The 52,601-nt window shown below is 38.9% G+C and overlaps 2 protein-coding genes across 3 annotated transcripts; one reads left to right on the top strand and one right to left on the bottom strand.

Moving 5' to 3' along the window:
* Positions 1–7,451: 7,451 nt before the first annotated feature.
* Positions 7,452–13,642, bottom strand: SMIM20 (small integral membrane protein 20). 2 transcript variants are annotated; one of them, XM_021554321.3, is made up of 3 exons: positions 13,410–13,642; positions 9,182–9,238; positions 7,452–7,889 (listed from the first exon to the last, which is right to left on the bottom strand). In XM_021554321.3, the coding sequence occupies exons 1-3, from the start codon at positions 13,598–13,600 to the stop codon at positions 7,682–7,684; spliced, it is 456 nt and encodes a 151-aa protein (XP_021409996.3). In that variant the 5' UTR covers positions 13,601–13,642; the 3' UTR covers positions 7,452–7,681. The 2 variants fall into 2 exon arrangements, with proteins under 2 accessions (XP_021409996.3, XP_021409998.1); XM_021554323.3 differs by having other exon boundaries at positions 13,492–13,642.
* A 414-nt stretch (positions 13,643–14,056) lies between these two features.
* Positions 14,057–47,318, top strand: SEL1L3 (SEL1L family member 3). The gene is made up of 24 exons (XM_021554455.3): positions 14,057–14,216; positions 18,222–18,789; positions 20,371–20,497; positions 23,265–23,386; positions 24,816–24,931; positions 25,641–25,696; positions 26,691–26,823; positions 27,392–27,524; positions 28,211–28,357; positions 28,770–28,981; positions 30,460–30,639; positions 31,764–31,883; positions 32,497–32,637; positions 33,774–33,836; positions 35,191–35,367; positions 36,911–37,038; positions 37,684–37,767; positions 40,015–40,105; positions 40,214–40,298; positions 41,769–41,878; positions 43,173–43,300; positions 45,040–45,142; positions 45,237–45,309; positions 46,091–47,318. The coding sequence occupies exons 1-24, from the start codon at positions 14,160–14,162 to the stop codon at positions 46,198–46,200; spliced, it is 3,264 nt and encodes a 1,087-aa protein (XP_021410130.3). The 5' UTR covers positions 14,057–14,159; the 3' UTR covers positions 46,201–47,318.
* Positions 47,319–52,601: the final 5,283 nt, after the last annotated feature.

The raw sequence follows: 52,601 nt of genomic DNA, 5'->3' as shown, positions 1-52,601 counted from the left end.
CAAGTGCTGGAATCAGCCCAGGGGCTGAGTACCAGCTGGCACATCTGAAATGATTTCCAGCCCAACAGAAATGAGAAAGGAGTGTTTGGAAAGACCTTGTGTGTTGTAGAGACTTTCCAAATGCTAGTAGCCCTCCTCTAGAGAACTAGAAATACTGACTAGGCTGAAGAGCAATATGGTGTGGACTGTTTGATTTGTACTGGAGGGATGATTCTCTTCTTGTTGTGGACTGGGCTGGGCTGAGCAGCCCCCATTCCTTTGCTGGTGAGTTTGCACAAACATGACTGTGGCTCTTGCTTTGCTGGGTGGAAGAGATGTGACCACCATTCATGCCCCACTGCATGGTTGCCTTCCCACTACCAAAGCCCTTCTGTCAGTGAGGCTTCAAAAGAGAGTATGGCTGACCAGTTCACCCAGAAATAGCTCCTCACCTCCCCTCTTCAAACACCTCTTTGAAAGCCTGTTCCATCCATACTTTCATTAGGAGCCCATTCCTTCATCTGCGGTGGGAAAAGCAAATAGAGCTCTCTAGATTTTCTTTGCTTTCAATGAGAATGTTCATTGAACAGGCCCTGCTCAGGTAAAGACTGAGACTTCACCAGGACCTTCCACTTCCTTAAAAATACTGCAGGCTGAAGAGAGCCTCCTGGTAAGACAGAAGGAATCCAGTCACTGGCATGCAGATCCCAGTGTTGGTGCCTCAAGAGAGAATAGAGACTTACTCTAGCACTTGTTTATTATGTCATCTAAGTAATGCACAGAAAAGGGACAAAGGTGAATCCTTGAACCACTGTAAGGATTTTTTTCTCCAGGGCAGGCATGTTAAGTCCAGTCAATACCATAGTCCCTGGTATATTCTAACAGTTTTGCACCAACACACATAATTATAGTTCCACCTACACTTCAGACAAGTAGAGGTACTGATTCTGCAGTGCTCCCAGAGATGATGATCTTATGTACTGACTTACCTAAGCTTAAGGAACTAGCTACAAGACAGCACATAATCCTGAGATACCTTCACACCAAATAATCCTTAGCATCTTGATCTGACTCCAGTTAGCCCTGCTTTGAGCAGGGAATGGGATTAGATGATCTCCAAGTGTCATTTCCAGTGCATAGTCTGTAATTTTGTGATACAACTGCTATTGAGACAGCGTATCTATGAAGAAACAATGGAAATACTTCCAATTTGGGGTTCAATTAGAATTAACATAATCCTGGCAAAGATTCTTGATGACTCTTATGATCAATGCAATGCAAACATAGTGGAAAAACACTAGACAGGTGCCTAACATTCAGAGAAGACTTGTGGTATTATGCTTTCACTTTTTTTGAGGCAAGGATATCCTTTCCTGTGCATAATTCCTCTTCAGAAACTCCCTGTCACTTTCTACAACAGCAAATACACAGCAACATTGTACTAAACATGGTATTTCCCCAGATATCCAGAATCTGCAAATAAAAGTGTATGTATTCCTTACTGTATATGAAGTATCACTGTGATGTTTTCCACAATGATTCAGGATGGTAAAGCCATTAGAATGATGAAAACTTTCAACATAACAGCTAGCCTTCAACACAGAAATATTCATAAGAAGTTGTCCATGAAGAATATGCACTTGGAATATGCAGATGATTTTAAGGGATGTCCCTGCTGTGTTTCAGAAAGAGAAGTTTCAGGATAGTCAACACATTAACTAATACTAGAGAACAGAGGGTATGACTCCTATGTCCATCCAGGTAAAATTAGCAAAGCAGACATAAATATTATCATACCTCTTGTATGTAGAGGTACAATTTCATAAGTGTTTCATACACAAAGGAGGCTACACAGTCTGGGTAATTCCAAAAGTTATTTTCAGATAGGCCCTGCTTGGGATCTATTTCAGGATGAAGTGAAGAATGCTATACTGTAAGTAGGAACTACAATTTTTTTCCTCGATTTATCTCAAAAACTGCAGAAGAGACATAACTGCAAAATTGCTGAATCCTGAAAGAATTAAGTGGTTGAAGCCTCATAGCTGTTGTAGATATTTGCCCTAAGAGCAATGTTCCTAAGCAAGGCAGTCCTAAATGTCTCTTAGGAATGAAACTGGTTTTGTGGTTATGCATTTCTGTACTACCAGCAGAACACTTTAACACTTAACATCAACACATTCTAGGCTCCTTCTTTGGCTGTGTGGGACTAGGGAAGCAAAGACTCTTTATGACCTCAGGGTCACCCTGACCTTCAGAACCCCGAGAGACATGGACAAGGTGGGACATGGGATTGTGGACTGAGCCATAAGAAATTCTTCATTATATCGAACATCCAGCAAGCCCTTAACAGCCACTCACAGGGTATCTGTAAGAACAGAGGAAGACAGAAGCAGACTGTGAAGATACTAAGATTAGCTGCTTTCCAGGCTTCAGAGGACTCCTACTGGTACTGTTCAGCCAGAAATGGCACAAGTTACAGTTCTTGTATGAACCTCCCTCATATCTGTACATCTGAGGAGTTACGGGTCTAGAGCTGGCCTGCCACAATCACTGGCACCTGAAAATTCATATAGAATAGATAAGGGAACAAATACTTCTGGTTAATATCCATAGTAGTTTCTTTTCGTTCAGAGTGGAAGAATACATTCCTAGACTGCACCTGAGCCAGCCAGGTGTGGGTTGCTGAGAACTCCCACTACAGGAATTTCTGAAGCAAAGGGAACACCTTCCTGCCCCACCTTGACTGGCGTTGCTGATACTCACCCTTCTGAATTATGGAAAGAAGCTGATAGGAGGCACCTTTCTCTGCGACCTGGGGCCTGAAAGACAGTTTTTAGCATGAGAACATCACAGAACAAATGATTCTGTGATGTTTGGCCTCTTAAGGTAGCTAAAGATAAGGACAGCTATACAATTCCTCCTCAGATGCTCTTCTTATTATAAGCTTTGTCTTGCCTAGGAAATTTCTTTAGTAAGGTTTACTTCCAATCTGCTGAGGAAGAAACAGAAAAGAGGTCAAAAGGTATCCCAAATTGCTCTGCCAGCTGCAGAGCCTACAAAGGCTATATATGCCAATGGATTTATGTCCTATTTTCCTCATGCTCCCACTTAACTGAACGCTGTCTCCTCTTCATATCCACCACTCCGCTTCCAAGTGTTCCTCCAGGGCTACAGGAGGAACACTCTACCCAGCAGTATCTCAAGTTCTTTCTCATCTCCTTTCACTGTGCCCCAATCTCCTCTACATAGCACCAGTAACTCTTAGAAGGCTTACAGTTGCTTTTTTGACATGCCAAGGGCAGAAAGGAGGATCCATTGTTACAGAAAATAAGGGAAATAGCAACTCAAAATATTGAAAAATGCTAAGTCTCAAAAAATTGCTGAGGCAGCTAGGCCACCAAAAAAAGCTGACCCATTTTCTGCTTTTTTTGTACATCTATACAAAATATTCACGTTGGGTTGAATTTCAACTTACTCATATTTGCAGTTCTTCCAACAAATATTAGTATTGTGAAAAACAGATGAGTTTTCTGTTTGCCTCTCAAAATATAAAATTTCCATTCTCAGAACATAGTATGCCAGCAGTATGAAGATCTGGGAAATTCCATTGTTATTTTCTTTTGGAAATAATTCTTCAATTTTAAATTTCTGGAACCAAAATATCTGATTCTCACACAAATTCAGACCAATTTTTCCTAACCTCGAAGAAAACTTCTCAGATAAGAAAAAAAATGTTCTCTAGAGCATCAAAAAACCCACACTCCTTCTGGTACTTACCTTCAATGGCAATGAAGGGGAGTACTACTTATGGTTATTTTACAGATGGAACTGAAGCTCAAATTACTTACCTGCTGCCAGACAAAAGCATGGTGGAATATGGAACTGACTACAACAGTCCGATTTTCCAAGCCAGTGTCTTAAACACTGCACCATTTTTCCTGCAAGGCCCACACAGTCTGCACGATGGAGAAAGAGACCTCGGATCACAGCTCGACCTAAGCTTTGACCTGAACTTTGTGTTTTGCTCTCACCTGTTGCAAATTGTCCACATAGAAACAGTGTATATTCCACAGCACTTTCTCAGAAGCTGGAGAATAATTTCCTTCCACTAGCAAACATACTTTTTGGGTTGTGTGGCACAACAGAAAAAGCCAATACAGTTTTTCATTAATTTTTCATTGATAACATGCTGCATCTGCATGTTAACATGAAGGTCAGTAGGAATGTACACAATACAAAGAAAATGAGTAGTTAATTATTGCTAGACTGCAAGAAGGGAAAACACATGCTTTAATTCGGTTTAGAAAAGAGCAAAACATGAGAACTGCTTCTTCTAGGCTGGTTTTTCATTGGAAGGGATACATAGAGTAAAATTCACGATAGCTGGAGGCTATTTAATGTGCTTTGAGTATCACAGATAAAAAATTCCCTCTCATCATTTGGAATAATCTGTTTGAAATAATTACAATATTCAGCATGAAAAATCCCACTTGCCTTTTTTCAAAATCCCATGGGAATTTTATTGCTGAATATTATATTCATTTATTGAGATTGTTCCTTCTCCCACATGTGTATAATCTGGCTATTTGCCCATATATTTTGCCATATTTACTCCTCCTCAAGTGTTTGTACTTGAGGGTTTCATTGCATTTTCATCAACAATCTGCAGTACTTCAAAACCAAGCTGTATTTAGACCAAAATGCTATATTTGCTCTTTATGGAACAAGTTTTAATAATTTCAAAACATCAGCAAACAACAGGCCAAAACCTAGTATAAGAAGTTTCTGTTGGGATGCCAAACCACTATTTAAAACTTTCCTTCAGTCCTTCAAAGGATGAAGGTGTATTTGCTGTTCACCATCCAGCTATAATAAATAAGCAAAATATATTCATGTAACAGGGTAGAGATAATTGTTTTAAAGATATTCTAAGAAGGCATTTTTACCAAAAAATCAGAACAACTTAACCAAAACTAGTAAAATTTTTAATTGCTCTGCAGAATGCAGGCCTAGTCCCTCCCAATCACCAATTAATAGTAGTCAGAGGTTATGAAAACAGTGAAGAACTCTTACTTCTAGGCAAGATTCCTGGAGAGCAGAGTTCACTCCATTGAACTTCACCTGTCACTGGGTACTATGTCAAGCATCCATGAGCAGAACAAAGCATTGTCTCAAAGCCAGCTGCAGGACTAGGACCTCACACATGGGAATCGGGCAAGTCTCCAGGCAACTGGCACATGCCAGAGCAATCAGAAAATTTCTGTGTAAACTCTGGATAATTATTGCAGTACATACCTTACTGACTTTACAGTTTTATGCAGACGGAACAAAAATTTGTAAAAGACATTCACTATCCTAAAGCTTTAGAGCCATGGTCCTTCAGCCCACTTTATTAGGTGGAACATGAGTGGGAAATGATGCTCATTAATACCAATGTACACTGTTTTTACAGTTTAGATTCACTCAGTAGTACTCAACTGATATAAACTTCTGTACAAACTCAATTACAAAACTTGCCAAGCTTTTCTGCACCAGAAGGAAGTCGTGATCACAACCACAAACATGTATAGCTCTATAAAAGCTCAAAAATTGAGTTCAGGTACTCAAATATTTTGCAACAGTTAGGTAATATGAAGGTAAAAGGTTCAGCACCTGCCACCAGCAGCCACTGTTCAGAAAGCATCTAACATTTTTCTAGGCAAGATCCAGACTCAGCAAATTGCTCAACTTCACAAAGGAGTAGCAGAGATTCTCTTCTCTCTTAACCCCAAACTAAGTAATTTCACATTCTCTGATGGTTCCACACTACCATGATACATGATTTTTAAGCATTTGAGTCACCAGGTGACAGAAGCTGCATAATGGAAAAATTCCCATATTCTCTGAAAAATCTTTGGTTTGCAGCTTGTCAGTTACAGACGGGAGTATCTGCATTTCAGCAATGTTTTATTTTCACTGAGGAGGTATTTTAGATAAAAAAACTTCGCTGAATTGGTCTGATGCATGAATATTTTGTTAAAGAAAACAAAAAACCAAGGCTCCCTCATTTCTGCAGTTTCACTGAAGAAAGGTTTTAATTATAAAAACTTCTTTTCAGCTCTATTCTTTTCACAGCAAACACAGAATTAGCTGTGTGACAATGTTGCTCTGTTCTATGTAAAGAAACTTCAGACTGAAAGAGGGTGAGTTTAGATGAGATATGAGGAAGTTCTTCTCTGTGAGGATGATGAGGCACTGGCACAGGTAGCTCCAAGAAGCTGTGGATGCCTGGAAGTGTTCTAAGCCAAGCTGGATGGGGCCTTGAGCAGCCTGCTCTAGTGGAAGGTGTCCTAACTCATGGCAGCAGGGTTGGAACTGATACCTTAAGTTTTAGCTTTTGTATTTTCCAGATTCTGTACTGCTTTAGTATAACTCTGAACTTCATATAAAGTGTTAGCAAGTTCTTTACAGTTTAGTTAGACAAAACAATCCTTTTCCAGCCTGAGAACCAAGGACACCATTGAGGCTTCAGGCCCAACAAGTGTAAATAATGGCAAATTGAAGAAAGCAGTTTGGGAGGATGGGACTTCATAACCTGAAGCTGTAATTGGACAATTAACCCCAGTATGTAAATGGACCAAAACTTTTAATTATGAAAACTTGGGATCAGGCACTCTTCTTGGGTGTAGCCTTGGCCAGGCTCTTGCACTGCCCAAGATGTATCCTTTGAAGGGCTTTTAATACCTACTTTATTCCTTTAACATGTCTAGCCTCTGTTCCAGGTAGCCTCTCAAGGCATCAGAACTAGATGAGCTTTAAGGTGCCTTCCAACCCAAACCAATCTATGATCCCTACACTGAGTGGGTACACTCACTCTGGCTCCAACCATCATGCAAAACGACCTGAGAACTCAAAGGAATCAAATATGGCCACATTGTCCCAACAAGCAGACAGAAAATGCTTAGAGAAAATTCTAATGCTTAGAGTGATAATAGAAGACTAAATAAAAATTAACTAGTAGGAGGAGAGCCATGTCTGAGTGGGAGAGTGATGACAGAGACAGGTAGAAATAAAATAGCAAGTAGCAGAATGGCAGTTTGGAAAGTAACACTGTAAACATGGAGTCTTTCATCTGTTTTCCCAACAGAAGTATGTGATGTCCAAAAAGATGACAAACATCTGCTAATGTTAGGAATAACACACTGTCCATACATTTTTCAAAGTATACAGCAATCTGCAATGATCTTTAAAATGTTGTGTGTCCTAATTCTACTCACTTAACTACAATAATTTTCTCCAAGTTGAGTCTGTTTTGCTTGCAAAAGAAACTGGTAAGAAATCTCCTTGTGTTTATCCAGACCCACAAGCTCTGTCACTCTATTTACTCTCCTTGTCCAGTGGAGGAGCAGGAGTAAGAATGGCCAGGGGGATATCTGGCAGGCAGCCAAGGTACTTTCCACACAAACTTGCAAAACAATGAAAAAAAGCATAAAGTGGTTTACATTTTTTAATGTACGAATTTACACTCACCATGTTGTAACTTTCAAACTAGGGAGGAAATTGTAGCAGTCTGTGTGATTTATTATCCATAATTTACAAGTGTACAGATTAGGAGAAAATCCTTTTCCCTTTTCTCAAGGAAATAAACATTTCATTTCTATACTCAGTAATCATCCAGCTTTCTAACAGTCTGTGAGCTATGCAACAGCATTCTCTCTCAAAACTAGCATGTTTTTATCTCTTGGGATTCCAACCAGTAGCCTTTGTTGCTCCTCAAGTGCCCACACAGCATATTCAGAATTCTGCTCCAGTGACACCTAAAAACACACTTCAGTGAAAGAAGCAGCAGCTGAAGACGTCCATCTTCAGTTTTGCAATTCATCCAGCTGCCAGTTACTTTCTTCCAAATGGATCTGACCACACTTTTAACCCTACAAATCAAACATCAAAATACCAGCTGTTGATAATTTAGACTGTTGGAGGAAAAAAAAAAAAAAGGGTTTGCTACTCCAGCTTTGTGTATTATAAACAATGAAAGAAGCCAACAATTTCTGCCTGAATTTGCAACTCTGCTCAAACTTGCAAAAATATACAGAAAGACAAACTCATCTTGATCTTAAAACTTCAGATATTGGAAAAATCTATCACATTCATAGGTAAGGTGTTCTAATATTGTTGTATCAACCATTTAGAATTGTACCTTGCGCTTACGTTTGTCTAGGTTTCCTTTTTTTGTAACTTATCAGCAGCTAAATTCAGATGAAAAGGAGAACTTACACTAAGAAGAACTGGTCATTAAGTACCTACATCTTGGCTAAATGAGCCAGTCCAGTCCTCTCAAATGTTTAGTAAAAAAGACAGATTTAGGAAGACCTTCCTACAATAACCTTCCTACTTCTCTTCAGCATTTCCTTCACTTCCCTGGAAAGCAAGTCCTGCACTAATGATCTAAGCACTGCATGTAATATGGTCATGGCTTTAATCCTATTTGACTTTCACCTGCTTTTTATTTTATTTTTTTATTTTTCAAAAACAAAAATACACTACCCTTTAACATATTCAGATATTACATGTTTCATCAAGACAGGCATTCTCACATCTTTAATCAAGAAATGCCAGCCTTGTGTAGCCACTCCATTTAACATTATAAAAAAATGAACTATCAAGGATAGTCTGCTATACTTGAGTTTTACTTCCCTCATATGCTTTTCTAAGCCTTCCACTGTCAACAGCAAGGATCCAAAAGCTATTAGCACTGCATTCCAAATTTTCCTTCACATGTAGTGGGTTTCTAAACGGCCCATCCATCCATGAGGCCAGAAGGCACTGCCTAGGTGTTGATGAACTGTGTTTCAGTAGAGTTGGGTATTCCACAAAACTAGGGTGCAACATTGTTCTTTACAGCTACAGCTCAGCCTATCCATGGTTCTTGCTTGCTCTGAGCTGGTTCAGAAGTGGAAACTGGCCTCTATTTAACAAAGCATGAAGACAACAGAAACTCTGCAACTTATTTGGCCAGTTAAGTCACTTTCAGAAAAGTTTAATTAAAACTGTAATTTTTCAGTGAGGAATTAGCCTGAAAAAATAATTTAATGGCAAGTTTATTAAATACGTTTTCACTGAATATATTCTTCACTGTATTATTTAAATCCATATAAATATTGAGGCCTTACTTCAAGAGGGTCTTCAAAACAATCAATGCAAACACATAAATCAAGTGTACCTGCAGGTTGAATATCCTCTTGAACAATACCAGCTCGGTTTATTGACTGTTCTTTCTCTGGAAAACAGAACAGAAAGCACACTACTTAAAAAAAGAAAATACCAGGTATCTTGATTGCACTCAATAAAATAATCTTGAAAATTTTATTCATTTGAAATGCTACACAGCAGAATTCTGTTGAGTATCTACCAGAATGAGAATGTAGTATTCCTACTTCACTGAGAAACTAATAGCTAGTCTGTTTTAAGTGATTACAAACAGCAAGATAATAATCTTAAAACAATGCCTACTGTTTAATAAAAATGCCAAAACACCTGCCATGGTCCCAGCACTTAAGGGATGACTAGTACTTTTAAAAGCTATCATTTATATGCTCAATATAAAACTAGTCAAAAGATTTCTTTTCTTTTTAGTGACTCCCATTTTCAGGCCCTGGAAGATCTTGCAAACAGATATCATGACAGCATCGACAAAATAACTGCTTGTAAATTTTGTGAAATTCAGCAGGGGATATTTTCCCATACATTGGGCCAGTCTCGTGCTTTTCTTTTTTCTTTGAAAGATTCAACCACTTCCATGAAGAGAAATGAAGAAAACTACTATTTTCCCTTACAAAATGCCCCTCTCTTCTGCTTTCAGTTACGCACTTCACCACCACAGCGGTACTCTGAAGCAGAAGTCAAAGCTCAGGTGGATTCACCTTTTGCCCACGCCACTGAACTTCTGGGGCTTTTAGAAATCTGCAGGGTGCGCATTCGCAAAGGAAGCTGAGAACTAAGCTCACCTTAGAACTGGAATTTTTCATTATCCCATCCCACTGGGAATGCACTGGCACTACTTGTTATCAGGCTGTCTAGGTACAAGCCTAATGCTACTGGAGACTAGTAGGAATATCACAGCAATTGGTTCTCCTTGCAAGGGGACAGGCACTAGAGGCATATCCAGGTTCTCCAGTTCTGTTCACTGAGGATGGTAATTCCATAGTGTAGAGTTGTGTTTGCACTGTATATCCCCTCATAATGGTTTGTCCCTCCATATCCCCTCTTTGTACCTGTTTGGTCCATCCCAGCTTTCCCATCAGTAGCTGTATGTCCATCAAACCCCAAGCCATCCCCTTGTCTCCTCCCAGGTGATGAGTCCATCACCTGGTGACCCTTCCCCTTTGTCCAGATCCTTCCCCCAGGGTCACCAGGTAACTGGACCCTGGCTGGGGCTCCTCCCCGACCCCTCCTCAGGGGTCACTCTGAGGCCTTGCCCCCCGAGAGCTGCTCCCATGTCCTTCCCCATTGCCTGCTCGGTTTTCCCCACCCCCTACATCTGGCTGCTCTGGGCCGGGACACCCTCTCTCTTGCTCTGGATGTCCTTCAGGGTCAGATGTGGCCTGGGATCTCTCCAGGCCCTCATTAAACTTTGGAACTAATCCTGAGGGAGAGTACCTCTTTCCTTTGCTTGTGGAACCAGCTCATCTTTGGACTCACAAGGGAGCTTCTCCGAGCCCCCGGGATCCAAGGAGAAGTTCTTCCCTCTGCCCACCTCGCCCCAATGCCCAGCTGGCTGGGCTCCACAGGGGTTCTATCCCCGTGGATTCGAGGGTGAGACGCAGCACCGTATCATCCTTTTTAGCACACAAAATCTCAGGCACCTGCCTAATTTCAAAGGAAAACGCACAAACCCCAGAATAGAATAGGGAGAACAGAATAGATTAGGGCAAGGAATGAGACATCCTGTAGGACATGAAGGAGAAGGCTATTCAGTCTTGAGTGGAAACTTAGATTAGAAGAGAGGCAGGGGAAAAAAGGGAACCAATCTGAGAGTTCTGGGGCCACACTTGGGTTGAACAGCAGGAGCTGTTAATGCTCAGGCAAAGAAACCAGTGCAAAAACATAAGAGATGATAAATACATAGACAGGACACAGAACAGTCAACAGGGAGATTGCTGTGGGGCCTGCAAACAACTTGGAAGACAGGTAAGCCAAAAAAGGACAACAAGGAAGATTCAGTCTTGGTGACAGGAGAGCCACTTCACAGGATGGGAAAGGAACAGACTCTCTAAATTCCGAAAATCAGGAAATCTGTGAAAATGTCACAAAGAGCAGCTGTCAAGCCACTGTTTTAGTTAATTCATGTGGAAAAGGTCTGTGCTGACAGCCTCAGAGTTTCATCATTGCCACGAAAATGCAGTCTTTTTTAAAGGTAGATACAGACAAGAAAATATTAGAAACAGCAAAGCCACAAACTGAGGTACTAAAACCTTACAAAATAATAACATTTCTGTATGAAATTAAGTCAAACTCCTTTGTGCACAATTTACGGTTCATATCAACAATTTGATTACATATCAACAGTTTTTCCAAGTAGCTTTCATCTTATTTGTTAAATTGCCAGGAACTTCTCTGAAGATGTTTGAGAATTATGCAGTAAAGTCTTTTTCCTGAATGTCACTGTACTCCACTTGTATAGAATTTGGGAGATACACAAGAAAAACAATAATGAAGAAAGAAAAGCACTTCATGTTTACATAATTCAATGTCACTCCAGGTAACTAAAATTCATTCTTGCCTTTAGTATGATTACTATGTGATGCCAATCAGAACACCCAACTTTTGGGACACAGCATCCCTAAACACAGAAATACTGAATATTCTTCCACAGCTCAAGCCAATAGAGGGTGGGAGCTTCTACAGATGTTGTCACAGCTTACTACACTGTACTCAGAAAATCCTCTGTACTCCAAAGGTTAAATACTTGGGCTCGAACACCACAATTGTGATAGTCCACAATCTTGCCTCAAGTGTTGATAACAAATGCTTGTGCCTCTTGTGATGAGCATCAAGAAAAGCTCATTGAAAATTAATAAAGGTGACATCAGATGGAGATTCAACACCAGACAATAAGTTTAGAAGAAGGTATCAAATCACAGGTTTGTGCACTTGCTAACTGAGCATCAATTAGGTAATTTTATGTCCTAAATAGAGATTAAAAATCCCTAAACTGATAGGAAACATCTACTCACATAATTCACAAGTACAAAGGAGGACATTGCTCCACTAGTTCAGTCCTTTCCTTACTGCTAAGACACATTTCTGAAATAGTATTTTTGGAAAGTATAGCATAAGCAAAAACAATTTAGTAATAAAGTTTTCAAAGGGAACACAGAGCAGGAAACATAATTATGGGAAGCTTCACAAGCATAGCATCCTTGAATAAAAACTTGCTTGTAAGTTAAATTTCAGTTGACCTTTCATGCAAGGCCAAAGCCCCTCCAAAAAGACCATTAAGTTTGTTATCCTTTTTCCTTCCTAGAAATCTTCAGTTGTCTTGGCAGATTAACCACATATATCTTCATGCTATCAGCTTGCTTAGTTTCATAAAAATGAAAATGAGGGGACAAGGCTGGTTGCACCAGAACTTTCCTGTTTCCCTTGGCAGCATGTCACAGAAGTTGAGGAGTGATGGGTACTCCCCCTACGGAGCATCCGCCTGGAGCTGCAGGTGCCTTGGAAGGCTTGGGCAGGTTTTCCTGGCAGGAAAGTGAGGTTTTCCTCAGAAGTCAGTTTCAGAGACTCTGCAGACTGAGACCAGCTCTAGAAAATCATCACAACTGGTTGCCAAGTTTTAAATTAGATTTTCAATTGCAGCTGGAGAACAGAACTCAAACAGCTCATAGAATCATTGAATAGTCTGGGCTGGAATGGACCTTTAAAGATCATCTAGTCCATCTCTCCTGCACTGAGCAGGGACATCTTCAGTCATACCAAGTTGCTTAGAGCCATGTACAACCTGATCTTGAATGTTTCCAAGGATGGGACACTCACCACTCTTTTAGGCAATCTGTTCTAGTGGTTCACCATCACCATAAAAAGTATTCCTTCTATCTACTCTGAACTTACTCTGTTTAGTTTAAAACCATTACCTCTAGTCCTATTGCAACAGGGACTACTAAAATGCCTGCCCAGCTTTCTCACAAGCTCTCTTCAAGTGTTCTACGAGGTTTTTCTGAAGCCTTCTCTTTTCCGGGCTGAAGAACCCCAACTCTCTCAGCCTTTCGGCACAGGAGAGGTGCTCCACCTCTCTGATCTCAATTTCTTCAATTGCGTCTCAATCCTCTAAGGAGCAGCTGAAATATATTCTTAATCACGTGTTGGCCAATAACTTAAAATAAGAGCAAGGGCGAGCTGTATTTTGGTTTTCAGGTATCTCCTAGACACCAGCCTCGGGAGTCACTCACCGAGCGGCACCCCCAGCACTCCCCCAAGCCCGGGCACACACCGTGCCACAGGCCGGCCAGCTCCCCGCGCGCACGGACTCACTGTACTCCTCCGGCAGCAGCAGCGGCCGGAAATAAATGGGGTAGAAGGCGGCTCCCACCACGGCCACGAAGGCGCCGAAGATGCCGAGCGTGCGGGCCAGCGCGGCCATGGCCGGCGGAGCGAGCGGCGCCCGCGCGGGCCCTTCCGGGGCGGCGGCAGCGGCGCGGGGCCGCCCGAGCGCGCCCCCGCGCGGCCGGCGGGCGCAGTGCGGCACGGGCCGGCGCCGCCGCGCTGCCAGCCCGGCCGGCAGCCCGCGGTGATGCGCCCCGGTCCCGCCGCCCCGCCCTAACGCGCCGCGCCCGACCGCGGAGCCGTCCCGGCCCGGGACTGCGCCGGTAGCGCAGCGCCGAGAAGGGAGGGCGGGACCGCCGCGGAGCCGCAAAGGGAGCGAGGGGGCGCGGCCCTGCGCGGGGATCCCTGCCGGGCGCGCCGCTCCCGGGACGCCGCCCGGCGCCTGCTGCACGGCGCCGCCAAGGAGCCGCGCCGCACGGCCGGGGCTCGGCGCCGTCTGCCCCGGCTCCTCCGCACCTGCGGCGGCGGAGCGGGGCGCTGCCCTGCCCTGCCCTGCCCGGGCGGGGCCCCTCCTCCAGGAAGCCGGATCTGCCGCATCCTTGTCGCCGGGCCGGCCGCGCTGTCCGTGCCGCGCTGGGCGCCGCCGCAGCGGCAGCATGCGGCCCCCGGCCGGGCCCCGCCGCCCCCCGCCGCTGCTCCTCGTCCTCCTCACGGTGAGTGCCGCCGGGCCCGCACCCGCCTCGCGTCCCGACCCGTCCGGGCGTCCGGCGGGGGCCGGCCCGAGCGGCCCCGGGCGGAGGGCGCCGGAGCCGGGTCCGACGGGGCTCGGCCGGGGCCGCCTCTCGGAGCCGGCTGCCGGCCCGGCTCCGCGCCCCTCCCAGCCCCGCGGTGACCGGGCCTGGCTTGCTGCGATGGGGACGCCGAGTCGTCACATCCAAGCGCTGAGCTTTCTGCCCTGGGTGACGATGAACTTCTAGAGGGGAAAAAATGGAGAGGCTTTGACATCTGCTTACAGATGCCCGACTGAACATACTGCTGCACTGGCTTATGGAAACAACCGTGGTTTCGGGCCAGTTATTAAACTACTTTTTCATCTTTTTTGTTACTAAGCATAAGCTCTGGTCAAAATCTTTGTGTGCCTGTACCATGTTGGTGCTAATGGAGAGCAGCAGGTCAGCACCCTTTTTTGTCATGTCTTCTTTTCACACGTGGTAAAATGTAGCATGACCTGTTGGTGATTTGCAGGTGAAGAACTGCAGTTGTCTTCAGGGTTTGTGCAAACAGGTGCAGGTTTCATAAAGTTATGTGGAATTTCTGCAAGGTTGAACTCATGGTGGGTCCTGTTGACATCTCTAGTAAATGAAAGAATACTTGCTCAATCATTTCTGTATTACTGCACTACTGAAAATGTTAAGTTTCCTAATGCTTGCAGTGTTTGCCTCCCACTTATCCCAAGATCTGATGGCATGACTTGGGCTAATTAATTAAGATTCAGCAGAATTTAAGAAAAGAAAAAACAAAAAAACCCCATTTTTATAGCTTTAATGGCTAAATTGCCCCACACACAAAGCCTTTATGTCTGTCTTGTTGAACTTTGCCTAGTTCATGATAATATTTTGGATCAGCATAGCCGGCCTGTTTAGTGTGCTGGAAGACTTTTATATTTAAGTTTCATAATCACACTCAATGTGTAATTTTTTCATCCTTGTTCTATGTCAGAAGTGATGCACATTTAACTCTTCTTTGTCTGATGTAAGGGAAAGGAAGAAGCTTCCTCGCCAAGTAGGAACATTTTGATGATACACACTCTATGCACTGTGTAGTGGCAACCAAGTGATTATAGAGACTCAGCCATGGTCTGGAAGTTTATAGTCTGCAGTCTCTGCCAGGCCTGCACCATTGTGGGGTTGCTCAGGGTTCTTTGCTCCATGCTGTTTAGTGGATGAGCCTCCAGAAGGGTTTGTTAGGTGGGATGTAACAGCAGACTCAAATATACTTCGGGCATTTTGGCAGCACAGACCTCAAGTAATACCCAGGGACCAAAGAATATGAAGAAAAATGGGGAGCCATTTAGCAGATCAGGCACTACAGGAAAGGTACTAGATCAGCAGAGCTGAAGCTAAACTTAGGCATCCGCAATTGCATTGCATTGTGATTAAGTGCTTTAGGAACATTATGGAAATTGTTCTGCAAAGACATGGCTTTGGGTTTCAGAGCTTACTGAAACCACAAAATTTCTGCCATTCACTGGAAATCAGACGGACATATTCAGACATTGCTGCATATTTGTTAATGAACTGTGCCAGACCCAGGCTGTCTTTGCTGGAGTATAATTCCCATTGCTCTGTGTTGGATAACCACTGAACAAATCTGGCTGTGTGTGTTTTGACAGTAAGTGTGTGGTAAGCACACATTAGTACCCCTATGCTTTGTAGTATGTACCTGGTAGACTTTTGCATCTTGTGATAATGACATGGCATTGTGTTCATATAGTATAGTACCATCTTCCTCATGACACAGCCCCCTTATCACAAAGATTAAACTACTTACGAGTAGTCTTTATTGTAAGATCAAGAAATATTAATTATAACCATCAAGTACAAGAGGTTTAGGATAATTTGTTGCTACTGTCATGGGCTTTTAATGATCTTGGAAGTATTTAAACCAAAGAAGAATTGTGTTTGAAGTGAAAAAGAATAGTATCTTTTGTCAAGTGAAGCTCTGAAAGGTACTTGAATTAGTTTTAAAATCAAGGCTCTCTCATTAACTTTTATCTCTGTATTTGTGTAGGTGTTATTCAGCATATGATGTTATTCAGCCATACCATGTTTCAAGGGATACCAACTTCCTCTTGCTATTTCTTTTTTAGCCCCTTCAGTTTGCATAGTTTTTATAATAGCACAAAATCACAGAATATTCTGAGTTGGAAGGGACCCACCAGGATCTTTGAGTCCAACTCTTGAAATGAATGGCCCATAAAGGGATCAAACCCACAACCTTGGCATTATTAGCACTGTGCTCTAACCAATATGAATTTTGTGGAGGGGGAAATAAGGTAGAGAGGAAGGCTGTCACTCTGATGAGGCTGCCAAAATACTGAGTTGCATAGGGTTTGTGGGTTCAAGGTGTAATCTTGGTGCTTAATGTGTTTATTGGTGTTCAGCATCATTGCACATCTCACTTGCAGTGTCTCTTGTCGGGTACAAGAAGATAAAGAGCATTTGGTTGCAAGTAGGGACAAAAGAGTTTTGGACAAAAAAGTTCCCTCATTCAGTTATGTCTTCCAGTGTCTACCCTTAATAAAGTCAAGTTCTTGAAGTAAACAGCACCTCTGTGCATAGTTGTATTCCACTAGCAGCCTTTGAGCTCTTTTGCACCTCCAAGGAGGCAGGGAACTGGGGGAAAAATAGCATTTGTTCACACAGGTGATCAAAAAATCCAAAAATCCTCATCTGTAGAGCAATGAAGCAGTATAGGACTTAGCTCTGACTTTTCCTAATATTTACACCTTCACAGATCTTACTGGCTTGATGTTTTTTCCATGTAGCTCTCAAGGAGTGTCAACATATTCTTAAGAAATAAAAAGCAAAATAGTTTAAGAACTTTTACTGATTCCTGTATTGGATTGCGGGCAAAGTCTAGTCCTCCAGGTGCACAACACATAATTTCTGTGGTTAGAAATGTACTAATGACTAGACCAAACCATTTAAATATTTTGGAAAACACAGTGAAAAAGACATCAATACAAGATAGGTATCCAAGATAAATTTTATTTTAATTTCTTTAATCTTAGCAAAGTTAAAAGTTACCAAGACACATATCATTTTGAGCAATCTTAATGAACATCTTCCCTGATAATCCTAAGTGACAATTGTGAATATTTTAGAAAGACCAGGGGACATGGTGGAGCTGCTGTGCTGGTGGCTTGCCCTCAGAGCTGAGTAATCCCCAGTATCCTTGGCAATGCATCAAGTTGGATGCTGACTGCAGGGCAGAAAGAAAATGAGCTGTTTGAAGCTTTAGAGAAAAGAACTTCAGCATAGAGGATAATGCTGTTGTATGTCCAGGCACTCACTCTCAAACTATATATAATGTACATAGCTATGGAGAGCAAAAGCTGAGCAAATTCAGCCTGCTGGTCTTGCTGCTCAGATTTCCAAGTCCATCTTCAAGATAGGAATGTGTCAAAAATTAAACACCTCACTAATATTAATTCATTCTCAGGAAGCCTTTGTTGTTACTTTGTCCTTCAGGGACCTGCATGACAGGTAACAAAATTAGCTAACTTTTTAAGAAGATACAGAAACATCAGGCTGTGGCAATCCTAGCAAACAATGATACATAATGAATATATGCCTGTACATTATCATGTACACTCCTTAGGCCTGATCCTAGGAGCATGTTTAAATAGCGTGACGTGTAAGCTGCTATCTTAGACCGGATTCCACTTGCGTCAGGGCTGAAGGGATACACCCTGTAAATACAGTTTGTTTGTAGAAGCATGTGTAACTTAGAGAACTTGATGTAGGGACATTGTTGCCATTAAAATCTTGATGGTGGCTCTCCAGTAATCCATGTCTACTTGCTGGGTAAAAGAAACCTAATATTTTAAACTATGATGTATATATGCTTGTGCAGTGTTCTGTTATTACTGTGAGTATATGAATAATCACATAGATTCTCTGGTTAACATATCTGTGTTTTGGGTTTTCTTCCAGAACTTTGTGGTGTCTTTTGGAAAGAAGACATTACAGACAACGGCAGTTACTCCACAGTTTCAGAAGAATATGGATTATGTAGATTTTATCTATTTAAACATTTTAGAAAAGAAAGTTCTTAACAATTCTGAGGTTTCAGTTCAGTATTTATGTTCTAAGCCTTGTATTGTCAATTTAGAAGCAGTAGCTTCCTCCGAGTTCAGGACTGGTGTACCAGTGTATAGAAGGAGATGGAAGGATGAGAAGAACCTTTATGTTAGCAGAACTCGACAAGTACACTTGAAATTTCCAAGCATCATGGTTTACAGAGATGATTATATCATCAGAAACTCAATAATAGTGCACAGTGTGATACTCTATGCATGGATTAGCCACAAATCAGCTAGCAACTATGACGATGAACAGAATGAAGACTACCAGGCTGCGGTTGCCAAGAACTACACATTTTTAGAGGCAGTTCCACCTTTTGAACGGCCATATAAGGACCACAAAGTTTGTCTTCAGTGGGGTGCTGACTATTTGTGGATGCTCCAGGCCAATAGGATACCTCAGTGCCCTCATGAAAGTGGTAGGTCCAATGTCACTTTTTTTCCCCCAAGGAAACAAATAACATCTCTGGTAAGCTGTTAAAAAGTGCCTACTGGTAGTAAATAGTAAATATTACATACAGTGGTTTACTTGGGAAGCATTGTTGAACATGTAATCTCCATAACTGCGGGGTTAGAGCTGCAAGTTACTGAAGCCATCCTGCTCTTCAGATTGTTTCGTCACAGCCAGCCTGGAGGTTGGTAGCAGCCTGGCCCCCTATTTTCTAAGCATATTCAGACAATTTTAGTCAAAACCCACCAGAGTCAGTGGACACCGTTCCGTTATCTTCAGAGAAAATTTTTCAGTCCCTTACTGCATTAATTCAGAACCAGTTCTGCAGTTCATGCACACATAATTTTCACAGAAGTAGTTTCCTTCTGCTTAAGATGATGGCCTCACACTCAGAAACATATTTTCAAGTCTTTGTAGTGAGCTAAGCTTTACAGCAACTCTTTCTTTTTCTTCCCCAGAGCCATTAAGAACAAGCATTTTAGGAAAAAAATTGTAGTTTTAAATAAAAAAAATGTGTCTTGCTAACTGTATAGATTACTGAAACAACTTTGCTTTCTAGATTTTTTGAGTTCTTTTTTTCTGCCTCCCTATCTCTAGCTTTGCACTTGCTGACAATTCTTTTGCTCTCAAATGCATGCTCAGAGCAGAACCTAGAAAGAAGAAGAACATCTGTTTCTAAATGGTTCTCTCTGAACAAATCCCATAATGGCATTTGTGTCATTTATTTTCACTATACTGGCATTGGTAGCATTCACTACATTGGTAAATACTCTGAAGAAAAACAGGGAACATCTTGCTTCCTTTAAGGGCTTTCTAAAATACGTGTTGGAGACAGCATGTGATATCTGACAACACTGTGAAACATCTTATTGTCTGTATTATCTATTTCTATTACATATTAAATCAGTTTAATAGACAATAGGAGGAAATACTATTCAAATTCTGTTTCTTAAAATGATACTGTAACAAATTGCTCAGGGTTTGGCTTATTTTGTTGTTTACTTGGTGTTTTTTTGTTTGGTTTTTGGGTTTCTCCACACAAGCTGATGATATATCATGGTCTTGAAGATTTTTCTCCCGTTTCTTAGGAGGGGCAGCTTTATCAGTTTTATTACAGGATTATTCATACCAGTTAAGAACAGTATTGGTATCTATGCTTGCATATAATACAGAGAGGCACAAATGGAGAGCAGGTCCAAGAGATGTGGAGAAATGTCACTTAGGCATAGCCAAAGATAGATGAAATTTAAGTGAATAACATAAAGTAGGACTTCTTGTTTATTAGTATCTTAGATTTAAATAAGTCTGTTCTTTCCCCATTTCTAATGCCATCTGGAAACAGGCTCAATTTCAGTTTTTGTGGGTTATTTAGTCCAAGACTGTAATGTATTTAACAGCAGCAATTGAACTTGTGTCTAAGGACTTACTGAGAGTTTGTGTTAACTTTGAATCTGTTGTGTGATTTAAATGTTTGACTGTAGGAATGTGAGCTGATTAATTAGTTTATATGCTTTCTGTCTGTCAGATTAAGAAAGTCTGTATTTTGCAGATGGTGTGCAGGTTCTCGAATTTATATATGCTTCCAGTGGAGAAAAAACAGGAATTGTGAAGAAATTTGAACAGTTTGAAAACAGAGAACTTGAGACAGTCAGACAACATCAGATTGATTATCCCATGTAAGTATAGGCGAGTAACTGAACGGGGCTGTATTTACTTTTTAAAGGATATAAATGTACTTAAACTCTTGGGCTTTACCACAAATTAAAGGAATACTGCCTACTAATTTGAGAAAATATGCAAAAGGAGCCTAATTAGCATTTCCTTCTGATTCCAGTTTTGGACAGGCTTAAGCTGAACCTCAAGAAGATACTTACAGTATGTGTTAGTGCAGTGCTGTGTAGGAGATGCCACTGAATGTTTAACTGAATGGCTTAGATACAGTTAGGAGGCTGAGTTAGCTCTTACCTGCTGTCATGATCACATTGCTGTCTCATGACTGACTGGCCTGGGGTTTTTTGCAGTACAAACAGATCTGCATTTCTAACATTGTTTGCAGACCAAGAGCGGAGTAGGATTTCTTGGAAGGGCAAGCAGCATGAAGCAGCTTTATCCCTATAAATTCCCACTCTAGTTTATTTTGCACTTGACAAGCTGCTAGATAGAATCCTCTGCCTAGATAAGTCTTCCAGATTGAGTTCACTCCATTTCTTTCTACCATTGCTGTGTAAACTCTCCAATTTAGACAGGAGTACAACTCCTTAGCCCCTGTACACTATTCAGGTACAGAGGAATCGCTCTTGCAAGGTCATCTTGCTCTGCTCTGGTCCCCCTTCCCAAAACCTCACAACTCTAGTCATATTTTGCAACTTCAGGGGAAAAGAGATACATAAATATACCTCCATTCTACCAGATGCTCTCACTCTGGCAACATTATTACAAAAGTAGGAAATAATTACAGGAACTGGAACTTGCCTGCTGGTTTGTATTTGGCCTGTAGCCTCAAGAAGAGTGCCAGGATGACTTGCCAGGGAGCACAGGTTGCATGCAAATTACTAGTTCTCAAACCATAACTGAAGCCATAAATACAGAACAATTTTTAGCTCCTGGTGTCTTCTGGATGAGTGACAGCCTGCTGCTCTTTGCTCACCAGCACAGTTGCATTCTGCTTCTGGTACGGAGGCACTTAAGTTCTGGTTTAGAGTATATGGCATACATTTATCCATCTTTTTATCTGCTCCACACAGTTCTTGCCTTCAGGTCATGTCTTCAGTGTGTGTTGTGGTTGTGTGACAGCCTGGGGTAGTTCTGTTAGGAAGAGAGTTCTTCTCTTCGGTTCTTTTTCGGTTCTGCATATGTGAGCAGTGTTTCCCCACTGTACAAAAGGTTAGCAGAAGTAGATGGATCTAACTGAGATACTTGTTTGGCTTCAGTCAGGGATTTGTAAAGAAAGAGAGCCCAAGATACGTAACTGTGGTTTGAGCCTGCAGCAAGGACAGGCTGGGACTGTAAGGGACTGCTGGTGCTGTTTGGCATTCTGCAGCAATGGGGATATGACATGAGTCAGCATTGTCCCAAACTCTGTCCCAAGAAATGTGTCCAGAACAAACAGAGTCTCCGACTGGCAATCAAGGATTAAATGGAGACTGAGGCATTTGAGTTTGCTGTATTGGCAGAGATGAAAGTTGAAAATACCAATATATAAGAACGAACACACGAACAGTATTTCTAGAAGCACAGTGTTTGCCTGTAGGTCCTAGCAATCAATATGCAAGTGATTGTCATTTACAAACCTTTCTACCTCACCATGTATCATCTATGGAGAAAATGGTGTTATTAGCTGTTTAAGGCATAGTTTCCATTAAGGAAAACTTAATCACCCTTGAATTTTTTTTAAAGCAAGAGAGCAGCTGTTAGGCTTTTAGACCAACAGTGGTTTAGTTAGGAAAAGATACAAGGTACTCAATTAAGCAATTTTTTTGAGAAAAAAGCAAGGCAAAGTGACTCAATACTAAAGTATTATTAAAAAAATATTGACCATTTTTATTAGTTACAGAAATGCAAAAATGGACTGTCCTTTATAAAAGTTACTTTTCTTAGTAACTTAGAACTATTTCATCAGATGTGATAATAATTATAATGCTTTGCTGAATTGTACATTGCAGGTATGATTTTCAAAGTCAGTCAGCATTGACCTAACTGCTGTGGCAATGTTACAGAAATAAGAGATCAAATTTCTGTTAAGAGCATGGAAGCAGATTTAGTCTGGCACAGAGGAACTCCTTAAAATTAGATATTGTGGTATAAATTCTGCTTTTAGTGCCTCCACCAGGTTTGAACAGAAATTTCTAAGTACATAGTGCTGTTGGTGTTTGGTTTTTTATTTTGCACTGTTCCATAGTTTGCAGAGGTGCCACCTTTATTTGTCCTGTGATACTTCTGTGACAGCTATCTGTACTGTCCAGAGGATGGACTCATTTTAACTGCTTCTCCCAGGCATATTTTCACAGTTCACTTTTAGTACAGAAGACAGAGCTTATAGTTTTTACTGGCTACGATAATCAAGATGACAAGACCATGCATCTGGGGGTTTGGTACTATAGTCTCTGTGGGGGAGGTTGGCTCCAATTTGTCTTGGTTGTGTTTTCAGTTCCTTGGTGGTGTAGGATCTGGAAGTAGCTCTGACCTGGCATTCTGGAATTGATTCAGATAAACACTTCCTTACTCTCTTCTGTTGTTACCAAAAAAGTCTGTGGTTAGAGATCTAAGATCCAAGAGTGTTAAGTGTGGTTTTCCTGAAGGTTTTTACTGTATAGGATGTGTTCTATTCTAAAGATTACATTTATGACACAGATTTGCTAAATTAAAGTGAAATGCATGCTTTTCAAATTTTATAGAGAGCTTTCTCATCAAGAGTGAATTTTTTGTTCATTTTTGCTCATACAGGTTCACCATTTCAATCTGGCTATATCTACTCCATCACTGTGAAAAGGACCTCTGTGGTATACTCTATTTTATTGATTCAAAAGAAATGTATGGTACTCCTGCTGTATTTCTAAATGAAGAAGGTAAGGGATATTATTAATGACTTTCAGAAGAGGTCTAATACAGTTTTTATTGATCTGTGCCTAGGAATAACAGTTAAAAAAATATATTATCAGACCTATTTTGTGAAATTGATCCTTTGCAAAATGCTTATTTTTTATGATATTGTCTGAGTAGGAAAGTAGCTCCTAAATTAACAGGAGAAAATGTAGTTATTACATTTAGGAGCATCTAGTCTTTGCTAACTTCAGGAAATGTCTGCTTTGTCAGAATAGCCTGAATCTTACAGCCAGGAACTTAGACTGAGATTAAACAATCTCACCTCAATGAACAAGCTTTATTATTATTATTACTGAATATTTTAAGTTTATTCGTTTAAATAATATTTAAGTTATTATTTTACGTGTTATTTTAAGTTGATCTTAATTCCTGTATATATATACAACATGAAAATTTTGGTAATTGGAAGTAGCCGCAGAAAATAAAGAACAGAGTACAAATACTTTTGGTAGAAATTTTGCTCAGAAAAAGTTCAAGTCATTCAAGGTCATGCCTACATTGCAATGTTCAAGAGTGAGTCTGTTTCCCTGATCCAGAAGAAAGTTAAGAGGTAGCACTGTCTTAGTCTTGCAACACTTGCAGTGAGGGTCTGTTGCTGTCAGAAGAGGGCTGGGAGCTGGCTGGGAGGATCACAGAGGAAGTAAGCATGCAGAATTTTAAAAGTGCACACCTGGCATTCTCATAATACATTTTATTCCTCCTTCTTTGCAAGTTTGACAACTGACCTCTTCCTCTCTGTTATTTTTGTCATTTTCATTTTCTCTGTCATGTTGCCAATTTCAATAATTAATTTATCCATTATAAACTGGATGCTTTTCTTTGAAGAACAACAACAAAAAAATGAAGGTATCAGCTTAATATGAGATTTGCCTGGCAAAGCTTTAGGGCCAGTTTTATTCTCAGTGTTAGACTAGATTATTATAGTAGGCTGTTCTGGTCTTAAAAGCTCAGACCATGAGAGTAGCTTCTGCAGGTCCAAGAAGGGAGGGTAGAGTCTTCTTGTACTTGATCATTGCAGTCAAGTGCCACCAGCTGAGTGCTGGATGCCATTGTTTACTGGTCCCTTCTGCTGTTTACTGCAAGTCACAATAGCTTTCTGATGTTTGCGATCAACTGTGACAGCCTCCCTTAGATTTAGTCTGGTTAACCCTGGTTTTCAGGCTGTGGTTTTCAGCCTGTGGTGGGAGCCTGAGCATCAGCTTCTGAGATTGTAACTGAAATGTGGGGCACTGTCTGTGGGACTCTCTGGGAGCTGATGGGTGCTCAGATTTCTGTTGGTGGTGAAGAGGATGAAGAGGACAGAATCACTGTAAACAATGCATTAGTAAACCCATTCTTGCTGTTAACGTTTCTGCGGTGTTTATTTCCTTTTTCTTCCTTTTTTGCTCTCAGGTTATGTGCATATTCAGATGCATCTCGTGAGAGGGGATGACCTTGCAGTGAAAACTAGCTTCAGCCTTCCTCTGAAGCAGTGGTTTCGACTGGATCTCTCTTTTAAGGGTGGACAGGTATCCTTGCTACTGAATTACAAACTAACTCCTTAACAGCTGAGGTTGAGAGAAGCACTGTAAATTGTATGTGCTTACATAGCAAAAAAAATGAAGAATCTAAAACTAGAAGTTGTGAGGGGATGTTCAGACCATCCAGCTTTGGAAAATCAACTTTGATTGAGTGGGATTAAGTGCACCCTCAGCAAGTTTTCTAATAACACCAAGCTGTGGGGTGTAGTTGAGATGCTGGAGGGAATGGAGGCCATCCAGATGGACAAGAACAGGCTTGAGAGGTGGACCCAGGTGAACGTTGTGATGTTAAGCAAGTCCACGTGCAAGGTGTTGCACCTGGGCTAGGGGAATCCCAGGCACAGGGTAGATTGAAAACAGCCCTAGGGAGAAGGACTTTGGGCTGTGGATCATCAATAATCATTGAATCCTTAAGGCTGGAAAAGACCTCAAAGATTATCGAGTCCAACCTTTGACCAAACAGCACCATATCAATTAAAAGCACAGCGCTGAGTGCCACATCCACTTGTTTCCTGAACACTTTCAGGGTTGGTGACTACACAGTTAACATGGGCAGCCTGTTCCAGTGCTTGACAGCCCTTTCAGTGAAGAAATATTTCCTAACATCTAATTTAAACCTCCCCTGGAGCAACTAGTCAGTGTAATAAGTGTACATATAACATTTTTTTTTTGTAATTAATATTTTGTGCTCTTTTAGATAGAAGTAAGCAGTGTTGGGAAGAATTTGAAAAGACATCATCATCAATCTTTTACGTAAGTAGCATTTTCCTTTAGTGGAGTAATATGTGTGTGTATGTTCAGATACAGAGAATGGGAGAAGGATAACACAAGTTTGTAACTGAGATTCTAATTGATTTTGAAAATGTGTATGGTCTTTTTCTACAGTATGCTTTCAAAACCAGTTTGCTTTATTGTGCTTACATTAAGCATGAGCTGAATATTTTTTTAATGCCATGAGTTAATGTAGTGCATGATCTAGTACTAGAGTCTGATAGCCCTCACTAAAAACTGATTGGCAGATCAGTGGCATTAAGATCAGTCTTCAAATGAACTTTTGGCCTTACTGAAGTATAGTTTTACTGTTGCTGTGATAGGTAGTATTTCACCAGGGAAATGGTTACTTGCTTTGCTTACTTAGAGAGCAAAATATCTACCAAAAGTATTCATACTCTGTCCTTTATTCTAAGCATCTGGATATATTTTAAATGGACTTCTAGTTGTTTTCTTTCACTATAATTTAAGATGGACTCTTTCTTGTGCAAGTAATTAAAAAATGACACTGTTAATAAGGGAACTACATAACAGTGAACTGCATGGCAGACTTCAGGATTGTTCCTTCTCTGCTATGCTTTAAATCCAGAAATTGATAAGCTGCAGATGATAACTCTAGGAGACAGATAATTTAAATTTTCATATGCTGGTTTTAGAAAAGTGAAAGGAAAAGTAGAATTAAAAAATTGAGCTAAAGTAATAATGCATAAACTATCAAAAGATATTTACAGGTCAGAAAAATAAAACGCCCTGCTGGTTTAATATGCTTGTAGACAGGGAATTTGTTAAGTTTACTCCATAAATTGTCACATTAAATTGCAGAGTCAATTTTGAGAATAAACAAATGACAAAAGAAAAAAGTACTTGCAATAAGCTTAAGACCATCAGTTACAGAAATTCTGAGAAATACTAATTTCTCTTTCTTCTTTCACAGTACCTCTAGATAGTCAGCTTACTTCTCTTTCATGTTCTCAAGTTTTAGGGAAGATTTCTATTATGATGACACTGCTGGATACTTTGTTCTGGGAGGCAGTGGGTACGTAAATGGTATTGAAGCATTCTTTGGCCCTGTGAAATACTATCGCCTCAATGTGTTGGAAACAGAACAGGTAAGCAAAAGCACTGCTTGGAAGTGCTGAAATATTAGCAGCCAACTATGACTATATTTTATTTTTTCAGATGGAGTGCTCATCAAGTGATAAACTAGCTATGAAACACAATAGTGCCTGGGAACATATGTCATATATGATAATTTACTGTTGAAATCTAGTAGTATTAGTTGCCATTTCAAATGCTAAAAGATAATACTTTGGGAAGTGAGTGTGTAAAACAGTGTTTATAGATCTGTATTTAATGAGGACATATTTTTCACTACTGCTTTGTTCTGAAAGTTTCTAATGATACAGTGTTTATATATTTGATATATTTGATGGATATAATTGATGAATCAGTTTTGGAAATTAATCTGTGATTTTTGGATTTTGCTGACCATTTAAATAGGCAATGGTCTACTGTGGCCAGCATCAGGTTGTCTGACACACTAACATGATGTGCCAGATAAGCTGATTGTAGTGAACAACCTGTTTCCTTTTGTTATTTGTGTACAATGCAGCTTTCCAGTGGAGCATACACAACAACAGATGGGATGTCACTTACCCATCATTTGCCTTTTTACAGATTTCTAATCCTCTTCATGACAAAGACACAGTGGAACAAATTGAACTTTACTACGAGAGATGTATGGACATTCAAGAAATAGTTTATGATTACAGATATATTGTAAGGCAAGGTGAAAAAGCACACAGAAGTTGTAAGTGTTGATCTATAACATGAATTTTAAACTGTCATCTTTGGAGACCTGTTTTCTTTCCTTTAACAATCTGGATATTGATCATCAAAAGTAAAATTAAATTCAGCCATAACAAGAAAAAAATGCAATTTGAAGAGTTTAGTTTCATTACTGGTAGCTAGAACTGGGGTTTTGTCTCTGCAAATACTTTTGTGTCATGGAATAAAAGCTTGAATCGTCTTGATTTGTCTTCTCTAGTAAGACAGGTGCCTAAAGGAACAAAGAAATACTCTCAAGCTTTCACGTATGCTATGCAATTGCCTTACTTCCATTTTATTTTCAAAATAACCCTATAGGAAAATGAGTGGATTTTGCTAGAATGTTTCTGCCACAGTTGCCTAACATTCAGTAATTAACCAGAGTTTCCACTTTGGTGAAAGGAGAATGACATAGCTTAATTGTTTACTGAAAATTAGCTTATGTTTCTAATTAGAATTCGATTGAATGCATTGTGACCAGAGTATGTGAGAACTCTAAATATATTTATAAGTGTCCTGTGCTAGCTGAGAGAGTTTTTAGCTTTGTGTTAAGGGTGTGCTCATCTTGTCCATGAATTTTTAGTTTGCTAGAAATTTCTTTTTTCTGTCAGAAACTTATTTTCAAGATGAAAAGTCAGCTTTCATATCTAAATACTTTGCTTTCTCTAGATTACTGTGAAAACTATTATTTGGAGCTGATTCACAAATATGGAGAAAAATCTAAATGTGATGCTTTCACGTGGGGAAAAGAGCTCAGGGAAAAGTACCACACTTTGTTCAAACTGTTACAAGAGATGGATTTCAGTAGTCCAGATGGTAACGATGTTTCTTTTTTTAAATTATTCTTAAATAACAATATTTGTTGTGTAGTTTAGTATCATTTGACTTAATGTATTATACATTTTTTTCATATTAGCTAACTTAATAAAGGAGTGTTAAGTAGCTTATATGTTGTAATATGCTGCAGGTGGAAGGCTGGCTTATTAGGTAGAAGGAGTCATAGAAATATCTTTGTAGTGGTTAGTTACTTTGAGATGGTCTTTTGGATTTTTATTCATCCTTCATATTCAATAATAACTGTTTCTCTAGGAGTTTTGTCTGCATTGAGAATACCATTCAGCTTGAGAAATAACAGAATCTGTTATTCTGTCTGTTATTCAGTTTCTGGGGAATTTGGTTCCTAATTTTAACCCTTGCAGCAACTGTGTGTTCTGTATTTTATTTTTAGTGTTAGAAGATGGAAGTGATACAGTTGTAGAAGTTGGCCGGAGGATATTTGAGAAGGTTGTGAAAGGTCTGTCCAGTGCCAATGGCCTCAGCAATTTGGGCTCCTCTGTCCCTCTCCTGGTGGATTCCAGCTGTTGTGGATACCATAAGGCTTCCTATTTCCTTGCAGTTATATTTGAAACAGGGCTTGGTGTGCCTGTGGATCATATAAAGGTACTGTATTTAACATACGCTGTTATATCTGTGAAATTCATTACCTTTAAAGACTGTTAAGAAATGGGACGATCCATTGAATTTAAAAAAGTGAAATGGCCCTCAGATCCAGGTGGTTGAAGGGATTCTTCAGTAAAGCTACTAATAAATATCTTTATGGCAGTGATATCTTTATGTAGGCCTGATGGTGGGAATCCTTATCCTGCTCAAGCAGAACAAGGATATAGTAAACATCTGAAAATGATAGTAAAGTGAACAGCATAGAAAGTACTGCTTTTCCTAGTCACTGAGAAGCCAGGATGAGTAACAGCCCTTGAGTCACCCACAGTCATTTGAAGACAGGTAGGAAAAAAGTCCCAGATCAGTGCAAATCTAAAGTGGAAAGGTTACATAGTGCAGTCAGGAAAAAAGTCTGATTTTAGAGTGTGCAAAAATGTGCCACTGAGTATATTATGGTAAAATGAGCAAGGGTAACCAAAGTAGATCAGTTTTCTTCTGTAAAAAAGTGACTGTGCCTCAACTGAGCAACTGCAGAGTTTGAGAACTCCTGACCTCTTAGGCAGGTTACAAATAACTGAAATGTTTCAATGTGTTCTAGGTCAAAGAAAGGGAGGGTGTTTGTATATCAGGGGAAGTATGTGGTATAATAGTAAAATATAAAACACTCAAAAAGAATAGCTGATCTGTCTGTTGTAGTTAGAGGACACTAAATCAGAAGAACCTCTTGCAGGCCAAATAGAGACAAAGCTTGCCTGTAATTCTTCAAAAACAAGAAACCTTAGATAGGAACATTTGTTATACCCTAATTATAAAGTATACAGTGCTTATTATGGAGGCTAAGTCATTTCATCATTGGATCTCCTTCAGGTAGTGTAGGAAACAGTTTAATACCCAGCACAGATGGGACACCACTGGCTTTCTTACTGTGCAGGTGAAAATAATAGTAGTGCTAAAAACATTTTTTTGGGAAATGTGTGGTGCATGGACCAATTAACATGTACCTCAAGGGAGATTTGTGCTGAAACATTATCAGCCATAGATTCCATCCTGCTAGTCCTGTCAGATCCTGAAGTGCTGTTTGTTAGGTTCCATATGTTTCCACAGAATTCAGTGTGAAAACTCCAACTGGCGTCAGTGGGACTAGTTAAGTCACTGCTGAGTATAAGAAGTGTCAGAGTATAAACAACACCGCAGCAAAATAACATTAAAAAATTGCTGCACATTTAGCGATGACAGAATAAATGCAATATTTGAAAATTATTTAGAGGCTAGTTTTTCTTTCCAGTGTTTCTGTGCAAACACAAGACATTTTGACTACTTTATGGCTGTACTTGGTTCTGTAACTGTGTTTACATAATATAGCTAGTATATTAGCTACCAGTATGAACATTCTGTTCCCTCTAAATTTCCTGCAAAGTGCTTAACTTGTGAAATGTGCAGTGAGTTCACTCTTGTTTATCTCTGTTGATTTTTGCCAGGGACTGCTGTATAGTTTGGTTGGTGCTCAGGGGAACGAGAGACTTTCTGTGATGAACCTTGGTTATAAACATTACCAAGGGATTAATAACTATCCACTTGATTTGGAGCTGTCATATGCTTATTACAGCAATATTGCAATAAAGACATCCTTGGATCAACACAATATAAAAGGGGAACAGGTAAAAGAGTTATAAGTGTATCTGAATTTGTTTTCTGTGCAAGTTATTTTTTATATCCGTGTTATGTAGCCAGAAGATTTTTGTCTTGATTTGCAAATATTGGCTCATCTGATTCGTGTCCCTGCCTGTGGCAGGGGTGTTGGACTAAATGGTCTTTAAAAGTCCCTTCCAGCCCAAATCATTCTATGATCCAATGATTGCTAGAAAATCCCCCAAATTATATGTAGGTATCATTACTATTTTTCTTAGGAAGGGGGAATCAAAATCAAAATGAGACTCAAATCCTCAGAATTGTCCACAAGCCTGTCGTTCGTCCAAGCCTTATTCTTGGCCCCTGAATCCTCACTCAGATTTTTAATTATTAATATAATTGGATGTGTTTATTAAGCCACTGATCTGCTGTTTCAATAGACAGACATCATGAAGTTCCTGCAGAAGATGAATTGTTCTCTCTATACTTTAACCTTTTCTATAATCAAATATAATGACTTGGTTGTTAAATAGTTATCTGATAAAGTTACAATAAAATTATTTTAGAACAGGCTGCTAAACTGGAAGTAACACAACTTTATTTGTAGAGAATAGTCAAGGTAGGTTAGTGCTAGAATCCTGGCTTATCAGAAAATATGATTATTGTACAAAAAATAGATTCTAATTGCTGAAGAACTAAAATCTGGCAGACTTACCTAGATAAGAGTGCTGTGGGTCAGGTCTTCATCAAGCTTTCTGCCAGTCTTTTTTTAATCTTTTGAAAGCAATTTCTATAGAAATACTAAAGCCTTGAACTACTTAAATACACTTCTTTGTAATTTTTAAGTGCATTTAAAACCAAAATATGGTTTGGGGTTTTTTTTCGGTTGTTGGTGTCTTGGCATATCTTTCCAGAGTAGAATGGATTTACAGTTTTGGAACAAAGCAGTAAATGTTTTTTACAGTGGATGTAAGAATGGTTCTTAATGCACTGGCCAACAGAGGAGTGATGAGAATTTTAAAATCCAGACCTGATAGTGAATTTTTTAGGGATAAGCAGGAAATGGACAACATTTTCATTTTGGTAGCAGGTGTAGAAATCCATTGTGAAATTCATGTGGAAGTTAATTTTTTTCTGTTCACCTACTCTTCAGGCATTTGTTGAAACTATAAGACTGATGGATGATGAACTGCTAAAAGCTCAAACAAAAGAAAATGGTGATGTCTTTATGTGGTTAAAACATGAAGCAACAAGAGGAAATGCAGCTGCACAGGTATAAAGCAATACATTTCCCCATTCTTGGTTTTAGACACACTCAGGAATGTACATCTATAGACCATGTAGGAAAGTTGCAGAGGTGAGCAGGCTTTTCTCCTTCCACCCAGAATTGCTTCTTTTTTCTGAGCCTGGACTACTTTTCATATTCCTGTTCAGTAATATCCAGTAACCATGCAAAAGCCATAAGAGTGATGCAAGGCAGAAGGGAAATCTTGAAGTCTTGGCAGCCTCCTTCTCTGATCCTTTTCCCTGCCTTTGTATTTGATACATTGCACTTACTGCTGCTCATCTGAGACCAGTAGCAGTATATTTTAATACCAAGCCATTTACATGGATCAAATCTGTCTGTCACTTACCTCTGCACTTAAATCAATCCAGACTGTATGATACTGACTGCTGTAAAAATAAGCCTGCTGTAGAGTTAGTATCAGTACATTCCACCACTGAAAAGCTCTCTGCATATTAGTCAGTTCTTTTCAAGCTGTTGAGGGTGTATACTAGTTTCTTCTCATATTTGAAATGCATCTAAGCCTGCAAAAGTCTATTTCTGTAATTCCAGTTTCAATACTTGCATTTATAGCATTACTACTTAAGTTGTTTTATTTTAGCAACGTTTGGCTCAGATGCTGTTTTGGGGCCAACAAGGAGTGGCAAAAAATCCTGAAGCTGCAATAGAATGGTATGCAAAGGGTGCAATAGAAACAGAAGATCCAGTGTTGATATATGATTATGCCATTGTGTTGTTTAAGGTAAGTCATATTTCACGTTTTCACTTAAAATCATCGTTCCTATAATGTGATGTTTTAAGTTATCTGCAGTGACACCCAATAAGAGTGTATACAAGTGCTTTTAGATTTACTCTGAAAATCCATCAATAGGTATGAAGTTAATGTTGATTTTTATCAAAAAGAGGCACAAAAAGTTTTTAAAGAGCAAGTTAAAAACAATCTTACTTTATTCCTATCCATATTCAGGATCAAAATACCACCCAAATTATGGATCCTAATTTTTCCTAATGACTTGTCACCTCAAGAATCCACCCAGCTAGTAGGCATAGGCTTTGGTGTAGGGGTGTAGGTAAAAGTTTGATCCTTTCTTAGAATGCCCTTTATTAGGATTTTTTTTAGTTGTAATTAAATTATTGCTGCATGCAATTAGTTTTTCCCTGCTAGAAGCAGTAGACAGAAGATGCTAAACTGAAGCATGACCTCACCTGAGTCAAAAGAGGTGTATCAGCTAAATGATGTCACCCATAAGACATTCAAGCACTAAAGCCTAGAAATATTGCTGAAGAACTGTCAGGTCTTCATCTTATTCCTTTGACAGTAGAGGGTTTTTCTCTTGAAAATGTTTGTTTAGGTTTAGCTTGTGTTAATTTTAAGCACACATAATATTAAGCACACAGGTAAAACACATTATCTGTTTTACCTGTGTCTGGAATTATTTTATGTGGACATCATAAGCTTGATGTCTGTATATTTCCTCTAGAGACACTCTTAACATCCTTTTTCAGGACAGTTGAGAGCTCTTAATCACTGCCAAACTGGGCACAATCTATGCCCCTTTGAATGCTGTTCATTCTTCCTTAGTTGATCAGAATTAAAGATCTGTGGTATTATTTACCCATAAAAATCGCTTGAATATACTGGTGAAATAATTGTTTCTAGACTGAATCATTGAGATATTGTAAAGCTATGAAGGAAGGATGAACACAAAACTGCTTGTTTTGTTGTAACTGTTTAAAGCTGAATGACAATTAGTAGGTAATAGTATCAATATTAAAAGGAATTTTGGATGTGCATAAGTGAGTTTTTATTTGTAAACAATGGTTATTTACAAATAAAACATTTGTAAACAATGGTTGTTTCACATATATGTTTCCTAGGGTCAAGGTGTGAAAAAGAATATAAAACTCGCATTGGAATTGATGAAGAAAGCAGCAGCCAAGGTAAGATACAATGAATATTTTATTGCAGCAGTTCTGTACTAGGTGCTAATAACAATGAACACTGATTTATATAAAATGCCTGTTACCATAATTCTGTGTCATACTGCTTGCTTCTTCCAGTGTCATATTTCACCATGAATGGTGAAAGCCTTATTTGCCCAAGCTGGGAGACTAGACCACTCAAAATCAGCCAAAATTTCTGTGAAAGAAAAAAAATTCTCTTTACTTACATCTTTTGGAACTTGATGTTAGTTAAGTGATTTACAGAGTGGATATTTGATCAATCCAGGAGTATGTTTTTGCCTCATATTCCTAAGCATTAAGGGAGAAGACCTGTATGTCCCAAAGTCTCCTGTTTTATTTCCATAGTAGGGAGAAACATTGACAGGCATCACAGAACAGAGGAGCCTCACTTCATTTAATGATCTAGGACAGCCAGGTTACTCAGGCTACGATCTGGTCCTTAGAATAAAAATGCAAGAGTACCTAGAGCTTGATTATGACAGTTGGACTTCAATGCTGACCACTATCAGAAAAGATTTGTGTCACTTCTGGGATTCCTTTGAAACAAGAGAGACTAACTGATTTATTGCCTGTTTGGAAAAGGCTTAAATAAACTGAGAGGCTTTTATGATGTTGTCATGGTTTGATCAAAATTCCCTTGATTCAGAATCTGAGGAACAGCTTCCTGGAAGACTCCTAGAGACATCAATTTTTTACTCTCCTTGAACTCAAATACTTGGGTTCTTATGCAGAAACAACATCATAATTATTGAAAAGTTTAACGGCTCTTGCATTTTAATGTGCAAGTTAGTAACACTGCTGGCATACTTACAGCCCCGTATGATCCACCAGTTTATGCAAGGAAGTGGTGACTCATTGCAACAGCAATAAAAACTGTCTCAAGATTTTCTCTTGAGCCAAGATGCAAAAATGCAACTTCGTAACAGCAAGTAGCAATATCTTGAGTTGATCTGTATGATGTTGGTGAAATGCATTTTGAAAGCAGCGTTACAAAGTTCTGCATATGTTACTTTCTATTTATTCTCAATGAATTATTCTGGTTTAAAAGAAGTGGGTTTTTTTATTGCTAATCCCATCAACCAGTTTCTGGCAGTTCATAAGAATAAGAGTTTGTCTTTGAAGAGGAGACAGGGGAAAAATAATCGCAGTTTGTTCTTGTCAACAAGTGAAAGTCATGGCTGAGACTCGGTAGAATAAAATGATACTGGAGTCTTATTTCTCAGTCTATATACAAGGCCACAGGGAAAAGTAGTGGGAGTAAAAAAGTCCCAGAAGTGACAAAAAACAGAATCAAATGTGTGACCTGAGACTGCTCTTCTCCTTCCCTAAGGGCTTGCCCCAGGCAGTGAATGGATTAGGATGGTACTACCACAATTTTAAAAGAGACTACAGAAATGCAGCTAAACACTGGTTAATTGCTGAAGAATTGGGAAATCCAGATGCATCATACAACCTTGGTGTCCTATATTTAGATGGGATTTACCCTGGAGTACCTGGTAGAAATCAAGTGAGTAAATATTTAATGGTACTATTTCCTACATTAGGGCCCAATTTAGAAGTTTTTGCCTCGTTCTTGAGATTGCTCTGTTCACCCTAAGTTGGACTTTGATACCTTTTATCATAAAGAAGGATTTTACTGGGGGATTCAGTCAGATTGCTTAGAGAGAGAGATGTTGCTCAAATATCTCAGTCAAAATTATATGCCTGTGTTTGTATTCTTTTAATTTAGAAACAAAACAGGTGCAGGTTTTACTCCTTTCAGTGGCAGCAGCCAGGAAGGATCGTGTGTGCTCTCACATCATGTGACCTTTCAGTTCTCAATTTTGGATTGGAAAGTTTCCAGGGAAGGGATTCCACAATAACTGAAAGGAGCACAACCTTGTCCCTGAGCCCATGAACAGCAATGCTATGTTCACATAGCTTCTGTGAGCCTTAGAGCTGCAGTCAGAGGCCTCCAATCCAGACTTGCAAATGTAACTATTTGATAAAGTCCTGGTAGACAGCAGTATTTTATTTTGTTTTTCTGTGACAGAACCCATTAACATATGTGCAAAATAAATTTTTCCCTAATAGGAATGATCTACTTCATTTATATTTCTTTTAATTAACTTGGAAGTGTATGAACAGCAGCAAAAATATAGTGAGGTAGACTGTAATAAATGTTGGCAGACTTCATACTTAGAGCTGAAAATTTTTTCCAGTGTGGCCTTTGAGTTCTAAGATCTGGATATACTCCAGACAATGAGCATTTCTGCTGCCAACAGCAGCAGAGCTCACCAGCATGTGCATCTGGCAAACACATTTTCCTTCCCCAGGGACCAAAAAATACATTTCAGAGTGGACTGATTTTAAGAGTACACCAAAAAGTGCCCAGGTTTCTTTATTCATCAAAGCCAATGGCAAGAAGGAGTGTGTAGTCCATGCTCACTAACAGAAAGCATATATGGATGGTTAAAATTTTCCTGAAATAAATTATTTTGAGTTGTATTGCTGGTTTGGTTTACTGCACCAATTCTCTTCCTGAGGGTAAAATGTGGAGTCACACAGCCTTCCCACTTCTGTAGTTTTGGCCCTGCTTACTCATTCTGTGTTATCTTCTATAAACCAGTTGTAAAGATTTGAGCACTGTGGTTGTGATCTGCTGAACATACAGAGAATTGCTGCTGCTCCACAGTCTTCATTTGGCATTGCAAGTCCAAAAATTCTGTTCTCCAGGATGCCTTAATAATCTTCCTACTAGTGAATAACTAATTTTACTTTTGTCAATGCATGCAAGACTTTTGTGTTAGTAAATGTTAGTTAAACATTTAGACACTTTCCTGTTTGATGTTTCATATATTACCAAATAGATGTTTTTCAAAACTTTTGCTAGCCGAAACCATTAAAAACTTAGAATTCATTTAATCTAAGTACACTAACAGTAATTAAACTATCTTACCCTCATTAGCTAGCTACCTATATTTATTCCTTTGATGAAAAGGGTCCTGAGGAAGAAATCTCAATAAAGATTAATAATGCAGAGTTGGTAATTGTGTCTTGTTTCTTCACAGACAGTTGCTGCACACTATTTCTATAAAGCAGCCCAAGGAGGACATATAGAAGGGACTTTACGATGCTCTCTATATTACATCACAGGAAATATGGAAGACTTCCCTAGAGATCCAGAAAAGGCTGTAATGTAAGTAAAGAAACCATTTATAAAAGGAGAATATATTTCCAATGTGATTATTTTGAGTATTGGTGATTTTTATGTCTGTGGCCTAAATACCTTTTACTTCAGAGTGCTTACCTCCATGGCAAAAGGTTCTTCTTCAGTAATATTCTTCAGTAATAATTGATCTGCATGAGTATATGTATTATTTAGATGACCAGTAGATTTTAAGAGCTATTGAGTACTTTTACTACTTTTTTTAACAAGAGCAACTCAGAGAGATTGTATTAAACAAGTCTTTGTATCTAACAAAGCCTTGCTATTTTTTTTTTTATTCTCAAGAAATATCAGTGATGTGGTAGAATTGGCATTTTGCATGAAAAATAGGCAGATAATTATTGATGGCACCTATTAACTTATATTTGTTTTCTTAAAAAAAACATTGCTGAAAAAAACCCATAGGATGTCTCTAATACATTCATAGAGATGAATGGACTTCATGTTCTCAGTCAATTGTTACAGGATTGATGCAGTGACTACTGTTAAATCCCATCGTTTGTCTTACAGAAGAAGCTGGATAGTGATCCCATATCCTTTTGTGTTCTTTGAGTCTATGTGAGTTGGGATAACATTACTGGAGCATGACCATTTTTTGTTTGTTCTATTCCACAGCTGGGCAAAACACATTGCAGAGAAGAATGGCTACTTAGGTCATGTAATCAGAAAAGCTCTCAATGCTTATCTGGAACTTTCATGGTATGTTTCTTCTGTTCTCTATATTTTCTATTTTTCACTTGCTTTATAGCAAGATAAAAGAATTAATAATGGGCCATCACCACAAAGAAAAAAAAAAGCAGTAGCGCTACAAAAATCAGTTGCAAAACATCCACTGACATAAAGGGAAGGAGGACTTGACCCAAAATGTAAGTCAATGATTCTGACAGAATCAAGTGAAAAACAAGGAGTTTGTAGTGTGAAATAATTTTATCAACTGTGGTTCTCATCCCATAATATTTGTGTAATGTGCACTGGATTAACCAGAGGAACACCTTTCATTTTTACTATTCTCTCTGTTAGAATTATCTCCTTTTACCTTCTCTCTTCTGTATATTTCTGTGTCACAAAAAGTCTGGTTGCTGGATTAGATTTGTTGGGTTTGCTGTGAATGGTTAATACTGTTTTTTGTGTAAGTATAATATCCAATGAGCCAGTCAAGACGTTTCAAAATATTGTCCAGGTTAATGCTCCATCTTATCAGCCTTGTAGGCTTGAGCATTGGATATTGTGTGTGCAAACATCAGACTGTCATATGCTATTAAAACAATGGCTCATTTAGTCCTGCAGCTTCCTCCTGTAAGTACTAAACTAGTGCTTCAGGCTAAGGAGATCTACAAGAAACTGTCAGTGGACTGTTCTGGAGTAACCCATTCCTAGAAGAAGTGTCTTTTCAGTCAGTCCATCACAGACATTTCTTCTTAGACTTGAACCCACTTCTGAACACTGAAAAACTCTGTTGATAGTTTTGTAGCGTGTTCTGTTATGCAAGCCTGTGACTCTGCCCAGTTCACTTTGCAGTCCACAAGTAGATGACAGGTAGAGAGAGCACAAAGATTCCAGAAAGTCTGGGCTCAACAGCTAGGAGGGAAAATCTCTTGGAGTCCTACTTGAGATGCGAGGGTGTAAATTGCATAGGTATAAATCATTGCACTGCCAATCCATCCAAGTAATATGTGTTCTTCAGTCATTCTTTGCAGACACAGGTTTTACACATCTGTCTGTCATGGTAGTTTGACCTTTGAAGACTGATGCAAAGGCTGTGAATGTAATTTCTCTTCTTAGTTGCCCTTTGAGACTTAAGGATCAACCAATTTCCCAGCTTTTCCTTGAATTCCTTCTGTAGTCACAGGTCTCTCTTGTACTTGATGTTTTACAGGGCAAATACAAGGAATAATTTGTAATAATGCAGAAATAGCTGGATAACAGGAGGTTACACCTGCTAGTTCTGTAAGGACAACTGCTTTCACAATTTGATTTAAAGTTGCTTTGCTTAAGCAGTTACTCTTGAAGTCAAATGTGTATTTGACCATATCTTCCAGTTAGCCTCCAGTTAAACAAGCCATTGAACCCTGAAACTTGCCATGGTTTTACCTTCGTGTTTTGGAGAAAATCATTGGCAGCATTACTCTTTAATAGGAAACTTCAGAAGGAAAAAAGTACACACCAAGTGGGGTTTTTTTATTGTCTTGGGATTTCAAAACTACACACATGATTTTAAAGACTTCCTCTTACTTTTAAATGCATAGTCTTCATAGTGTAGAGTAGATGAGTGGCAGAGAATATGAGAGATGCTCTTGTCTGGTATCAGAATACTGAATTGCTATACTGCAAATGCAATATTAAATTTTATTACTTGCTTTACAACCAGTGAGATGCATAAAGTCCTTAGAAAAACAGACTGTTTTTCTAATCATACATTCAAATATAAGGAGATACAAATCTTTTTTCAAAAAGCTCTGTCTAAAAAGACAAGAAAAAAACAAGTCACATAAATGAAAGGTAAAGCATACCAAAGAAATACTCAGATGAATGTTAGACAGATATATACACAGCTAATTATAGATTTTTTTTTTAAGTGGAGTCTTGGAGTCTTTTAAGAATGTTTTATCTGAAATATTTAAATAGAGAATTGGGCTTAGCATCAATTTTTCTTTCTCATCAGTCTGGCACTTAAGAGTAAAAGCACACTGGAGCCAGTAGCTTCAATGCAAGAGGAAAAGAAAGGGCTGCAAATTCTTGAGATCCAGCATGGCTGGTTACACCAAGCATTGCCTGTGTATGTCGCTGTTGCATGGGTTTCCCAGCCTTATGCTCTTAAACTTTGTACCAAAATTTTGCTCATAGGCAATTTTATACATTTGCTTATTGCTTTTGGGCTTTATAAACAGTAAACTTTATAAACTATTTTTGTAAGGTTTTTCATTAATTTATTTTATCTAACATTAGGCATGAAGCTCTGCTACATTACATTTTAGCAGCTGAAACTGGGATTGAAGTGTCACAGTCAAATTTAGCACACATCTGTGAAGAAAGACCAGTGAGTAAATGAATTCACAACTCATCCTGAAAGGACCCTTTGTTAATGATAATGTGTGCCATTAGTCTCTTACCTGAGATATGAATGAAGCAATTATTTTCTTTATAGGACCTAGCAAGAAAATACCTAGCAACTGATTGTGTCTGGAGATACTACAATTTCTCTGTTTCTCAAGTCAATGCTCCATCATTTGGTATGTATAAGGAATTCTTTCTAAATTTTAATTTTACTTTTTTTTTCTAAATTTCAAGAACTGCATTTGTCACAATTTCTATGTGAGTAAGCAGGTTGAGGGAGGGAAGATTAATTCCTACTAATCATACATTTGCTTTTTCATGTTTTAATAGGAATATCAGGGGAGAAAAGGTAATTAAAGTGTTTTATTTCAGCACAGGTTTTCTGAAAATTTTATTTTTATTGCATTAAATGGATAAAATTTTGAGAAAATAAAATAAAAAATCTAAGCCCTTAGGAAGGACTAGATATTTAGGAGTCTGAGCAGTTGACTCAAAGTTTAAGAAAAAAAAGCAGTAGACTTTAGGAGCTCATGCTGTTTGGTTTATCAAAGGGAAAATCCAAAAGCAAATATACTTCCATATCATAATTGAGTCATGAGAAACTAATAAAGGCTAAGCGATTCCTTATCTAATTTATTATTAGTTTTCCTCTTAGGGTACAGAGTTTATCAGCTTACCTTGGAGAACTAAAGGATTCTCTAAGGTCTATTTGCAAAAAAGTTACATTTTTCAGGCCTTAAATTTTACTACATCTAGGCTTCAATAACTAAGTCGTTTTGGTGCCTCTGAAAGTTTTATTGAATATTTGAAAACATTGATCTGATTGTCTCACAAGAGCACTTCAGTGATTTGTAACAAGCATGTGGAAAAGTGGAGTGTAAAAATAATTCATGCTATGTATTTAAATACACAGTGTGGGAAATTTAAATGTGTGGAAACTGAATACCACATGGATATAGCCTGAAGGCAGAGGAGCTGACAAATACTGTTAGCTTTCCTGGGAGTTTGTAGACACCTCAGCAAGGTGTAGTTTGGTTGACCCTTTGGTAGAACCACTGGTACAAGCTCACATTAGAAAAACTTCTGAAGGTCAGACTCATAGGATGGGAGGGTCATTCCATTTCAGCATGCTGTAAAAACACGTGGGACTTCTTGGTAGCTGCTGTAGATGCACAAGTCAAAATATAGAAGAGTTTCAAACTATCTGAGGAAAGCTTAGGTCAGGTAAGTGTAGACACAGTCATAAGAGTTTTTAAACCCAGTAGCACAGAGTAGTGCAACATCATGCTTGCTCCTGTCTGGGTCAGTGCCCTCTCTTGATGCATTTCAATATGGGGCAATGTCACAGAAAGATGTTTGTAAAATATCTGCTAGGCATTGTTCCCTTTTAGACTAGGAAAATTATATCTGTACTGTTGTCCTCGGTTAAGGTGCATTTGAAACTAATGAAATTATCAGCAGTAACATTCTCTAACTTTTGGGAAAGGTTCAGCCACCATAGTGTCAGAGCAAACACATAGATGGCATAGTTTTAAGTTTCATCAATTTAGTAGGGCTAATCTGACTAAATAAGGCTTCAGGTTGTCCAAAGATAGATTGAGTTGCTATAAGTAGTCTAAATGATCTTCTGCTGGTTTCTTCTACAGCTTATTTGAAGATGGGAGATTTCTACTACTATGGCTACCAGAACCAGTCTAAAGACCTTGAGCTCTCCATGCGGATGTACGCCCAGGCGGCCTTGGAGGGTGATTCACAGGTGGGTCTGCAGTCATGGCAAAACAGCAGTGTAGAACAATTGGAGAATTTAGCTGTGACTGGTTCTTCTGCTTGGCCTCATCCACACCAAAGAAACCTGCTAGAATAAGTTACTATTATTTCAAAATACCTTGTGAGTCAGTAGTTGCTGTTTCATAATAGAAGATAAACTTAGCACAGATTAATGGTCTTAGAATTAGGCTGCTTTGTAAGCTAAAGGTAAATGGCCTAATTTGGTGCTACCTTACCTTGACACAATTGACTTAGTTGTGACCTCAGTATTTTTGCTATTCCAAGAGGAAGAATTAATAGGCTGCTGGGTTGTATTGCAGTCCTATCCTCTGCCATTTTATGATAAAAAAAAGAAGTCTGGCCCATTTCCCTTGATATGTTATACCAAGTGAATCCCAGGGTGAATTGTGTTCACTAATGAAGGTTTCTTCTTAAAATGCTTATAATTAAAGAATGCACCATGTCACATTACCAAAGGCATGCAGTATTTCACCACTGAGTTTCCTGTTCTCAGGCCCACCCGAAGTGTCCTGGATACAATATTCTGTTCTCCCTGTCCCTACAGCAATATTCCCAGATGGTGTCTTGTATGTGAATTTATCAAAGGTAGCATGGCTGGGTTTTCTTTTGAGATGAAAAAGACAAAACATAAACTAAAACTGCTAAAACAAAACTAAGCTAGTAAAGGAAAGAAGAGATGCATGAATAGTTACTTTAAAGTATGAAAGTCAAAGTGATGGGGAATCCTGTAAGATGTCTCATGTTTGTTCATCTTCATGACTCTGAAGGGACAGAGTGTTGCCTAAGACTTGTCCAAATAAGCAAAACAATAAGATTAAGAACTTAAATTGTCTGGAGGAAATTTCTGCTCTCAATTTCACTATTCAGATTCTTTTGATCTGTGGAGCTATGTGAAGGGGAATTGAAAGTAAGAGAATAGAAATCCATTTCTGCTTTCACTCTGTATCTCCCTAGGAGAAAAAATGACAGTTTGATATGGTGACTGGGCTTAAAGAGCAATTAAATAAGAAATAAACCATCTGGAAAAATATATGAGCTAAGAAAACAATGTCACAACATCTGAATGCTTCTTTTGCATTTTCAGTATGTACCTGAGTATATGGTTAGGAGAAAAGGCTCTCATAATTATTCAGTGAATATCACATTATACTAAACAAATTTAGGAAAGACAGTTATAATTAGACAGTTATAATTAGATAATTTGTGCTTAAATACAGATATGAAAATGTAATGTTCAAAAAGTGCATTTTTTTTACTGTTAGGGTTTCTTCAATTTGGCCCTTGTCATGGAAGAGGGCAACTCCATACCTTCCTACATTCTGGATCACTTGGAAATTGATCAAGCATTGCATTCTAGTAATACATCACTTCTTCAAGAACTCTATTACAGGTGAGCCTTTTTTACCCTTAATCAGCATTTTCTGGTTTTCCATGTAAGTAACATTTACTCTGGAGGACAGCAACTCCTGTAATTACTAACTTTGTTCACTTTTGTGATTTTAGGCAGGTTAAAGTCAACATACTCAATCTTAAATTCCTAAATATATTTCAGTTTATGTCTGTTAAAGAGACCTGATTATATGTGATTACCTGAAACATCAGGGACTGGATTCAATAATCCAGGAGGTCTTTTCCAATTCAATATATTTAAGTTCCTAAGTTAGGCATTGGTGATTTGTATGCAGTTCAAACCAATATTTCAATTCCAAATGTAGCATAATTCAATACAGAATTGAAAAATGTGTAACTGGGATAATAGTAATCCTCCCTATTGATTCTGCAAATATGTCCAGGCTGGCACAGGTTCTGTGGCACAGAATATTAGATATCTGAGGATGTTACAGATCTGCTGCCTGAATGACCTGTGCCAGCACTATTCATGGACAAACCACCTAGTGTCCTCTGGTTCCAGTAGAGAACTTGGGTTTTCTTTACTCAGGTAAAGCAACAGATGTTGGAAGGTACAGTGGGAATGTGAAGCTTACACAATATTTGATTAATTTGTGGAATTGCCTTTCAAATATTTGAAGAAGCAGGAGCTAATGGTCAAGACATGAAGCTGTGCATGATGAGTGTGTGGTTTATCATCTGTTTTGCTAGAGTGAACCCAGAAAGGTGGAGATGACACCAACGTTGAAACTTCATTTGTCTCTTCACCACAATCTGATGTAATTGTTCTTCACTGCAGTTAGACTGAACTTGTACCCTAAATTGCTTCCAATGCACATGAAACTGCTAGTCAGACACATAGGGGTTCTGGAACATCTGGGATTGTAAGCTTGAGACTGAATTCTGCCTTTACTTGGACTGAATCCACCTGCTTTGCTGTGAGAGTAATTCCAGAGTTGATCATGCTGAAGGGTTTTCCTATCATCATATGATTTTGTCCAAAATGGTACATACTTTTATATATTTATATATATACATATACACAGTCTATGACTTTATAAATAAATTATATGTATATTTATAACTATATGTATGTAGAAAAGGTATATATATATATATATACATATATATATATACACACACATTATCACTCCCTCCTTAGCTTTGTAGAAAAGAATCAATTGAAGTTTAAAATACATGCCTGTGATTTAGCTGTCTAAACTCCTCTAGTAGAGGGGAGTAGTATTTGATAGAACTAAGAAAGCTGCTCAGATCACCCTACAGAGCTAGGTATCTTGTGCTAGTCAGCTAAAACACTCTTCAAGCTCTGACTTCATTTTATTATATAGCATTGTCTCTAAAGGAGTTTTGGCACCAGTATTCTGTGTAGGGAAATAAATTTTGTACATCTAATTTTTAAATCAAGTCCTTCTGCTGTTGACTCATATTAGTTAGAGCTTGAACTGCGACTGCTTTGAAAGTGTAGCCTGGATGCTTAGACCTATTGTAGACTAGTAAGAAAATAAAAAGACACACTTCTAGAGTAAGGTATTCTGTGCTTATTAAGTTTAATCTGGTATTTTTCTGAATTTTTACTTCACCATCTGTGAGATAGTGATGATGATATTTGTTTGTTTTTCTGGAGTACTGGTTCTGCAAACACATTTGAGATTCCCAGATGATTGATGCCACAAAATTGTGGAGGAGGATTAATTAGTTGTTTTTATCTTCTTGTTGTAGGTGCTGGAATAGTAGTAACCAAGAATCAATTAGTCCATGTTCATTAGCATTGCTTTATTTTTACATGAGAGTTCTCTGGAACAATGTTTTACATTCTACTCTGGTATGTATTGCTCCTTTATTACATGCACAGTTCATTTGGAACTCTAGCTTGGCTTTGCATTGCTCTAACTATGTTATTAAAATTATTATCACAGATCTACTTCATGGGAACCTTTATTTTATCGATTCTTGTTGCATTTGCAGTGCAGTCTTTTCAGTCTTTATCTGGTAAGTATGTGTCATAGTAAAACTGAAGAAAGAGGAGTGATCTTTTTAGGTCAGTAAAACCTTCCAAAATGAAAGCAGAATTCTAGATTTGATAGAAGTACCTCTGAGCAGTAGCTTCTTTAACACATAAGTCTTTTTTTTGATCATTAAAAAGGAGTAGATGAAGAAAAGCATAACTTTAAACCTGTTGGTTTCTGAAGAACTCTTGCTAAAAGAGATTCTTGATAAAAACTTTTACCTGCATGTGATTATTCCCCATCTCTCAACATGCAGTCCTGTTACAGTAATTATATGACTTTGATGTAGTCTGCAATATGTAGTCTAAGTGTGTTTCCTGTTTCATAGGATTGGATCTCTTCTGATGCAAGGTGGGAAAGAAGTGAGGTTCTAAGAGCTGGTACATTGGAGTAACTTAGTAGGAGTCAGTTCAGGCTCTTAACACCAGTAACAGAATCAGCAAATGCATTTAGTTAGGAGTTACAGAACCTGTTATAATAATTCTGAAATCCTGCTTTCTGTTCTTACTAGCTATTAATTTATGTAACTTGGGAATTATGCAACAAATTTATAAAGTATATAGTTATAGGTATTCTTCTTTCAGTATTTTCAAACTTTTGAGTATTATCTTTAGATGTAATTTTACATCCACATAATACTGATTAATAGACTTCCTAGACACAATGGGGTTTTCTTAAATAATTTCTTTTGACATTCTTCTGAAATCATAATTCTCCTGGAAGAAGATCAGAACCATTGTCACATGATGTCCCTTGTTCCTTAGGAAATGACAGTGAGGATGCTACCAGAGCAGTACCACAGGAAGAACCTACTCTTTCAAATGATTTATCACAGCAGGAATCAAACCCTCAGAGTCCTCTTGTCACCAGCTGAAGTGGAGTTTTCTTAAGGTTGATGTCCACTGGGAAGACAGGATATGAACAACTACGAATCTAAGAACTGGCAACCAACCCTGTACATGGCATTAATAATGCAGTCCAACAGCTGAAGTTGTAGGGAAGTTTACTGATCTGACTTCTCCAATGTAGAGGAAAACCATCCCTATAATTTATTTAACTCCTAACAGATGATGCAGATTATCTCAGTGTACCCAACACACGACTATACTGTATATTATGGAAGGACCTGGAAGGAAACCTACAAGGTCTTTGCCTAATTGAAAAATAAGCAAACATCCCACAGGTTTTCATGAAGTTTTACTTACATGTCTAATTTCTTATTAAATTGCTTTTACTGCATTTGAGCTTATTTATTGTTGAAATTAGCAAAGTTTTCCAAGTCTGAATCATGGAAATAAAATAAAAGCGAAACCCAGTCACCAGTACTTTACAAGTTCTATGGAAACAAGTCAGGATTTCAGTACATGCAATAGTAACAATGATATTTTTGGCATTTTATATTCCATGCTGATTTTTCAATGTGAAAGTGTTTTGTTTTGAAAGGAAACACACCAGGAATATTTGCAATTTGGTCATAACATACTAGTTATGATTGCTAAGTTTTAGTCAAAGTTTTACAAGCATCCACATTTCCTGGTGGACATGACAAAATGTTTCTCTTCCTGCCAAGAGACACTGATTAGAGAAAGGAAGTCCCTAATGAGTAGATAAAAGAATATTTAAGTGTGATCAGGTAACACAAAGTGAATAAAAAATTATTTTTGTATTCTTCTGTAGATAACACTGGCAAGGATTTATTTCATGTTCTATAGTGATTCTAAAAGACACATATTTAAATTACAGTTTATTTGATAAATGTTGAATGCGACATATGGATAACATATATGGAGTGCAAATACCTTCTGATTTAAAGCTGTCTGTAAAGTGGCTGTAGGAAGGGTCTAATTGTTACAGCAGGTGTGCAGTTACCTCTGCACAATGATGTAGATCACAGACTATAAATTGCATCAATCTATGCATTATTGAGGGTTAAATCCACTTGCCTTGCACTACATTATTTACTCTTGTAAATAAAAATATTTTTTTATTTCAGCCTGTATGTGGAGGAATTTCTTTTAAGGCACCTCTTGGATGAAATGCTATCTTTCTGTTGCAATTTCTCACGATCATTATTTACATGTCTGTTGTCTTAGCTTCAAATGAGACAATCAGCTTTCACTTTCTTTGAGGAATACAGTCTTCTCACAGAGCAAACCTGGAACATTTTGTTTTGTTTTTCAATGCAAAAGAGCAAAGCGTAGGAGGTTTCAGTAAGAAAGGAATGATTTAACAGGAAAAAAAATGTTCTGACCTTAAATAGAGATTTTTATATTTATGTATGTCTATACATGCATACCATCAAGGCATGTTTCACATGCAGAAAACTGAAAACTCAAAAGTGTTGAGAGAAGAGTTGATGCTTTGAGGCAGCAGCCCCCTTGATAGGTCATGGGATAAAAATGAAGATGTTGAAGCTCCTCCCCCTCTGCTGAGAAAGTAAATTGTGTGTCACATTACCAAGTTTCTCCTTTATTTGATCAAGAACTGTGCAAAGAATACTTTTTGTTCTTAGTACAGTTGTAGATACATATTTTTTTTCTTTCTATGTATAGTGGATATTCTAATGTATTAGAGAGGACCTTGACTTTTACATAGTAAACTGTTGTACTCACTGGGGTTAGATTATGCATATTTGATATCCATTGCAAATGGTCCCAGGTCCCTGTTATTTTTGAGTGTTTTGAGTTGCAAAAACTTGTACAGCTAAATTTGATTATATCAAATTCCTTAACACAAAGAGATGGTATTTCAAGAGCCATCTCAACTATTTTTGTCACCTAATAAAAGAAGACTGTGCATCCATATTAAAACTGGGGCAGGTTTAGATGGTAAACCCAGAAGCATCGCAGGAAGTCAAGTGTAGCCTTTGAAGACAAGCAGACAAATGTCACAGCATAGGCACAGCATTAGGTTAGGTACCAAATGGCATGCACAGTTAGATGTTCACAAAATACTATTTGGGTGTGCATAAGACAAATCCTGCTTATAGTTAGCTACACATTAAAGGTGTATTTTTTTACAAGTGTCACATGTAGCAGAACTGAAGCACCTGGTGAAATACTAATCCCACGGGAGTTTGTCGGTGGTGTGATTGCAGCCCATGTGTTGCAATCTGGGAGTTCTCCAAGCAGCAGTGGTTTAGATTGTGTAAATACAGGTTAGAGTTAAGTGTTAGCACTCCAGCTCACTCTGTTTTCCTCACCAAAGCCCATGTTCTGAACTCTAGTAATTAAATAATTTGAAGAGTTCTGCCGGAATTCAACTTCTATATTTTGGAAGGCAATTGCTGAAGCTGCAATATATTTCATTATGCCAGCAGCTAATAGTTCCATCTTTGTTTATTGTTACCTATTACATCAGAAGTTTTACCAAAGTATTTTAAGATAAGCAGCTCTTCACAATAAACTGGCAATCCTGAAGGCTAGAATAATATTAGTTACATTATTGTCCTTCAATTCTTATAAGATCCTGTTGGCTATTGACAACCTAGAGTTCCATTCACAACCAGTGAGAAGAATGGTTACTTATGCAAAACAGCTACATAGTTCTGCTACATCCACAAGGAAAGCAGGGAGAGAAGGGGAAAAGAGTTGCTGCATCAAGAACTACTTTTCATAAATTGAAACATGATCACTGAACTTTATAGTTTCTGCAGCCTATGTTGAGTGTTCAGGGTGGGAATAAGGAAACAATAAATCACAGTTGTAGAGCTGAACTGCTGTATATAGTTTATTTATACACATTTGATAGAAGTCCAGCCATCAGAACAATGCAGGTCATGCATAAGGCAGTGTAAATGATGACCAATTTTTTTCTCCCTTGGTTCTGCTCAGAATCATCTCTAGCAAATAAATTATGGTCAAAAAAGAATTTCAGAAGGGCTATTTACAAAATAGGTGCCAAGTTATCTAAAATGAATGCAGTTTACACCAAGTAAATGGATTTGTGCGTTACAGAAAGTGACAGGGGAGAGACATTGCTATGTGCAACGTATCAAGCACTGTGGGAAGAGGGAGAATCAGATAGGTGGAGATAAGCTAAGAAAAAGAAGTCGATGTTCAGAAGTTCTGAGTAGTTACCAACTACAGCTTTATGAATGAAACAATTCAGACCAGTTATGAAAGATTTCCATCTATGCTGAAAAGTTTATTGAGCTCTGAATTGCACAGTAGGGTAGTAGCAGAACAGCACCAAATGCAGAGGGCATCCATATGGGGGTGACCACTGGCTCACGGTGTTGCTTCCCAGAACATACAGTGAAGAGCTTTGCATCCCAATAAATAAGCATGAGGACAGACTTAAAAGTTCTGTATTAATACCTTGCAATATCAATGTTAGTGATAGAGGGGACACTTGTGAATTACTCCTGGTATCCTGATTATATATTATAAACATACCCCTTCCTGGTATTTTTGTATTCCCATCTGAGCTACTGGAAGAGCATAGATGATGTTTAAAAACCACATGTGAAACATGGATTATCTGTGAAGAGAATTGATTTATAGCAGATTCTTGTCTGTGTAAGCTGTCTCCACTGAGTAATGGACTGTGACATTTAACACTGGCTGTTGACCCTTATCCTGAATGAAGGATAGCAGAAAGGCATGAATCAAGTTGAGTAAGCTTTGGCAGAGGAATTCCACTCATACACTCTCTCCTTCCTCACATAAATGTGTGAACTCGATTAAAAGACTGGGATGTAGGAAGAGAATAAAAATAAAAGGCTGGATTTTTTTAAGAAAAAGCCCAAGGGGAAGAAAACTAAAGAATGTCAAAGGGAATCTCAACATGGAGCAACTTCTTATGATATTTTCTAAGATGTAGAAGACATCATAAGAAGTATTGTTATTTTCTTGGTGTATTCTTGTTCTTCATGGTGTGTTCTTTAGTTGTTCCCTGGAACAATTAAAGGAACAATTACTGAATAATCAACAGAAACATGTAAATAAAAGAACTGCAGCATCTGGAATATAGGTATGTTGGAAGTGCATCACAGCTTCATTATTTATCTAAATACCTAATTCCTATGCCAGGAGACTTCATTATATTTGCAATAAGGAAAGTAACACTGAGTCTATAGCTAATTAGAAAATCAGACCAGATAAGCAGAAATTAGTAACCCAAATGGAAAGGAAAACATACTTGCATTATTGCAGTATATACTTGTGTAACAGTTACAGTAAGCAAGAAAAGAAACCAAAAACCACAACCAAGCAGAAGCCAAATCCCCTGCAGCAGATCTGCAGGTTGCCAGAATGATCAGCAGATCATTCTGAGGCACTGATGTTCCAAACTGAAATTGTACCAACAGCGCTGAGTACCTGTTGACTTAAGGGACTTGGGTTATTTGACAAGTGCTATCAGATACCCATCCACCTTTGGGCATCTAAATACCCCCTTAAAAGAAAACTGGCTGCAACAGCTTTGTTTGTAACTGTTCAGGGATCTTTCCATTAATGTATTCCTTGACCTTGCTTCCCCCCCAAGTTTGCATTTTCTGATTTATGTTGTTTCTTTTGTTTGTCCACACAGACCTCTCCTTAATCACTCATGAACTGTCTAGATAATAGCTCTTAATTCTTAGCATTGCTGTTTGCTCTTATCAGTTATGCCAGGTGAGCAGGAAAAACAAGTCCATTAGCAAACCTAGCACCCTTTTTTGATAGTCTGCCAAGGCAGGAACTGAGATACCTGCTTGGCATTATCTGTCTATTAACAGCACGTGCTGAGAAATTGATTTATGCAGCAAGTAATAGTGCAAGTTATAAGCAAATCTCCCTGGATAGACTTGTAATGATAGACTAACCAAGGCCAGGCTCTGCTGTCTGGTTGTGATGAGTTAAACTTTTTCTGTGAGCCCATTTATCTCATCTGTTGCTTATTGGACCAGTCTTGGTCCATAAAGTGGTCAAATGGTGCTCAGCCATTGTCTAGGAGGATTATTTTCAAATGAGCTTGAGCTACGTCAAGCAGCACACCCCCAAATAGCTGAGATAGTTGCAACCCAGTACCCAAGCATATCCTCCAGACCTTGTTCAGTTTGGTTGTGCAGATGAACCAAGACTGTCTCCCTCTCTTACAGGCCATGAGGCTCCATTCCACCCCCCAAACAAGGACTGAGATTAGTCCTTCCAATCTCACCTGCCTGTTTATCAGTGTGAGCCTTCCAGCTGCCCCAGCATGGTCAGAGCTGTTTTGAAGGCTTGCTTTCTTGAGAGAAGTGTGCTCAGCCTGCGTTTGTAGAACACAGGACAGTCTTTCCAAAAAACACCAGTACTGCCTAACTGGAATGAGAAATTAGTGCCTCCACTCATGTTTCATGGAGAGCAAATTGTAGTTTTTCCCTTCTGCTCTGCAGAGATAGTTGTGGCAATAACACTGTCCCTGCTTCCTTGTCCCATATCAGTTTTGTCTTCTGTCCTGCCCAGGTGACAAGTTTTAGAGGCTCCTATCTCTCGTCAGTCCTGCATTGCTCTTCCAAGCCAGCTCCAGTTGCACATGGATAGCCTTTCCAATTTAATTTTTGAGTTAAACACAGTACACTAATCCCAGAAAACATATTAACCTTTGCAGTTCAGTTGTTTACAACACCAGTAGGGGAAACCCAGATACACCTACTCTAATGTAGAAAACTCTAGGCTAGTTCATTAAACAAATATTAGAAGTCGCAGAAGATCAGGCAACCTGATCAGGACAAGAAAGTGGGTGAGGCCTTCTAATGGCAGCTGTAAGTAGTCTCAAAATCACAGGCACCAGCTCCTGTGAGTGAGTTTAACTCCACTGACATCAGCTGCAGAAACAACAGAGCGAAACATAAGCCTCCATCCAGGAGTTTCCTGGAAAGCATTGATAACAGCTTCCTGACACAGGTAGTGGAGCTCCCACAAGGAATAATGTGCTTCTCAACCTCATGCTTACAAACAGGGAAGGCCTCTAAGGTTGGAGATGTGAAGGCTGAGGGCAGCCTTGGCTGAAGTGACTGTGAGGATTGGAGTTCAGTACCAGGCAAGGAGGAGACAGGGCAGGAAGCAAGATTGCAACTATGGGCTTCAGGAGAGCTAACTTTAGCCTCTTCAGGGATGTTCTTGGAAGAATCCCATGGAAACAGGCACTGTAGGAAAAAGGAGTTCAAGAGAGATGGTTAACAGCCAAGGATCACTTCCTCCAGTTTCAAAAACAGTGCCTCTCAATGAGCAAGAAGTCAGGCAAAGGTGTGAAGGGATCTGTGTGGATGTTTAAAGAATTACTGTCCTTACTCAAGTGTAAGCAGGAAAC

Source organism: Lonchura striata, chromosome 4, assembly GCF_050655825.1.
Source record: "Lonchura striata isolate lonStrDom1 chromosome 4, ASM5065582v1, whole genome shotgun sequence".
Taxonomy (NCBI): domain Eukaryota; kingdom Metazoa; phylum Chordata; class Aves; order Passeriformes; family Estrildidae; genus Lonchura; species Lonchura striata.
Note: the sequence above shows the minus strand (reverse complement) of the source record. Positions and strands in the feature narration are given on the sequence as shown.

Bases quoted from the DNA above. Each gene is read 5' to 3' on its own strand.
- SMIM20 (XM_021554321.3), bottom strand. From the start codon at position 13,600: ATGGCCGCGCTGGCCCGCACGCTCGGCATCTTCGGCGCCTTCGTGGCC. The intron at 9,239-13,409 runs GTGAGTGACTCC...TCTGTTTTCCAG, and splicing joins AGTGCTGGGGGTGCCGCTCG to AGAAAGAACAGTCAATAAAC. The intron at 7,890-9,181 runs GTACACTTGATT...TTTGATTTGTAG, and splicing joins AGAGGATATTCAACCTGCAG to GGTTAAAAGTGTGGTCAGAT.
- SEL1L3 (XM_021554455.3), top strand. From the start codon at position 14,160: ATGCGGCCCCCGGCCGGGCCCCGCCGCCCCCCGCCGCTGCTCCTCGTC. The intron at 24,932-25,640 runs GTATCCTTGCTA...GTGCTCTTTTAG, and splicing joins TCTCTTTTAAGGGTGGACAG to ATAGAAGTAAGCAGTGTTGG. The intron at 43,301-45,039 runs GTGAGCCTTTTT...TTCTTGTTGTAG, and splicing joins CTTCAAGAACTCTATTACAG to GTGCTGGAATAGTAGTAACC.